We start from the raw sequence: 72089 nt of genomic DNA on the forward strand, positions 1-72089 counted from the left end.
ATTAACAAATTCATAAAAGATCAGTATTTCAAAACACCATTTGTGTTCTATATACTAGCAACCCCCCCCCGAAAACTGATATTTAAAAATAGTGCCATTTAAAGAAGCACTAAAAAAAATTTTTAAACATGGGCTTAAATCTTTAAAAATAGTGGAATTTATGCTGTGTGCATGCTGAGAATTACAAAACACCGATAAAAGAAATCCAAGATGATGTTAATTAATAGGTAGAGATATGACCATGAAGAAAAAAAAAAAAAAGACTCAAAGTTGTTAAGATTTCAGTTCTCCCCAAACTGATCTATAGATCTAGCCATCACATTTAACACCATGTAAATGGGGCACCTGGGTGCCTTCAGCTCAGGTCATGATCTCAGGGTCCCAGGATTGAGCCCCACATCAGGCTCTCTGCTCAGCAGGGAGCCTGCTCACCCCCACCCCACCTGCTTCTCTGCCTGTCAAATAAAATCTCTGTCAAATAAAAATCTTAAAAAAAGTCATGATTTTTTGTAGAAATTTTCAAGCAAATGTATTTATATGCAATGGCAAAGGAACTGGAAAAACAAAGTGATTTTGAAAAAGAATTACAGGATACACTTTATCTGGTTTTAGGTTTCACTGTAATATACTGCAGTAATAAAAAAGTGTGGTATTGATGAAAAAGTAGAAACAGATTACAAGAGCAGAATGCAAAATCAAGAAATGCATCCTCACATACTTGTTCAATTGATTTTTCTATAAAAATGCAAAGGCAATTAAATGGAAAATGAATTTTTCAACAACTAGTGCTGGAAATACCAATGTACATATGCAAAAAAAAAAAAAAATCAAAAATTTAAATTCCAATTAGATTCCAAAAAGTAAATTCCAACTCATAAATATAAAAACAAAAACCAAAAAAAGTAAAGTAAAACATAGAAAAAGGCCTTTTATTGTTTTGTTTTCAAGTAGGCATAAATCTCTTGCGTTACAATTTTATGTTGATAAACTGACTTCACAAAATTTTTAACTTCATAAAAGTTAACAATTTAGACCTCAAAAAATTTTAAATTTCACCTTCCCAATAATTCTGTTCCAAGCCAAGATACCAGATTTAAAACAAATCAAATGAGACAGTTTTCAGCACTTGGGACATCCCTGAGAGATGGAAAATAGAAGTGATCTCTAGAATCATCCCAAGTTAGTCTTTAAAGCCTTGCCAGGACAGGACTCAGGGAAGGTGCACCGAGGCAGAGTCTGGCAACCTCAGCTCCAGGGAGTCCAAGGACAGCAAGCAGGGTAGAAGATGCAGGGCAGCGTAAAAGGAAGAACCCCTGCTGAGGGTCCCCGTAAGTATTCAGAACACTGGCAACTGTGTTTGTGTGAGGAAACCTAAGGTTGAAGAAAGTTATCTACCCTAAATGGTCAGAAGCTTGCAAATAGCCAGGAATAATGACTATTCCTACCAGATTGGAAAACCTCCCTAATTCCAAAAGCTTTGTGTAGACTACCCAGAAGGCTCTTGCTTCACTAAATCCAAGGATTTTAGTGGCTAAGCCCTGGATTAAACACTGGTCTGGTTCTTTGTTGGGTGGGCCCCAACCTGTTGATATTGACACTTTGGGCTAGAAATGCCCAAGGCACATGCCCAGCCCCATCGAACTCCTAATGAGCTCCCAGACATGTCCCCCACCAGGGCCAATGTTGTGGCTGGATGGACCATCGTGGTTCTCACTATGAGGGCAGGATATACATAAGCACGAAACCATTAGGGAACTTGAAAAAACAAGATTTCTTACTCACAGTTCTCAGGGGGTACATGAAATGCCTAAGGGTCACAGAGCAAGGTAGGGTAAAGGGAGACAAAGCACAGCGAGATGGGTCCCTGCCATCATCAGGGTCTCATGTTTTCTGCATTTGCTCTTTATTGGCCAATCTAAAGCACCAGAGTGGGGAGCTGTGGCTCAGGAAGTTCAAGGTGGGGTTCCCTGAACAGTTATCTAGGTTGCCCAGGACTTTCTGCAAGAGGGATCTTCATGGGTGGGGGCAACCTGACTCCTTATCTGGTTGTTTAGCTATTAGTAAAGCCACTTGGATTGTTTCTGCCTTTTGGCCGTTATAAATGCTGCTGCAGGGAATACTGGCACACAAGCATCTGAGTGACTGCTTTCAATTCTTCTATTAAACTAGAATTGCTAGGTCCTATGGTAATTTTAGGTTTAGCTTTTTCAGAAACTGCCAATCTATTTCCCGGAGCTGTTGCACCATTTTACATTCCTCCCAGCAAAGCACATAAGGTTTCTAAAATTTTCCACATCCTCAACCAACACCTGCTGTTTTCCACTTTTTTAAATTATTGCCATCCGACTAGGTGTGATGTGATATTTAACTGTGGTTTTAATTTGCGTTTCTCTGTTGTACATCTTTTCATGTGATTATTGACCATTTGTTTCTTCTTTGGAGAAATGTTTATTCAAGTCCTTTGTCCATCTTTAATTTGGTTGTCTTTCTGTTGAGTTGTAACTCTTTATATATTCACCCTTTATCAGATATGTGATTTACAAATACTTTCTCCTGTTCTTGTTACCTTCTTTATAAGTAGACTCCACATCCAACATGGGACTTGAGTTCACAACCCTGAGATCAAGGGTTGGATGCTCTCCCAACTGAGTGAGCCAGATGCCCCTTGTCACTTTCTTGATAATGACCTTTAATGAACAAAACTTTTCAATTCTGATGAACTCCAAATCATATTTTTTCTTCTGTTGCTCATGCTTTTGTGTCATGTCTAAGAATACATAGATAAATCCAAGATCATGAAGAATTACCATGTTTTCCTCTAAGAGTTTTATGGCTTTAGCTCCTAGGTTACTGATCCATTGTGAGATAGTTTTTGTACATGGTGTGAGGTGGAGACCTAGTAAATCTAGGGATAAGACAGAAACATAAAGTACGAGGGACATGTAGAAAAGCTCAAGGATCTTAAAGCAGAGTTGAAATGGGGACACTGAGATAGTACATTTTAAATGGTTGCTGAGAGGCCACTTAGCTATTTAAGGAGACCCGGATGCTGATTATCTCCCAGGAATAATCTTGGTCAGCAAGCAATATTAATATAACATTGCTACCTGTAAGCAAATTCAGGAACATATCAAACACTACACATAAAATGAAGGCAACTCTGTCTTCTATAAATTACAATAAAGATAGGTTAAATAATGGAATGTAAATATCCTGAATAGTGTTTTCACTCAGTGATTCATAATTAACTCTGCTTAATATACCAGTCTATTTTAGAATTAGTCTCAATAATAAACCCAGAGTAAGTAAAAAATCCAATAAAATTATATGAAATATCACTAGTAACCTTTTATGGGAACTCTATACCCTTTAAAAATTCACAGAAGATAAACCCAATGAACACTTAGAGATATTACAGAAGGAAATGAACATAAGCATTGTCTTTATCAAGGGTTTAAGGGAGTATTTGTTTCATGCATCATCCTAGCATTTTTGTGCCCCAGAGTTCTAGTTGAGAAGATACGGTCATCCTTATAGTGGTGGAGGCTTAATGGGCTCTTCAATCTTGATCTAATCCAGCCCCTAAATCTGCTCCTACTGATCAGTCTGATCAGTCAAAAGCCACTTCTACCTATCCCTAAATTCTCAGAAGAATCCTAGAACATGAGAGAGATTCTAAAGACCCAGTCTCATGGGCTCAAAAAGGGTCTCCGAACTCCTTTGAGTACATTAGGTCAGAAACATCCAAGGCTTCAAGGAGACAGGCAATAAACAAAAGACAAATGGCCTCCGGTCAAGGTTGTCCCTCAAATTCTAATAGCAACAGAAGGAAAAAGGGCCAATTTCAGGTTTAAAAAGTTGACCATAGTGACTTTTTAAAGTAGTACGATGATCTGCTCCTGCGACTCTAGGTTTTGTCTGGGCATCTCTGCAACAAATGCCACTACTGATGTTTGACACTCACCAAAGCATCCATTAATGATACTTAAATTTTGTAAATTTTCACAACAGAGTTTGAATAAAAACAAAAAACTTTTAACTCTTTTTTTTTCAGGACACTTGTTTTTTAGAAAGTGTTTCATTGGAGGTCAAAATATACTGTCACTAGGAAAATAAGTATTTCAGTGACAAAGTTCTATGTGACTTCAATCAAAGCTAATTTCCCATCTCTTGAAATTGTGTTTTGGAATTGCAAGTTTTACAACCTAAAATTATTCAAATGTCAATGCTCTTACAGTCAGTATCAGAAATAAACTCTATACAGTTCCACCAGCTTCCAAATAGAAGAATTTCCATCTTTGTAAGTTGTAATATAAAATCTAAAAATTCACCATATTTCAGCCTCAAGGACATATATGTCAGGAAAAAAACATGTATATATACAACAGTACCTTTGTTCCTATTATATTAAAAATGATTTAGTCTAAGCTAGGAAATACAATTAAGTGGAATAAGTACAAAAGGACACCAGTTTTTAAAAATGGGAGGATACTGCAAATGTAAAGTTGAAAATTTTAACACAGTCCCCCCCAAGTGTTTCTGACACTTGTTGTATGCTCTAGGAAGAATGATGTCTTCTAATATACTTCACACAAGTATGTTTTATAGGTGTACACACTTTCTCACAAATAAACCAAAACCAAATGAAAATAAAATTTCCTTATCAGAAAAGTAACAGGGACACCTATGGTGCTGTCAGTTGAGGGCTCCACTCTTGGTTTCAACTCAGGTCGTGAACTGACTTATGGGATTGAGCCCCGGGCTTAGCCAGGAGTCTGCTTGAGATTCTCTCCCGCTCTGCCCCTCTTGCTCTACCTCTCTCTTCCTCTTCCCTTAAATAAATTAATAAATATTAAAAAAAAAAAAAAAAGGAAGAAAAGTAACACTCCTGTCTGGATCTTAAACAACTTCCAGCTTCTAGTCACCAGCTCTGAGACACGCACAGAGTTGATCCTGCTTGATGCAGGGATGAAATCGACCTCCCGCCGCAGGTGCAGGGAGCGAGTGGCACGGAGAGGGCTGAGGATTTTGCCACTATTATTTAAAGAGCCCAGGGACAGTCTGAAAATCTCTTTGATCACACCACTTTCCTTGTGTAACTGGCACATCTTTTCTTTTCTTTTTTTTTTTTAAAGATTTTATTTATTTATTTGACAGAGATCACAAGCAGGCAGAGAGGCAGGCAGAGAGAGAGGGGGAAGCAGGCTCCCCGCTGAGCAGAGAGCCCGATGCGGGGCTCGATCCCAGGACCCTGAGATCATGACCTGAGCTGAAGGCAGCGGCTTAACCCACTGAGCCACCCAGGCGCCCCACATCTTTTCTTTTTTTAAGAAATATATTTTATCTTCTTAAGTGAAATATCCATTAACCAGAAATACTTTTTGTCAGCCTAAGCTATAAAAATGTCATGCACAGAAACGGACAAAACAGCAAAACATCCAACTTACATATTTTAGGCATATTTATTTAATAAATAACTTCAGTAAACAGCATGTAAAAAGTGAACTGTTAAAATTAAAAGGCACTTAACACAAGAATGTGACTAGGATGAAACAAAACGGGCAAACGGTGAGAAGGAAATATACAGTGGTCTGTTACAGCGTGGGCCGAAGGGGGGACGTGAGTTAAGTAGGGACTGAGGACAACTTCACATGTTCATTAAAAAGGCAAATTTACAGCTGAAATGTCAAAGAAAAAGTACTGGTAAAAAAAAAAAGTCTAACCCCACAAATTGCAAACAAATACATTAAATGATTAGAAGAGGTGAGGTGATAAAAAGCACCAGGCTTTAAAAGAAATACAATGAATAGAATAAATTCACCCAAAGGTCCTCAATTCAGCAAATATTTTGTAAATTAAGGCCATTATGTAAATGATGCTAAATTAAGGACTTTTTTGCAGAAAATTTCCCATTATTTTTATCCAAGGCTTGACTTTCTAAAGTGAAGGCAAAGAGTTACCAAGATTAAGTAACTCAAAATGGCACACAGGTTTTAAAGCTATGTTTTCCCTTCCTAACTCTCTTTCTCCCGTGGCCTCTGTAGATCAAATATTTCAAAACTATTTTACACCAGTAATCCCCAGTATTCTCACTCTTTCAGATGTCATCAGTCTTGTCTACTAGGCAAAGAGCAAAATAACAAATTTAAAACAATTCTAAACTAGCTACGTCGGACATTTACTTTGGAGTCTGTAAAACTAAAACCTGACATATCTGTAAAGCTAAAAATCAATTTTAATACTTGATTAATGGAAACTCTCAGCATACTCGTTACTTTAACTACTGTCCTTTCAATCACTCTAGCAATATCACTTAATCCCCAGTAAGAGCCTGATTTCAACAGTCCAGGAGGAAAAGGTCAAAAAGGCACAAAGTGACCTTTGCTGACGAGGATAAGCATCCTGTCTCAAGTTTTTTGTCAGTCCCTGGCATTGATTATAACATTATTTTCAAAATAATAAAAACCTTTTTAAATTATACATATTGTACATTTTCAAAAACTGCACATGAGAGAAATCATAGTGCTACTGCCCTAAAGCTACCTCACTGTGACTGTGAAAATTACCACTCTGCACTCAGTGTCGTCAGTCTGCACAGGTCACGCTCATTTGCCCTCGTACTTTGGATTGACAACAGTTGTCACAGCACTCTTATAAATCGGATTTTCACCCTAAAAAAAAAAAAGAGAGAAAAATGATCGGTTTACTAAAATCGTGTAGTATTATTATACAATACTGAAAGTGAATGGTCATTTTTGGACATTCTTTCCGTTCTTATCTGTCCAGATATCACACTCAATTTTTAAAAAGGCATTCATAAAAGTCTACACAGAAATGAAACATGAAAGCTTGGCTCTTCAAGTGGAAGGGTGACCCTGTAATCTGGCATCATTTCATTCCTGAGTCCTTCCAAAGCGGCAGGATTAAGAATGTCCTCCATGGGGGCGCCTGGGTGGCTCAGTGGGTCAAGCCGCTGCCTTCAGCTCAGGTCATGATCTCAGGGTCCTGGGATCGAGCCCCACATCGGGCTCTCTGCTTGACAGGGAGCCTGCTTCCCTCTCTCTCTCTGTCTCTGCCTGCCTCTCTGTCTACTTATGATCTCTCTCTGTCAAATAAATAAATAAAATCATAAAAAAAAAAAGAATGTCCTCCATGGCAGAGAATGTGCTGTTAAGGCTTCTCTCCTCTCAACTATAGTTTTGAATGCCTGTCTTAAAGAAGAATTAACCCTTCTGCCATTAACTGCCTGATTCTTAACCCTTCATTGTGGGTAAGAAGGTTCTTGATAATTCCTGGGAATCCTGTACTATCATCTCTGTGAGGGAAGCGTTCTCCTGAGGCTCTTCCACCACAGAACTTACTGATACAGACAGTCCTGCGACAAGGCTTGCACAGGATTGCTGAGGGTCCTGTGCCTCCACAAGTCGTCACATTGCCAAATTTGCTTAAAACGTTAACACAAATAATACCATTCTTCATGAAATAATTGTTATCCTTCGGTATCACACTGGTAAAATGTTTTATCTTTACTGCAATACTAAATTGTGTTAAAGAGTACTGAAATCAAGCCCAGCGAATGACTCCAAGCCATCAATACAAAAGCTCTTCCAAGATCCAAAAATACGCAGGCACTGATGTTTTAAGAAGCAGGCAAACAAAATACACTCCCACACTACCATTTTCTTAAAAAAAAAAACACAAAAAACAAAAAAGAACAAAACCCTTACAAAATCCTTATGCTAAGTGATACATTTCAATATCTACTATAGCATTTTCTTTCTCCTATCCTTATAAACTGAAAGTAGGCTTAAAAGCCAACTGAGAAGTATGGTCAATAATCCTCTATCAGAGGAAATTACAGTGAGCACAAATCAATAAATGTTAAATAAAAACTTAAGGTATTAAGTTTTTAGGTAAAAATTAAGACTTTGAAATGCTGTTTGGTTTTGTATTGTACCATAGAGCCATTTGTGGTGACTTTTTAAAATATTTGTAGAAAGCATCTAAATAGTGATTTTTGCTTTTAAAATGTATTTATACTTCACTGCAGATTATATTTGGATACGGCTTTTATTGCTGCAATTTTTGCCCTCTAGTAGGGTACAATCTGGTGGATGACACACATGCAAATAAGTTAAGGCACTTTGATACAATACAAAATACAACTACGTACACAATATGGGAGCAGTAAAAGAAAAAAGGGACTCAGAGAAGATTAAAGGTGTTTTCAGAGAAATTGATTATAGATAAAATATTAAAAGATAAATAGAAACACAAGGAAAATCGAAGTTCATAGGCAAAGTCAAGGTCTAGGGATAAGAATGACACATTTGTGTAGAAATACATACAGTTTAGAAGTTTTTAACAGTGTGCGTGTGAGTGTATGTCCTGAGGTGTGAGCAAGGGAGAAGAGACGAGAGAAGGACAGTGCCAAATCCTAAAGGTCCTGTAGGCCACGCTGAAAAGACTGAAAAGGTTACGTTTATTTTTCTATCTTGCAATTTAGATTCCACTTTTACTTTTCACTATTTCACCCTGAAATCTCCATATAGTGACTCATATGTAAGGATAATGCCACCTGAAGCGCAGAAGCATCGTGAAGATTGTAAGTGACAGGCTGGTATCACATAACGCAGTTCATTAGCCAGACACCCACACCCACACAACAGAGGTTATTAACAGCTCCCCGTTAAAGATGTGACAGCTAAGCTCTGAACAGCCACGCGGCTCAATGCTGTCGAAGGGCTGGGCTCTGACCCCAGGTCGGTCTGACCACAAAGCATGTCCTCTTTTTACTACAACCCAGCTGCTGCTCCTGCACCAGAGAGCTGGTTTTAAAGCCCTTTGAAACACTAACTCTAAATTAACACACACACCAAAAAAAGCCACAATATAGCCGTATAAATAAAGCCAGACTTTAAAAAAAACAGCACCAGTGATAAAGCACACACAGTGCAGTAAAAAATAATAAGAGTTCACATGCAAAGACAGAAAATGAAAGAAAATACGAACGGCAACTTAGAGACCAGCTTTACGTCCATAGTTTGGATTCTTGAAATTATTAATAGGACTCTTGTAAATCGGATTTTCTTGCTAAAGTAAAAGAAATAGTTTCTAATGATTTCATCAGAAAAAAAAATTGACATGTATAGTGTTTAACCACTACAAGAGAATTTTCACTATGTTATAAATTTTACTTTTATATTTCCAAATATCATTATTTAAAAAAAAAACTGCAGTAAAATGCAAATGACTAAAATTCATTTATAATTTAAAATTACCAAAGACTGGCTTCTTGTGTCAAAAGATAAATACATGAAGGCCAACATTTGGCCACCCCACCCTTGGACTTCATATTTCAAAATACATTATATGCTAGCACAACATTCCACTCACAGCTTTTAAAAATTTCTACAAAGTTAATTAAGTTATAATTTGCAGAATGTTAAATATACCCCTTTTAAGTATAGAGTTGTACATACATACCCACAATCAAGATCATCCCAAGAAGATCCTTCATGCCCTCTCCGCCCCCAACTCCAGCCTCTGGAAACCACTGATTTAGTTCTGCCCCCATAGTTCTGCCTTTTCCACAATGTCATATAAGTAGAATCATAAAATGTGTAGCCTTTTAAGTCTGGCTGCTTTTGATTAAGGTTCTTCATTAGGAAGGAGAGAGAGAGAGAGAGAAGCTTTCCACTGATTATCTTGCTACACAGGTAACATTATTTAGAATTCTATTTTACATGAGATGAGAAAAGGCAGAAGAGCAGATTTAAGATCAAAATTAGGAAATAAAAACAATGACCACAGTATTCAGAAGATCCTTTCTTAAAATGTTTTGTTTTAAGGGGATATATTTAAGATGTTTTCTGCTTTTCACTAAGTACAAGTTCTCTGAGTGACGAACTTCCGGAGAAATAAAATACTTAAAGTAGACTTTAATAATCAGTTTCAGAGTTAACAGACAAGCCTTAAAAGTGTTACATTTACTTTGTAAACCTCCTTACATTTTAGATGTTCTGCAACTTACCGTGTCCCATTTGGCATTCATTTTCTCCTTTTCGAATTTCGCAAATTCCCTTCTGTCATGAATTATCATTAAAAGCTTCCAAATCAGCAGCAATGCAAGGCCAATAAGAACAATGCCAGCAACCACGCCAGCTACAATTGGAATGATGTCTGGACCAGTGGGACACTCTGTAAAATAAAAAGGAAAGAGTGAGCCCACAAGGGATGATACATGCAAAGTACGGCCCAAACTACAAAGACCTCATTAGTCTTGTATCCAAAACATATAGGAATAAAAACCCAAAATAAGCAAATGAAAAGAATTCTGAAGAATCTATAAAAAAGATTCTAGAACTAATATGTGACTTTATAAAGCTATAGAATACATGATCAATAAATAAAAATTATATGTATTTCTATATATTATACAGAAGTTCATTTGTACATACTGGAAATTGAAATTTAGAAAATAATACGTTCTACAGTAGCATCAAATATCATGAAGTACTTATGTACACATCCAACAAAATATGGGCAAGATTTGCATGCAAAAATTACTAAGCACTGATGAAAGAAATCAAAGACCTGAATAAATGCTAAGATGTAAATTCTTCCCCCGATTTGATCTGCATAAACTTAGTGCAATCCCAATCAAAATCCTGGCGGGAGTTTTATAGATTATCAACAAGTTAATTCTACAATGCACAAGGAAGGCCGAGAACTATGAAAGTGTTTCAAAAACACTCTGGAAAAGAACAAAGTTGGACATCTCATTATCACCAGATTACAAGACTAACTATGAAGTAACAGTAATTGAGATAGTGTGGTATATTGGCTAAAGGTCAGATGCACAGATTAATGGAACAGAATAAATAATTAGAAATAGGCCAACATACATAAGATCTGATTTTTCAACAAAGGTAGAGAAGGGTCAATCTTTCCAACACACAGTGCTAGAAATACTAGACATCCACATGCAAAAAACCGAATCTCACTGCATATACTAAGATTAACTCAAAATGAGTTATAGACCTAAACGGAAAACCAGAAACTATAAACCTTCTAGAAGAAAACACAGGAGAGAAGTCCTTTTGATCCTCAGTTAGGCAAAGAGTGCTAATGTAATAGTAAAAGCAAGATCCATAAAGAAAAACTTGGCAAACTGTAGTTCATCAAAATTAAAGCTTCTTTTAAAAAACACTTAAAACGGTGAAAAGAGAAGGAAGCATTAACTGGTAAACAATATTTGTCAAACACATACCTGGAAATGCAAAACAATACAGAAACTTCAAAAACACAGTTCGCCTGTTTCTTACAAAGTTAAACATATGCTCACCATATACACCGAAATCCATTCCTACTACACTTCCAAAAGAAATGAAAATTTACATTTCACAAAAACCTGTATACAAATGTAGAAAGAATATACAAAAAAGTACCTATAAAAATCAAAATAAAAAATATTCCATCTTCTGAGAAGCTGAAAAAATTCATGCTTTACAATATCCTTTAACAAATTATCTTTCCCAGTAGTACCTAAACCTAAATCAACCTCAAACTTAAGCATCATCAATAATGATCTAAGTCCTAGTAAGTTCCTGGTTAAAGAAGAGTCAGGCAGTATGCTGAGTGTATGCTGAGTGTTGTATGTGGATTCACGCGTTTAGTCTTCAAACTCTCCACTCATAACACTTAAGACCTGCTTTCTCTTTTCCTTATTTCTTATATAGTTAATAATACTATTTTAAGCTTTGAGATTTAAACTGCCTTTACTTGAACCTAAAATAATCCAGCTGGAGGCCATCATTGGGTGTTAGGGAAAATGCCAAGAGGCCTAAGTAGTAGCAGAAAGAAGAAAAAAGAAAAAGAAAAGAATGTAAAATGGTCAGATTTTTTACCCGGAGTCTCTACAACATGAACGATGGCCTCATTGTTCCCATTTACTGAGTATGTGAAATAGAACCAGCAGTCGTCAACATCCTTCTCCTTACAGTGGGACAGGGGATCAACCTGGCCTGGCTGCGGTAATTTGTCCCGATTTTCAACCTTGGTGATGTTGAAATGTGAACATTCCTGTGCACATGTGTCTTTCTTTTCTCCTTTATTGAAGGCTCTGCACTGAACACATTCTCTGTGAAAATACAAATTATATTAAAAAAAAGTATTTAAAATTTAAAATGAGTATTTGCTGAAAGACTATTTCGTGTGAATAAATGGGAGAGGCATGGGACACTTCTAGATGGAAAAATTAAAAATAAAAATGCTCGTTTCCCCAGTGAAATTACATAGTACAGTTCAAACTAAAATCCAAAAAGAGAAGTTAAAAAGTAGTAAAATAAAAATAGCCTTATCAGACATTATAAATGCACAGCACAAACCAAAATGATTTAAACAATGCGTTGTTGATACAACAGTTCTTCAAAAGGCAAAACCTTCAATTTTGCTTAGTTTAGTCAAGAGATAGTAATTAAACAAGTGATAAGACTAATTCACAAAGGTTACCATGTGGAGTCAACGACATAGCCAATCCGGACCAAAACGATGGCACCAACTACTCTCCTATAACACACTTAAGTATCCTACAACAAATGCCAGCGACTGAGAAAGGATTTTTAAGACTCAGAGCGGGCCACCGTGTGTCAGAGATTTTATTTCCAGTGTGACCGAATATCAGTACTATTCTGGTTCTAGTCTAATACTACACAGTTAGGTCAACAGACAGCAAATACAACTGTTTCCGGCACCCGGGAAAGACTTACTTATGTTCCGCACAGACACCGAGGCAGGTCTGACACATCTCACAGGTCGGCCCTTGGAACTTGGGGTCGGTGCACTTACAGGCGCCACACTCGCAGACGCCCCGGCCGTTGCAGATCTGTCCGTTCATGGCCAGGCACGAAGTAGTGTCCAGAGAACAGTCACAGGCACTGCCAGTGTAGTTGGGGTTGCACTCGCACACGCGACACTTGCAAACACCATTTCCTGGGATTAAGAATATCATTTCTCACAACAGTGGTAAAGATATCAACCATGGCACCGACTTCAAAGTCAAAATAAGCAGTAATGTAGAAGAACACGTAGCTAAGGATACATGGACCCTACAGTGCAGCCCTTTTCCTACTTATTCACCAAGCAAACTCCTAATGCTTTTTTATTGTATTAGATGGGATCATACTTTAGAACCATTTTCAGACCCTTTTCTCACCTCCACAAATTAAGCCATTGGATCTATCGCAGTTGAAATTATCACACTCGCAGAATTTTCCAGAATAAATTTCATTTGTATTATCCCTCTTCCTACAAACACACTGTCCACAGACACACTCTCCATTGTTGCTACAGATTTCTGAACTGTTTTCTTTCCGGCAGTAAGCATCCATATCTTCACTGTTCACTTCATCCGTGCTACATTCGCAATGTCTACCAACTCGGCCCTCGTTGCACCTAAAGAAAGAACCCAAAATTTCAATCACATAAAATAAAAATTTAAAATAACAAGTCATACTGCGAGAAAGATGGGGAGAGGAAACAAGACTGTGAACGGTATCTTCAAAATACAATTATATTACATGGGAGTGTTCACACCACATGTCACAGACATGTATGAAAGTGTTCATATGTGCACACGTGTGTGTGTGCATGCACCAGCTAAGTTCACATGGAATATATGCAAGAGATTAGGGGAAAAAAATGTCTTCAGGAAAATAACCATTTTGATCAAGATGAAAATATCATCTAGCACTGAACAGGTAAACAAAACATTTGGAAATATAGGAGCAACTTACTTTAAAAGAATATGTTAGAATCAAATGATACGCTATCACATTTGGTATTATAGATGAAGCATCTCTAAATTTAAAGCAATGGTCCAACCATTAATCTAAAAAAGTACAATAAACACACCCCAAAAAGTGCATAGAAGTTAAAGAAAAACATACTGACCATAGCATTTAAAAATATACTATTTAAAAATAGGTACATCCTATGGGTCCAGGCTTTTCGGACACACTGTATTTTTTGAACACCCAAGGGTTATAGGACACTGGAAATATACTAATTCTGTATCTGGAGAATATGTAAAGGGGAGGAAGGCAAAATATTGTTTTTTTAAAGATTTATTTATTTTAGAGAGAGCGAGCATGGACGCAGGCCCGCAGGCTGGGGGAGGGGGGAGTGGGAGAAAGAGGGGATCCTTAAGCAGACTCCCCACTGAGTCTGGATCCAACGCCCCTAGGCCTCAATCCCACAACCTGAGACCATGACTGGAGCTGAAATCAAGAGCTAGCCACTTAACTGGCTGAGCCATTGGGCATCCCAGGAAGACAAGACATTTTTAAGATTTTTTAGTTAATGAATTTTACTAAAAATGGATCTACATGACTCAATCAGGATACATATAACATAAAAAAGTAAAATGTAATATTTAAATTGTTATTTAAAATAGACAACTAGTAACTGATGGTGAAATCCAGCCATTTATTTTTCTCATGGTTAAAACCCTTCAACGCCTAGTCATTTGGGGCTGACATTTAGATCAAAATACTCTCCCCTTCCTCGGATCTTTCAAGGAGAAAGCTATATTCAGAATCTATTCAATTTTAATTTTTAATTAAAAGGTAACCACCAACCACAGTGTAAAAATTTTTTAAATGATTCAATTACAGTTTTGTTAGTAGATTTCATGTTCAGAAAATAGTTTTTCTTTTTACTTTCACAAAATACATTTGTTTTTAAAAAATTATTCCAAACAATGCAAAGTACATGCACAAGGTAAACACCCTTCACTGTTTCCTGGTTCCACTTCCCAGATAAAACCACTGGAAGTTTGATATATCTTCCTAAAACCCTTTCTGTAAATGTATTTTATATAAGCTTATTTAGCTCTAGAAAATTCAGGTTGCTATTATATGAGGGGAAAAACCCAAAAGCTACCTTAACAATTTGTTAAATGTATGTCTTAGATGGCTATAAAATCTTTTATTTGAAAGAACATCTTGATAAAAAAGAAGGCAGGGAAGAACTTTCTATAAATACCACACAAGATTCTCAAAGTGATCTCATGGTGAGCAGCACTGGTTGAAACAAAGAATTTACTTGCTCTAAATAGATTTTTTTCTGGATTTCTCAAAAGAGCCTGCCCACAACTTTCTAAACCTAATATACCTCTCTCTCTCTGTCATTCTCCAACAACCTCAGCTCACCTGCAAGCTCCACACTCGAACGTCCCATTTCCTTCATGACACTTTGGACTGCTAGGGATGCCTTCACTTTGGCATTCACATTCACAGATGAACTCAAGAATAACTTCTACTTCTTCAGTAAAGCCTAGAGGCTTAATTTTAATGGTTTCAGAATTCTTATTTGGACATTTATTTGAAGTTATGCTAATTTCAAATTGAACCTTGAAGGAAAAAAACAATTAAATTAACCACTAACTAGGCAATTTAAATCTGCTAAAAAATATTTCAAAAAGCTCATTTCTTTTACTGTTTCTCAAATTTTAAACTAGATTTGCTTATAAACAAGCAATTTTTTTCTTTTCTTCAGAAAAATGCTTATATAACTTACCTCATCTCCAATGGAAATATTGGAACATTTTCTTCCATTCTCCCCAGTTCCATTCACCCCATTCTTACAGTAAGATTTGTAATTTATTGTTACTCCTTCTGGCAACTTGCTATTTTCCAAAATGACTTCTGAGGATAGAGACTGAAAGAAAGACAACAAAATGCTACTATAAAGTATCCTGAATGCATAAAACCAATGGGCAAAATAAACTACTAAGAAATGTTATTATTTAAATAAAAGATTTGGAGCCAAATCCTGAATGACCAGAAAATACACGACCACAGAGAAACAGGCTCAAGTCAAAATTCTTCAAAATACTGTACATGATTAGAAAGTAAGACGGAGGGCTTGGGTGCCTCAATCTTAACTCGAAGGCTCAGACCCTTAACTGTAAGCGTCTGCCTTCCGCTCAGGTCATGATCTCAGAGTCCTGGGATCAAGCCCTGCATCACGCTCCCTGCTCAGCAAGGAGTCTGCTTCTCCCTCTCCTTCAGCCCCTCACCCCTGCTTGTGCTCTCTCGCTCTTAAATAAAATCTTTAAAAAAAGGAATATTTGTGCTTAATTATTGCTGATCATACAGTACAGAAAAGTCTTGATATTAAATACGAGGAATCCTAAGAACTCAGAACATATTGCTCCATTGGCAATATGGCTCTCCTCTGGCCCTACCACTTCCAGCCAACTAAGGACACAGGTAAACAACTGACTATATAGTCTAGGAACAAATCTGTTTAGGAGCCATTACAGACCAGGCTCCCCACCCCCCCAGCCAAGAAACTACACACATAAAATAACAACAACAACAACAAAATTCACACAAACCCAAAACCCCAAGTACAAAGGATTCAAGCCAGTGCATTTTTTTTTTTAGAATATCAGAAAGCTCAAGACAAATGGAACAGGGTTAGTGGCAAGTTGTCTCTTGTTCACACACCTACATGCATGTGAGTTAGGAAAATATTGCAATATTCTGTTGAGATGGAGAACAACTATAGGGAAGACATGGAACAATTGAGAGTCTTGAAAATCTTTGTAATAAAAAACCCTCTCTGAGTAGGATCTCTTTGAGTAGAGTCTTTCCAAAACATTTTGGGAAACCGTCCTCAGCATAAGGTAAAAAGTATCTAAAATTCAACCTGTCAAAAGGTTGAGGGGTAGACACATAATGTGTACAATATTACAAATGTCTTCTGACTACTTAAAATGATTATTCACCAATGCTTAACGAGAATCACTAAACGTACTCTGGATTAGAGCTCTAGACAATTCAACTTCCTTCCGTGTGTGAGGGAAGAAAAAAGTCACATATATATATATATATATTTAGCTATGTACATATTTTATGGCAAATGTATATATGAGTGCCTCTATATCTCTTAAGAATAGAAAACTGTATCTCTGAATCCATGGCAAGAGAAGAACTGGCAAAAAAGCTTTTCCAGAACAATTCATCAAAAGAGATGAATCTAGACTGGGGGAGGGGGGAGGAGACGGAGGTAATCTTTTAAGTCTAAATGTAAGTTATGTTTCACTTGTTTTCCAACAAGGAAACCTACTTAATAACATCAAACAGACATTTAGAAACCTTCCCCACATATCTTTAACGTATTTTTGCTTTGTTTAGGTTACGTACATAATTCTGCCTCTGTAAGAGAATATAAGTGGTTTTTGCTCCAGATACACAACACGTTAGTTTTACGTTGTCCTCTGGGCTTGCTAAATCGTGTATGAAGGGACATTTACTTTCTCTGGGCAAAGTACACTCAACAGGGTATTGTTTAAAAGAGATCTTATGCAGAATGTACTTACATTGTAGGCATCAATAATCAACTGAATTACGTTGCTGGAATTTGCAGATAATGTTCCTACTGCTGACTTAGGGATCAAATTTTTCAGTTCCTGAAATTAAAAGATAAAACCTGTGAATACAAACACTATTCATTCAACCGATGAGCACTGACTGAATATGTAAAATACTGAAGTACAAGCACCCTAGGCAGTCTCTAAATAAGGAGTCAAACCTGAAAAAAACTAGTTTTAGATGTAATTAAAAATAGAAAGCACTACTGTAAAATCCAGTCTGTCTGGCTAGTAACACTTTCCCATATTTCAATCAGACATATATTTTGCTTCTAATGACTAGACACGAGGGCTCTAGAAATTGGTTCCTCTTTTTATCCACACACATATACTTACCTTGTAAACAGGCTGAAATTCTTCTGTAACTGCAAAAATTGTCTGAATGTTATTTTCACTTAGTTTCTGGACAAGGTGAGCAATAGAAGGATAATCCTACAAAATTAAATAAAATTTAGTATGTAATTACATCCAATGTATTCCAGTTTTTCAATACTTTTTCAAAATGATGATTTGCATATTTAACTGCATTGCTTACACAAGCCTGCTTGAAATAACACAAATAATTGCTGAAGTGGGAGGTGTGTACATGTGGGTTTCTAATCTTCTATCTTCATACACACACACACACACACACACACACACACACACACACACACACAAATCAACTTCCACAATAAAAAGGTGTTAAAAAGCAAGATCTATGCTTATTAAATGTTAGAACAATGAAATTAAAGAACTGCCAATAACTATAGGTTATATCATGAATCACCAAAATTTCACCAGGTTTAGACTTCTAGAATTTGAATAATTTGCCAATCTTTGTTTTCGGTAAAAGCAGAGTGCCTACTTCCAAAAATCTTATATAAATAAGTTGAGGAGTACTGGACTATACAAATCATCTGTATGGAAATAGTACCAAATTTGCTACGAAATGATGTGTGCAAGGGAGAAGACACAGCGATGGGCGGAGGCACGGAGTGAGAGTGTCCAAGCAGCTGCTTTCACCTAATGAGGCCCTTGTCTACGTAGCAGGAAACAAGCACAAAACCACATCTTCAGACGCAGACACTAGCTTCCTTGCACATTAGGTTAGGGCCTGTACTTACCTAAATAACAAACCCACAAGCCAGTCGCCCACACTATATTTAGTATTAAACACCAAAATCCCACACAAATCCATTTAATATGTAAGGAATTCAGCACTCACATAATAATGGCTCATTGTGTACATATCATTTTCCAGGTGACACTGTCCATCATTTGGTAAAACAATGCCACCGAGTTTGCCATCTCCGGCAAAGTGAAACCCAGCATCCGTGGAAAACACCAGCAGCCGTGTAACATTCCTCCAGCCGATCAAGGACTTAAAAAGAAAGATTTCAGTTTATAAATCCTAGCCACAATCACTGTGCATGAAGCTGTCATCCTCACATAGGCTCCCACTGCACTTTTAACCTCATTCTAGACCTTCCCCGTAGCTTGTCTTTTTGCGGTGCTGACATTCGTATTGATACCTGCACAGAGACCAAGACAGAGGGCTCCTCCATCCCCCAGGAAAACTGTGTCTTGCTTGGTTGTCCATTTCTCTCAGCTCTTTTTAAAAAACTGTATCTTTTAAAATCAATGTCTCCATCCTGAGCAGAGGGTAAGCTCACTGCATGTGTGGCATCGTACCTCCAGGAGCCAGCACAGGGCTCGACACACAGCAGGTGTTTAATGGGTGCATAAAGATGTCTCAGCCCATTCCGTACTTCACCCTACTGCTACTCTCATGTTCCCATCCATCCTTCACCCCCCTTTTAGCTTCAAAAGTATACACCTCCTTTATCAAGCCTCATTAGGCCTTCTTTTTTTTTTAACTACAGAAGAAATGATCTTCTCCCAAGACCTGCCCTGCTTAATGCCACCCACCATGCCTCATCAGTACTATTTATTTGTTCTCGTACTTTTTTCTCCTCCTCATTCAACAAAGGATTTAAAGTAGCAATAAAGGGGCACCTGGCTGGCTCAGCTGGTAGAATATGTGACTCCTGATGTAGGGGTTGTAAGCCCCACTTTGGGTGTTGAGATTACTTAAAAAATAAAATCTTAAAAAAACCCAATAAAGTAGCAAAAAAATCCTTTTCTCTCTATGGTCAATTTATATTTGTCTAAATTTACTCAATACATCTGTGTATAGCCCCATAATACTGTAAATTCCTTGAAGGCAAGAATGGAGGGTGCTGATGCCGGTGATCCAAGCATTAGGACACCGCGTCTAGAGAAGCAGGCGGAACGGTTGCTCTCAGCCAGCATGGTGAACACAGAAGGACGGCAGCGGCCGTGGGTGCTATGGCTTGTTTTAATCCCACAGACTGAGGCACAGATGGAGGCAGCCCAGAGAATGTTCTCTCCACACTGAGCTGCTAACAGGATCATGAATCAATAGCTCCAAGAGAAGGGTGGCAGGCTAGGCACTACCTGGAATATTAGTCTTTCTTCCCCATTAAAAGCAGAGGCTACCCTTGGACAACTGTCCCAGGGAGAAATCAAAATTAACTAATACAGGGGCACCTGGGTGGCTCAGTGGGTTAAAGCCTCTGCCTCTGGCTCCGGTCATGATCTTGGGGTCCTAGGATAGAGCCCCGCGTCGGGCTCTCTGCTCAGCAGGGAGCCTGCTCCCCCCCCCCCCCCCCCCTTCCTTTCTGCCTCTGTCTCTGTAAAAAAAAAAAAAAAAATTTAAAAAAAAAAAAAAAGCCTCTGCCTTCAGTTCGGGTCATGATCCCAGGGTCCTGGGATAGAGCCCCACATCGGGCTCTCTGCTCAGCAGGGAGCCTGCTTCCTCCTCTCTCTCTGCCTGCCTCTCTGCCTATTTGTGATCTCTGTCTGTCAAATAAAATCTTTAAAAAAAAAATTAACTAATACAGTACTTAATATTTGCAGAGAGCTTCCTGGCACTCTATATGCATTACCGTATTTAAGCATCCTAACAGTCCTAGTCTATCTATAACTATCCCTTGTCATGGAGAAGGAAACCGCCCTCCAGTGGGACTAAGTACATTGTCCAGACTCGGCAGCAATCGGACAATGTGAAACAGTGTCCTAACAGTCTAAAAACGGTTCTCTCAACCACTACAACCGTATTGTTAAACCACATCATTATCTTGGATGTAGCTGCACCTTAGCAAAAACTGGTTGAGGAATAATCATTAAAAAGCACCTGGAATCAGGGAAGGTCTTCTAGGGAACAGGGATACCACAAGGAAAAAAAGGGGGGGGAATGAGACAGAAGTAGGTACTTAAGACAAACCTTATCTACCTCACAGCGCTCTCTAGTTTGAGCTGCAGCCGTGTCATGAAAACATGACCTCAAAATCTTCAGCTGCTAAATGGGTCATAAAATACTACCACTAGTCTAATGGAGATGAACATGCCACTACTAAAAATCTTCCAATTAAAATGATTACTAAACTACGACTTCTCAAAATCTAGCTCTCATATAGCTTACAAAGTAGGATGCAAAAAGTTCCTGCTTTTTGAGTCACTAAGACACAGGGAAGACATCCTTCAGAGGTGACAGGCAGAGCCGAGCCCATCGAAAGGAAATGGCACCTGAGACGCTGTTCTAGCTGGGCTCTCTCGGTGCTCCGGGTCACAGCTTGGCCAAGCACAGCTCCACCTCTGGCACAAGCTGGAGTCAGGACACCTGTGCCTCTTCTAAAAACCTAGAACACCAGCCAAAGTACAACTACACCGCCTCACTGTTTCAAATGGTGAGCGTGCTGGCTTTTAAGATCCTGCAGAAATGAAGGAGCTACCCAGCTGAAAGAGGGGACATAATGATTAAATAAGCTTTTACAAAGCACCTGTGTAACTGGAAGGAATTAAAGGGATCAAATTCTGTACTCCTCTCAGATCACGAAGTATGATTTGGTAAGCAGGTAAGTTTTTCCATCCTCACCGATCGTAAAATCACACTTATAATTCACACAAGTAATGTCCCTTTGTAGGAAATGAATGCACTTACTCCACAAACCGCAACTTGCATGATGGCATCAAAGCCACCTTCGGGAGAATCCAAATTTCCAGATATGTGCTGTTTACCAACAAGTTCATTAAATACTTCCCCTTTATCAGTAAGACTGAGCACATTTTTGTAGCTAAATGGGCTGGTGCAGTTCTGTTCACTTGTGCAAGGGTTCCTCAGCTTGGCTGGTGTTGTACTAATATAAGGCATCACAGTTTTCTCCACAAATGAGCCAAATCCTGTGAAGGAAAAATGCATATAGAGAGATGGATAGGTGGATGGGCAGGCAAACTTGCATTAAAAGGAATAAAGTTATGTTACCACATGTACATCAATCTTCCATAAGAAATAAGATTTTAATAACAAAGTTTGGAAAGGAGATCATTATAATATGAAAAATCCAGGGCTGAAGAGAGATTAGGCTGTACAGACAGGTGTGGTCATATTAATTAGTAATGAAACAGAACTGGAATACTCAACATGCTTAAAAAGTAATTCAACAAATGAATGAATGCGCTCCTATGAAAACAAGCATGCATTTCATTATCTACGTGATATAATCTGTGTTAAGTAATATCACAGCATAAAGTAAAAAAGAGGAACAAGGAGGCACAAATATTGCAGATATGTGACAGGAATATCAGTTTCCCCTCAGAAAGAAAAGGCTAAAAACTGGCCTATTTATTTCACAAGTATACAGTGAAGGACAAAACTGCCAGGACTTATACAAATGAAAATTACGAATGTTCCCAATAATCCTACCAATTCGGAAGTCGGAAGTAATCCTTCTCATTTCATTCATGAGATCTGTTCCAAGACTTTTAACATTCTCCAAATCATCTTTCATAGAGTAGGAGAGGTCCATAAGGTAGTAGAGATCAATAGGATAGTCTTCAGCTCTCTTAAATTTTAATGTAAATATCTGTGGCTCCCCTAATTAAGCAGAGATTAGAAAATGAAGTTAGTTGCCAGCAATCAAAAACAAATGAGGAAAAGCGAACTGGATTTACAAACTGTATTATTGCCATAATTTTTACAAGACCCTGGGAAGTCCACTGGCTAACTAAATGGGTGTGTACTCAATCTCAACAAACACTTACCGTGCCAACCCTGGGAATGCAAGATGAAAAGGACAATACTCCACGTGGGCAAGACAGACAGCTGACTTAGAACTATGACCAAGGACAACAAATAGATGGGAGAGCACGCATCAGACTGGGGTGGGTGAGGCAGGGCGCACTACAGCGTGCACCTGACCTTTTAGAGACCAAAAGTTCTAAAAACAGTTTATTCTCTGTTTATATATGTAAGTGAACAAGATCATCTGATTTTTACTTTCAAAAACATGGCAAAAAAAAAAAAAGTTTTAAAAATGAATTACAGAGACAAGAGACTTGTTGAGAAACTACTGCAAAACTCTAGAGGAAGACAGGAAGATCCAATCCAAAACCATAAGGAATAAGAAGCGGAAGAGACACAAGAGGTGTTAAGGTAGAATTTGCTCAGGAAACAGAGGAGAAAGAGAATGTTTGGGTGAAAAAAATCATTGCGTGTTAACTTGCAGATATTCTCTATACAGATTTCTAGTACGCAGCTGGGTGAATGGGTTTGGGGCTTAAGAGAAAAGGCTATGTTACGGCACACAGATGGTTTTAATGCCACGAGAGAAAAACCAACAATGAAGTGGACTGCAAAGAGGAAGGAAGTAGAAAGACACCAGAAGGAGACTGGAAAGCAATGTTAAGAGAGAAGAAGAAAAACCAGGAGTGATGTAAGAGCCAAGAGGGAGCATTTCAAGAAGTTCAAAGGTGTTACTTGGTACAAGAAGGTTAAGGGGAGGGCGGGGGAGAAGGGCCTGACAAGAATCCATGAGGTTTGGTGGTTCAAGGTGAAGGCAGAGCTTTGTCAGAAGAGGTTGAGAAGCAGGCTGAACAGTGGTCAAGAGGGGAACTCATGGAGACAATGACTATGTACCATTCTTTTCAGAGAAAAGGGACAGACACTGGAAAGAGCAGGAAAAGAGCTTGTTTTCTTTTTTCTTTTCTTTTTTCAATGCAAGACTGTCAGAGATTCTTATAAAAGTTTAATATGTTAATAACATTAAACATATACAAAGGAAAAACACGAGTTAGACCAGTGTGTTTATATTAGGTAATTGTACCACAGGATGGACACTTTTATTTTTATTTATTTTTTTTTAAGATTTAATTTATTTATTTAACAGAGAGAGAGAGAGATTACAAGTAGGCAGAGCAGCAGGCAGAGAGGGGAGGAAGCAGGCTCCCTGCCTAGCAGAGAGCCCAACGCGGGGCTCAATCCCAGGACCCTGAGATCATGACCTGAGCCAAAGGCAGAGGCTTAACCCACTGAGCCACCCAGGTGCCCCGGACACTTTTATTTTTAAAACCCATTAAATATAATACTTTCTCTTTCACAGAATTTCCTTCAGATATTAGGCAACCTTCATTATTTCAAGTATATGTGTCTAACAAATTGTTATGTCTGCAAAAAACTTCTAAAATTTGACATATTCCACATTTCTGTTTGAGTGCCGGTCCATATGTGAAAATGAACCCTATAAGGAAAACTCAAAAGAGGCTTACATAGTCATCAAGATCTCAAGCTGAAATAAAAGTTGTCATACAAGTAGATTTCTGTACCTGATCGTAATTGCAAAACCAACTGCTGAGGTTGGATCTGAGTAATATCTTCTGGCTGGAGCTTCTCTGCTGTTCCTTTGCTACGGTTGGTTACATTTTTATTTTTCTTTATATCTTTGGAGCCTCTGGGATTTTCTATGTCATCTGGATGGCAACCCTTCTTTTTTAAAGCTTCTAAATCATCACACCGTGCAGAAGTAGGCATTCCTTCTTGTAAAAATGTCTAAGTGACACACAAAATATAGGTATAAACAATAAGTATAATGGTCAAACATTTTGAGTAATCGTAATTGCGTATGTGCAATTAGAATGCAAAAAAAAATCAAATGACACAACTAACATACTTCATTTCTGGTTTTTAAACAAAATGCTCCCTTCACCCCAATCATATGCTCTTATTTTAAAAAAATGAACTCATTCTCTAGAAGAGTAATTCCTTTATAATTACTATATTACTAGTAATGAATTACTTTAGTACTATAGGGTTGACCTAAGTGTACATTTTAACTGTCCCACCTTCAAATTCAAAGTATTTAAATCAAAGAAATTCTTCAGTGAAAATCACACAGTCAGCATGCTTAATGGCCACTAATAAATAATGTATATACCCAAATACCAGACAAATATTTTTTTCCCAAAATTTCCCTTAAAAAGTCCTATATAAGTCTCTTATATTATGCAGCATTCTCCTCACATTATTTTGAACAACTCAGTGTTTAGGGAAAACATATTAGCCTGAAGGTGTTTCAGTGAATGATGCAATTTTTAAAAAGGAGACTGAGGGGGCACCTGGGTGGCTCAGTGGGTTAAGCCGCTGCCTTCGGCTCAGGTCGTGATCTCAGGGTCCTGGGATGAAGTCCCGCATCGGGCTCTCTGCTTGGCAGGGAGCCTGCTTCCCTCCCTCTCTCTGCCTGCCTCTGTCTACTTGTGATCTCTGTCAAATAAATAAATAAAATCTTAAAAAAAAAAAAAAAAAAAAAAAAAAGGAGACTGAGAAATTTAACACAGAGGTAGTAAGTATTCCTGGAGACATGAAAAAATTTCAAGTGCTGGTTATTACTTTAAATAAGGCTTTTAAAATTCATTTTGAAAAACAATAATCACAGTGGTGATTACATGACAATACGAAACAGTAATCATTAAAATCTGATCACATGATACGGTCATGAGTATATTTCCATAGAGTGCATTTTAAAAGTATAAAAATAGGGGCGCCTGGGTGGCTCAGTGGGTTAAGCCGCTGCCTTCGGCTCAGGTCATGATCTCAGGGTCCTGGGATCGAGTCCCGCATCGGGCTCTCTGCTCGGCAGGGAGCCTGCTTCCCTCTCTCTCTCTCCGCCTGCCTCTCTGTCTACTTGTGATCTCTCTCTGTCAAATAAATTAAAAAAAAAAAAAGTATAAAAATAAAAAAGGTCTAAGTGCTATATAAACGCTACTTGTGGCTTGGGGTAAAACTTCCAGTAGTGATATGATTTCAAAATGTGTTATAGCTCCAACTTAGATGGAAATAAAAATTTTATCAGATGACTGAAGAAGTATCTTAGTGAAAGCAAAAACACTGCTGTTAAGATGTATGCAAAACCTCTGAATAAAAGTTTTTCATGAAATGTGAGAGTGGAGAAAAACAATGGCATTAGTGTGTGGGTATGTGTCACTTTTAAATGTGTACCTATAGTAATCAATTATTATAATAGACATGTGAGTATTTCACATATATCCCTACAAATTTTATATGTAGTTATATACGCCAAAGATTTTTTTTTTAATCTTGACATTGGGAAAATGAGGAAATGCCTTTTCTTTGAGGTCATTTTGTGTTCAATTTTATATGCTATTTTTTCATGCCTAAGTGAGGATATTTAAATACAAGAATACACAGTGGTTTTAATCAGTTATTTTGAAGGGAAACAACACTAATGAGAGCATTTATGGAATTAGAAAAACAACTAGAAGGGAATACAAAGGGTCAGATAGTTCAAAGCTGAACTACTTTTACGTATCATCAAACCTAAAATACAACACCAAAGCACAGGAGCCTAGCGCAGAAATTTTCAAGACCGTAACTCAAATAAAATTTCACTAAACACATTCCAAAATCATGCCACAAATTTCAAAGACTAAATTATTTAAAGAACAGTTTGGCAAGTTAAGCCCTTCCTGAGACAAACTGAATTCCAGAATACCATTTTTAGGAGAACAAAAGTATCACTGGAAAAATTTTGAAGTAACAAATGAAAAACCTCTGATTTTGTCTTTTGTATGGTCAAACCATACTAAGTATCTGATATTTAACCAGTTTAGTTACACCTACAAAACAGCTGAAAAGTATGAAGTCCAACTGCCTGAGTAAAAATCAACAATAAACCTTTGAGCTTCTGATATTATTCACTCTAAGAATAAATTATATATCCTCGAATGACTTCCTAGTACTTCCTGTTCTGACACTCATTCACACATTTATTTATTTAACATTTAGTAGGCTTTGTGAAAGGAATCAAGTTAAGCAATGTACACAGATGACACGAGTGAATAAAATTTAAACCCTAACCTGAACGGGTTTTTATTTGGGATGCAAATCAATCCTATATTAGTTCTAACTCAGATATAATTATTAAGATTAGCTTACACCTCTCCCGGAAAAAAAAAAAAAAAAAACCACCTCTAAAACAATCAAATTAAATGGCTAGGGATTTGGAGAAGCTATTATAATAGAAATATAATGCATGCCACAAAGGTGAGCTATATATGTATTTTAAAATTATCTAGTAGCCACATTAAAAAAGAAACAGGAAATTAATTTTAACAATATATATAAAATATTACCATTTCAACATTATTAATGATTTTTTTTTCATCATTAAGTCTTCAAACTCCAGGATACATCTGAGGCTTAGAGCAATTCTCAATTTGGACCAACGTGGAACACGTTTCAAGTGCCCGACAGCGACATGGACCTAGCGGCTATTGAATTAAACAGCTCACCTCTACACCATCACAGTTGATACCTACTCAATAAACATTCAGTAAAAATTCTTATCTAACATTTCCCAAGGATACAATATTGGACCATAGTAAATGACTAGAGAGTAAACGGAAAGGCCTTGAACAATTTTACTTACTGAATTCGTGCACCATCCGCAATTTGGCCCTGCTTGTATACATTCTCCACATGATTTGGCATTTGCTTTTAAACATCTATTTTCATCTGTCAGGACGAAGAATAGACAACTTTACTTGAAGTTTCAAGAAAGAAAATAATGAAAAATGACTAAAATGACAAAATACAACACATATAAACCTTAAGTATGAATAACACAACATATGTCATGTATTGTTACACATTATATATTATAAATATGTATTACATTATATTAATAACATATAAAAATTGTTAATACACTGATCAGACCTACCCCAAAGAGGTGATGTTACATTACCTTGGCATAGAGAGCCATGAAAAGATAGTTAGCTTTCTTGTCTTCTATAGCAAAGACTAGGTACCGGTACCAGTAATCTATACATCCTTCCTTTCTTCAAAGGCATAATTTTAGGATCTATTATGTTGGATGGTCATAACTATCTGGAGTTTCTTACAACTACGTAAAATATTATTTCCTTTAAGTCATACTACCACACCCATACCCACAAAAGGATCTGCAAAAGATTTCCCTTCATTTTTAAGAAGTTAAATACTTAAAAAGCCCATATTCATCCAGTCCACAATCCTATGATTTTTCAGGCTCTATGTGGTAAGAATGTCTCACATTTCTTTGAATCCACCTAAGGATCGGCATGCCTTGCATGTGGTAAAAGCACTAACATGGACTGTCTCCAATGTGTCTGCTCTGATTATAAATCTAAGATAGATTCAAAATGAGAAAATTTGCAAAATACATAAAAGCATAAAGAACAAATTACAAATTCAAAATCACCCATAATCTACTCCCTAAGGGATAACTACTGCTAACATTTTTGTATATTTCTTTCCAGTCCTTTATCTATGTAGATAAAAAAAAAAAATAGCAAGGAAATACACATATAGACATTATTTAAATAAACTGAGAATATACATTTTGCATACTATTTTTATACTTCATCCTAAGTGTTTCATTATAAATTCTTTAAAAAATGGCTCTTGATGATTATATATTTCATTATCTTAATGTGTCCTATTTGATGTTGGACAAATTTAGATTGTTTCCATTGCATGCATGCGTAGTTCCACACATTTGCTCACAATGCATGCAAGAACCTTCCAAATACATGTATACACCTATGTGCACATACATGCACCCTTCTGAGGACCATTCTCACAGTGGAAAACTCTGATCCTTTCCTTAGCACAAACTAAAAAGGAGAATACTTGAGTTGGAGAGTATTCACGTTTTTAATATTCTCAGTATACACTAATTTCTATCCAGAAGAAATATTCAAATTTATAATCCTACAAGCAGTATACAAATACCATTTTCACCAAACCTTCGACAAACACAAAGTACTTTTTTAATATAAAAAATCTTTTACTCATTTAATGCATATAAATTAGAATATCAATTCTATTGTCAGTTATTTAAGTTTCATTTTTATCACATTTTACTGACTGTATCTTTTATACATTTTGTTTATATCTTTAGCAAATTTTTTTTTTCTGTCATGTTTATATATTTTTACTGGATCTCAACACATGCTAATCAAATTAAACCTCTGCTTAGTTTCTCATCTTGTTGATGGTGTTCTGACATCCAGACACTTTGGGTTTTTATGTTGTTGGTTTTAGGTCATAACTTTATCAATAATTTCCTTTAAGGTTTTTCTTCACTTTTCAATGTAGTTAAGTCCTTCTTATTCTAAGATCAAATAATTGTTCTATGCAATGTATTTTCTGAAATTTGGAGAAGAGAACTGCACATCCATTTTCCAGATGTGGATGCACCATGGTTTGTAAGAGGATTAAATATATTTTTTGGCTTTGTTTCATTCCTCTTCTAGACCATGCCAACATTTTGCAAAACTTTTTTTTTAAAGATTTTATACTTATTTGACAGGGAGAGATATAGCAAGAGAGGGAACACACGCAGGGGGAGTGGGAGGAGAAGCAGGCTTCCCGCTGAGCCCAACGGGAGCAGGGAGCCCAATGCCGGTGATCCCAGGACCCTGTGATTCTGACCTGAGCCGAAGGCAGACACTTAATGACTGAGTCACCCAAGCGCCCCTTTGCAAGACTTTTTGATCAAGAGTAAGAACATCTTCTAGAAAGTGAGTTGTTCCTGGTTTCATTTTTTTAGATAGTAATGGTTTATTTATAATCCACCATTTTACACACTCACTTTATTTTCTTCTAAATGTGTTAAACACCTTTGCTTTCTCTATGCTCACTTCAACACTCTATTACAGTCTTAAAAGACCTTTCTGTTGTGTTTTGTATTCCTACCACTTCAGCATTTCCTTAGCCAGCCCACCCTGTCGCTATTCTGGGTGGCAGCAATGGGCTGGATGTTGAAGGGTCTCTCAGGCCACTCTAAGAACCTTTACCCCAAGTGAAATAAGGCCCTTGCACAGCTTTCAGAAGGAGCAGTATTTTGCGGTTTACACTTGCTCAAGAATCTAATTGGTCAAAAAATTATACAAAACACTAAAATGAAAAGACATCTGAAAACTTTTTTTTTTTTTTTTTTTTTTTTTTACCTGCTTGGCCAAACACACAGCAAACTGAACCGATCAGCCCAATCCAGAAAATCAGTTGTAAATTCATCTGAAATACAAAATGTACATTGCTAAATATTAAGAAAATAACAAAAAACAATAATACATTAAACACAAAACATTCCCACTCACCTTATCTTCTGTTGATTTTATAAATATAATCCCTCTCAAACCATTTCTTCTCCAATCCCTCTCTATAACTCTTTTATCCTCTCCCTCCCCTCCTCAGTTACCTCACCTGTAATTCAATTACATTAATGTCCACACCAGATCCCTAGAATCCATTCTCACCTTTCTCCATATAAATAGATTTTAATGTCTAATTAACAATGCTCAAAACGTGTCAAGTATTCCCAAACACTATAAGAGCCATAAACAGTCTTTGTTCCATGTAATCACTATGTCTATTACCTCCTGTGGCTCCCAGGAGTCACACAGCCATATCCAGATGCTGCAGTTACCTCAATACTGCAGGTCAGTTTGAGTGAACTTGTCAAGATTGAGATGGCTCACCCCCCTGCTTATAACTTTTCAATAATGTCTATTTCTCCTCGGGCTAAGGCCAACACCCTGCCCAAGGCCTGACTTAATTTTTGAGGTTGAGCTCCTGTAATTAGTTATCTTTTTTTAATAAAATAACGTCTATGCATGGGATTAGTAAAACATTTAGTTCAATTCCCTGTCATCTCTAGATCTACAAATTAGACTAAAAAGAAAAAGAAAGAAGGAAAAAGAAAAAGTACAGGAGGGGAGCCTAAAAAGACCGGCACGCCTAAAAAGACCAACAGGGGTTTGAGTTGTCTTCTAGAATCTCTAAAGAAAAATTAAGTAATCTGTATATTATCGAGAATCACCCCAACCTGCAGCCATTAGGTATAGGACAATTTCCTGTGAATCAGTTTTTCACAATATTGATCTATACTTACTTCAGCTACGGCTCCAGCCACAGCTCACTAACCCTTATCCTTTCACTGATCACTGTTCTTGGACTAGCAGCCAATCACGTGTAAGTATCTGCCTCTCCCACAAGCATACATAAAAACAAAGAGAAATACGGTAAAATCCCAAAAAGTTAGCTTACTAGTTATCAAAGACATATAAAAATTAAAGCAATACGAGGTAAACCAGCAAGACAAAAGGGGGGGGGGTTAACCCAACAAAACTACTGCAGATAGCTGACAGAAACCAGAGATGGCTCTATAAACTGGTATAATTTTTTGGGAAATAATTTAACCTGTATCAAAAGCCATAAAAAAATGTTTCTACCTTCTGACCTCGCAATCTAGCTATTATTCATCCTAAGGAAATAGTTAAAAATGTAAAAGGTGATATACACACACAACTCATTTATTTACAATAGGCATAAACACAAATGTCTTCTACCCAGTAACAAGGAAACAGCTAACTGCGTCAACCAGATGGGACTAGTAGAGTCATAAAAATAAAATGTAGTAACAACAAAAGGTTTTTAGAATAATTTTGAATGCAAAGTACATATTTAGGTGACAAGTATGTGAAAATAACAGTACATGAACATATAAAGTAACCAAGGAGTTCTAGAGATGAGAGACTTATATGCATAATATAAAGACAATGGTGGGGGTGCCGGGGTGGCTCAGTCCCTGAAGAATTGACAATTTCAGCTCAGGTCCTGATCTCAGGGTCCTGGGATTCAGCAGGGCATGGGTGGGGCTCCATGCTCAGCAGGGAATCTGCCGGTCTCTCTCCCTCTTCCCCTCCCCACTGCTCTCTCACACTAAATTTGAAAAAAAAAAAAAAAAAGAAGAAGACAGGGGCGCATGGGTGGCTCAGTGGTTTAGTGGCTGCCTTCCTGCTCAGATCATGAGCCCAGGGTTCTGCAATGGATCAAGCCCCACATCAGGCTCCTTGCTCAGCGGGGAGGCTGCTTCTCCCTCTCCCTGCTGCTCTGCCTGCCTGTGCTCTCTGTCAAAATAAAAAAAAAAATCATAAAAAAAAAAAAACTTCCATTCTAAGACGCTATTGCCACAACTCCCAAAGAGTGCTTCAAAGCTGTGCTCAGAGCACCCCAGATTCCTGTGCCTCTTCTGCTGTCAAATGTTTAAGCTTTCTCTGCTGGCTTCCCAAAGAGGAGTGAGAGTAACTTACGTAACCACACGCTCTACACTTGCTCAGAGCAGCAAGTCCCGCTATGCAGCGAGCCTACAGTTTTGCTTACGCGTCACTTGTAACTGCATCCAAAAGACCGTAACTGTGCAGAGTGTCATAGAAGTGGGACATGCCTACAGTTTGCCTTGTATGGCCTCTCCAACAGGTTTATATGCAATAAATCCATTAGACTCAAATTCTAAGCAATTCAAATAACATTACCAATTCCAAAGTTATGACAAAAAGGTCCTGGAACATGAAGACTGTGATGAATGAATCATCCGGCAGTTTTCACACAAAAGAAACAGAATAAATATTCATCCCATATATGGGCTGGTACGGTTCTTCAGGACACTCCTCAGGCTACTTCAAGGGCCCTACACCGCTTTGAAAAACGTTTTAAAATATTACAAAACTCAGAGAATCACCATGAAGACAGAGTTAGGAGATAAGAGCAGCACTGTTTTAGGCAGCCTCACAACCTTAGGCCACCCACCTTTAAAACAGACTTTAAACGCCCCGTCTTCTCCTCCTCCTGTAAACCTTGACAAGTCGAAGATTAGCCTTCTGAAACTCCCTTGCTCTGGAAGGCCCCAAACCCAGAGGCAGGCAAAACAAGGCTTTAGTACGGAAGAGCAGCTGACAGAACAGGGTGGCCGCTAAGAACAGGGACACTTGTCAACTCTCCTGGGACTGGTCAGCACACTGGCAAGAGACAGCACCGTCATTGGCTAGTGACGCCTATAAAAGGCCAGGCTTTCCCTCCGGGAAGCAGAGAGGCCACTGGAGACAGGAGAAGACAGCAAAGAAGAATAAAGAGCAGCGAGGACGAGGCTGGGAAGAAACTGGGTTAGCGGTGGCCGAGGAGAGGACAGCAGGCTGTGCAGAGGATGCGGCACAGGAGACAGCAGCCTCCCAGTCAATGAGGACAGTCCCTGAAGGTACTGGATGCTCCTCCTGCATGTGGGGGCGGGAAGGAGGACGCACCAAGAGCTCCCCGCAGCCTTTCCTCCTAAGGCAGCTCTTCTCCAAGTGTGATCTAGGCAACATCTGCTTCAGATATACCTGGATGCCCACCTGGGCACCTAAAGCCCACAGGCTCAGTAGGCAGAATCTGTTCTCCTCTGATTCCCCAGCTTAGTAGTTTTCTACCATGGGTACTCCTCACAGAACGTGAGGCGCTGGCAGGGAGAGATGCCTCCAAGGCATTATCCTGATCCTATCTTCAAAGGTTGTCTACACTGTTGTAGTTATCTACATTGTTCTCCACTTTATAATCTCCTACTCCCTCCCCAACTGGCTGTAACTGATGTCCACTTCCTACCATGCATGTGAAACTGCTCGTGCAAAAAAATAACCTTCCAGGCCTTCCACTACTCTCTGCATTCATTTATTCATTCAGGCAAAAATGCCTGAATGAGTGACTGCCTACAATAGGTCGCCTGGGGAGATACATCCATTTCCCATGAAACAGAATCTACTCTTTCTTAACCCACTCTGTTCCCTCGGGCTTTCCTGGTTTCTCCACCCCCCGCCTGGAAGTTCTTCCTCAGCCAACTTTGTCAGGTTCTGTGCCCAATCTGGAGAAACAAAAATCAGTCTCAAGGAATTTTCCATTCAGGCAAAAATACAAATGATTACAATATGATGTGACAGTTTCTGTAATGAAAATAAGGGAAAAGTGCACTGAGGACACCAAAATCGGCCTGGCCACGTTCAGTGGCTTCACGGATTTGGCAAAACAGGCAGGCAGATGAAGAGAAATGTTCCAAGCAAGAGGTTTGTATATGCAAAGCCGTGGAGTCCTAGGAAAAATTACAGTAACTTCTTTCCAATCTCATTTCTAAACATACATGCTTGGTGACCCCCACTCCTACCCCCAACCCAACTGGGACTGTCTCACTCTATCTGCACAGAAAAAAAGGTTAGAAAAAATATATTTAAGGGCGTCGGGTGGCTGAGTCGGTTGGGCGTCTGCCTTTGCCTCAAGTCATGATCTCAGGCTCCTGGGATGCAGCTACACGTTAGGCTCCCCGCTCAGTGGGGAGCCTCCTTCTCCCACTCCCTCACCCCCTCCCCCTGCTTGTGCTCCCTCACTGTCTCCTTTCTGTCAAATAAGTAAATACTTTTAAAAATATGTATCTGTATTTTATATATATATATATATATATATATATATACACGTTATAGTTTAAGCTGGTCTGTGGGATGATTATTTTGTCCCTGTAATTTTCTACAATAAGTAAAAATTACATTATAATCTTAAAATAAATTTTAAGAATCTTAAAATCATGAAGGCTGAAAAGAATCTTAACATACTTAAGCATTTTTGATACTAAATTATAAGTGAGGTAGGAGGAGCTGGGTCACAGAGAGCCTTCAAGGCCACCCCTGCTCAAAGGGTTTAGATTCTACTTTGTAAATAGCAAGGAAACTGGGGGAACAAATGGGCCAGGGTAGCACGCGATACAGACATGACAGAACTCCGCGAGGCAGAGGATGAGCATCAAGCTAAGAGCTGCAAAACAAGGCCTGCTTTCCCTGCCGGGGCTCAGCAAACATCTGAAGGCGCAGAGCAGCAGTGCACGAGGATGAGAAGACAACTGTGGGATTAGGAGGCAGCACAGCTTGGAAAAGGAATCACCCCTTTCAAACAAAGAAGGCAGAAGGAGAATGATGTCAGAGGAGCAAATAATGCCTTTGTTTTAAAACCCAGGAAGGTGAGATGCCTGAGGGACTTCTAGGAAGGCTACCTACAGGAAGGTAAGACACAGGTCTTGATCTCAGGAGATAAATCAGGGTTAGAGATGACGGATTACCCCAGAATGGCTGCCACAGAGGCAGCAACTGAAACTATGAAAGTAGGAGGCCGTGAAGGAAAGAATAGTCGGGAAAAGAGGCGAGCTCACGAGGCGAGGACCCAAGAGAGGGTACCTGGATGGAGCCCGGGGTGTCCTCGGAGCAGAGAGGACAGCATCCAGCCCACAAGGGAGTGCGTGAGCCTGAAGAGAGGTGCTTCTCTCAGTCGGTGCAGGCCAAGACAGCCTAGGTTTGTTCTGAAAGCAGAGCCAGTATGACTACAGGGCGGGGAGGAGGTGGGGTTCCAGGGGGGAGGTCCTGGGTACAGGTGGCGGCATGGCAGAGCGGCAATCAGGGCCCGGTCTTACAAAGGCACCACCACTCCTCTCACTGGGAATGACCCGTTCACCCCCATCTTTCCTGATGGGTTCCAGGCTTCAAGAAGACAGGGCCTTGGTGTGTCTTATTCTGAGACAGCAAGCACCAAAACCACTTGGCACAAAGTCAATGTTCAGAAATTTTTGCTGAACTGTATTAAACTGTATAATGTTTTTTTCCAACATTACTCAGAAGCCCAGCAAAGAAGAGTTTCTCAGAATTATTTTGCAGACTCTCTTTAAATAGAAAACAGTTACCATAGACACCCTAGTAATACCAATTTTCAATTAATTTAGGTATATACAGCCAACATAAAACCAGACATAAAATGCTTCATGGTCCTGGCTCTTATACATTATGAACCAAGATTACCTTACACATACAAATAAAACTCGGCACCAAAATAATGACAACTCGGTTACAAGGTAGTCAACCAGATAATCCAGATGTTGGCTGCTTATTGCCATAATTATTAGCACAAAAGCACATTTTTTACCAGTTCTGTAGCTCAAATCCCTGAGACACCTCCCACAGATCCTCAGACTCCCACTGGAACTCACTGAATTAATCCACTGGTTTCCAAGGCAGTGCGGGTGGGCAGGGAGGAGGACTGGCTGTGCTGACAGTTAACAACACAGAAGAGGACAAAGGCAAAGGACTAGAGATCAGGAGAGGTAGGTGAGAGAAAAAGGGGCTCCTGCACACAGGGGAGGGCAGAGCCAAAAAGGAAGGATGGATTTAACATTGCAGAGACAGGTAAAAAGTTCTAAGCGAGGATAAGCTATGGGCAATTACTTGAGCCAGAGTTCCTTCCGAAAGCAGAGGCTGAGACAAAAACAGGCCTGCAGGCAATTTTTATACAAAGGTGACCCCAGGGAAAGACACAGATACTTAAGAGAGTGAACCAAGACTGCCAATTCAGGAGACTTCTTTGCCATGGGGGTCCCTGGGAGCTTGACCTGGCTGAGAAGTTTTGAGAAGTGCCCAGAGAGTCTGTCCAGAGGAGGGTCAATGTGGAGAAGTACATTTACTAATTTCAGTCCTCACAGGTAAGTCTGTCCGAGAGGCACTCACTTCCCCCACACTTCCAAGAACTACGGGGCATCTGCCCAGAAGTCTGCACCAGCTTCTCGCCTGACCATCACCCAAGAGAACGCCCAGGAGGAACCTGAGGCAAGATGCAGTCAGCCAAAGTGAGTCACAACACTAACTGCTCCCCGCGGCAGTGGCTGGAATCAGAGAAGAGGCCAGGAGGAGGTGAGAAGGACAGCAGAGGTCTCTCGCACAGCGCTAGAGGGCAACCAGAGTTGAAAAAGTCAAGGAAACTGCTAGACCAGAATATGAGAGGTATTACCTGCCTGTATTCTTGAAGACTCCCAATGATGGCAAGAACTGGGGAGGTGATTTAAGTCAGATACATACACTAAATCAAATATAAACAATCTTTGTTTTCAAAATTCAGTGTTTAAGATACAAGGAGCTCTTATCCATCGACTACAGATGCGTGAGGCTGACTTATGAATTGCCATCTCCCCTAGAAGTCAGTGCTCGGTGTTCTCTCTATATTGAGCACATTATCTTACTATTTAATAAAGACACTAAAGATAAAGATGACTGAAAATATTCCAAGGTATCCAAGAAACAACAAAAATGAAACCAGGAAGCTTAAGGAGGGCAAGCAGTGTATCACAACATGGTAGCACACAGCTAAGGGCACCAACTTGGAGCCAGAATGCCTGGATGCAAATCTCTGAAGTAACTTAATTTGAAAGTTTTGCTTTTTTTCAACCATAATCGTAACCAGAAAATTTTGGATTCACGCACTTCGGGGAGAAACAAGATCTAGAAGAAAGAATATGCATTAGAAATAAAACAACTATAAACAAGATTAATGTTCATTGTTATAGCCACTCAGATACTTATTTGGTTACAATATCAAAACGTCATTATACTGTATGACAATAAGGTTTAATCAGATGCTATCATATTAGACACCAATTATATTAATAATATAATTAGCGCCTTATTTTAGGTTCTACATCTAGGAAGGATTATTCTAATTAATGTGCTTTCTAACAATTTGTATGTAAAATAATAAGAACAGCAGAATCGCAGTGTTTTCTATTACTACATTAGACAAAATACAGTTAATTCTGAACATAAGTATCAGAGACCACCTTAAAAAAAGAGATCACATGGGGCGCCTGGGTAGCTCAGTGGGTTAAAGCCGCTGCCTTCGGCTCAGGTCATGATCCCGGGGTCCTGGGATCGAGCCCCGCATCGGGCTCTCTGCTCAGCGGGGAGCCTGCTTCCCTTCCTCTCTCTCTCTGCCTGCCTCTCTGCCTACTTGTGATCTCTGTCTGTCAAATAAATAAAAATGAAATCTTTAAAAAAAAAAAAAAAAAGAGATCACGGTAGGAGATGACATACCTAATAGAAATATAGGAGAATGACTCGAGGCTTCTTCTGTCTAGGGGAAATAAAGAGGAGAGGCTAAAGAAAGGAAACTTCCCTGAAAAGACCTCTTACTACTAAAAAGGTGAATCCCAATACTGTGTACCCGTGGGATTCCAGCCATGGGTGGCTGCCCCTGAAGACTACAAAGAAAAAGAGGAAGCCTGGTATGCTTAAAGATCCAGAGTAGGCATACAGCAGGCACAGACAAGAATAACACAATACACTGAGTTTTGAGGATTTAGGGTCATTTGTAACAAAAAGTTATCTCATTTTTATTTCAACACTTTCAAATGACTACAATAGTAGCAATAATGATAAAAATAATTAACAGCTATCTTCTCCAAGTACCTCTATGCGGTTAGGAATGATATTACCTTTGGCTTACAGATGAGGAAACCGAATTACAGAGAGGTAAAATAACCTCTCCAGGGTCACACTGGTGGAAGGGAAATCAGACCATCTGAATTACATAGAAGCTATCACCTGCTCTGTGCTTCATTAAACTCTAATTTTTTGAAGGCCTACTCAAGTCACTATTTAAAAAAAAAAAAAAAGAACATCCTTCCAGTGTGAGAATAGACTCACAGCATAAAAGTAGAAAGGGTTTATAATGTTCTGTGAGTTTATTTCTTAGTCCTTCAAACTGAATGGAGGCCAAGAAAAGTTAATTTAGCTGGCAAATTTCAATACGGAGTACAATATTGAGTGTACCCATAGGTTTGGTGCCTCAATTTCTACAGAGGTGTTTTACCCTAGTATTACTTTTTACCATATTCAAGTTTACCTACGGGGTCATAATTCATTCCTTAAACAATAAATCATCTTAAGCACCTCCTCCAAACAATTTCGTTTTAGTGGTTAACAGCCTGAACTGTGTGCATTGTTCCCATTGTCAAAAACTGTACAGAATTATTTTAATCTCCACTTTAAACTCACCTTTACTCACCAAAGTGTGGTTTTATGTCATATTCAAACTTCTAAATACACACGTATTTAATATTTTTAACACTGCTGAAAGTAACTCACATGGCATTTCCTTTTACATCTACAGATAAAATCTTTAGAAACTTTAAAGTCCTGTATTTGTAGAAATTGAACAATTACAGTTTAGAGAAAAAATTACTTTAAAAAAATGTGTTGAGTTAAATTTATTTCAAGTTTTAAAATAAGGTCCCGAAAACCCAACCAGTACAAAAAGAAGTCATCCACAAAAAATTTCTTCCTATCAAATCCTTGCAAAACAGTGTATTTTTATTCAACACAACTTATTAAATTTAAGTCAGCAAATACTTATTGCAAATCTACTGTGCAGACAAAGCCAGACTAAGTGACAAAGCTGGGATATGAACCTAAGTCTGATTCAAAAGCTCAAGCTTTCAATAGAAGTAGGTTTCTAATAAAAAAGGTTAATGGTTTTTACCTTTCAAATACTCTCTTTTAGACAACAGAATTTGCTTCCTTTTTTATGTCATACCATTTTAAAATCTTTTCACCTAAAAGCAGAAAAGATTAGGATAACTATGTTGAGGTATATCATAAATCTCTCCTAAAAATATAACACAGCTGTATTCATCCCAAGCCTGTCCCACCATCATTATTTTCTATATCTGCTCTTAAAAGGGAAAAAACAGTCCTATAAAAGAATAATATTTAAAAATCAATACAGGGTGCCTGGGTGGCTCAGTTGGTTGAGCAAATGCCTTCCGCTCAGGTCATGATCCCAGACTTCCAGGATCTCGTCCCGCATCGGGCTCCCAGCAACTTGGGGAGTCTGCTTCTCCCTCTGACCTTCTCCTCTCTCATGCTATCTCTCATTCATTCTCTCTCAAATACATAAATAAAATCTTTAAAAAAAAAAATCAATACAGAGCATAAAAACAACACAGAACCTAACTGAAAGCCTCAGAGAATTTACATGCAGCTCTTCCCACTTCTTCCATACAGAGGGCAGTCAGATGGGGGAGCCCAAATGGAAGGTGCTCAGAAATCCCACTTATCTCTAGTCCATCATATTTGAGGGTGAGTGTGGGGATGCATTCCTCTGGGACAAGAGCACCTTTCCCCTAGAGGAAGAACAATTAGAACTCAGCATTTATTTCCCTCTGGCAGGAAGAGGTATGCGCTGGTGACCATGAAAGTGTTTATGACCCAAATATGAAGGCAGAATTAATGATTAACAAAACTTAGAAAGGATGAAGAAGAAAGAAAAAACAAGAGGAAATAAGAAAGAGAAAAGGCCAAGTACTCCAAGGCAAAGATACAACTTACAGAACAGCAGTCTGAACTAGAAACCTTTCTACAATTCACTACTCCTGCAGAAGAAAAAAACGTGCTTTTTAAGATCACTGACTCTTTCTTACCCAATAGCAACATCCACCTGAAGCTAATGAACTCAAAGGCAAAGATTAGGCTGCTCCAAAGCAACAGGCTCACAAAACAATCTGAAACCTGAGAACTGCCCATAACAGGACTAGATACTTTAAGAAAATGACAATAACAGACTGAAGCAAAATTCATCACTAGGAACTGGTCTACCCACCTTCTCCAAGGAAACCTGAATATGGAAGATCAATCACCCTCACCCACCATCCAGCCCACAAGTGCACAGGAAAGATAAAGAACGGATATACTGCATGTTGGCACATAAAACGCCTCAAAGATAAATCGGTTGGGGGGGGAGGGCGCAGAACTTAATCAGGAAAAACTTCTACAGAAGAAAAAATGAAAGGAAGTGAAGAATCTTATCTGCAAATAGGAGAAAAGTGAGATGAATTTATTATACTCTTGAAGGAATTTAGAAAATCTCAAATAGGTCTCACAGGGATCAGTCAAAAACAGTAAGATCATAAAACTAGAGGAAAAGCGTACAGAACTCAGGGAGGAAACTTAAGTTGAAATCCTTTACAGAACTCATAAATACCAGGAACAGGAACAGCACAACACAAAGAATATGCTTGAGAAAAACCACACAGAATTCAAAGTAATTCAGGCCAGTCAGAAACACGATGGAGCCAACAGTGATCTCATAAACAGGTAACTGGTATACTACCACCACCCCTCAAAAAGGAGAACCTACGTGAAAATGGGAGGAAAAAAAAAAAAAAGAATTGGGAGCTTTCCAGCCAATGAACTGAGGATATTTGGGGAGAGTGGCACTTCCGGTGGCTGCCCTATGCATCTCCTCCCTCTGGCTGTTTATGAAATACATCCTTTTATAATAAACTGCTAACCTGGTTTAAAAAAAAAAGTATTAAACTAAAAACTCAGTGAGGGGGCATTAATAAACTCAAGTCTAAAGGACAGACTTAAAATACAAGAAGACACTTGAAACAAAACTATCAAGCCATAATATTTTAAAGCCTGATTCAAAATGAGCATGGAAATTTGCCTGAAATTAATTCTTCCAAGCTCCCTTGCGCTGGACATTACCTAGCAACTGATATTTTTCAAATCAGCCTAGTGAGCTATTCTTCTCTACACCTGCTACGGCTACAGATTTTGCCCTTCCCTGAATGAAGAAAAGAGTAGGTTAGTAATGGTTTTGTTTGAGAAATTTTACTTTGGGTTAAGTTTATAAAGATAATTGTAAATGGAGCTAGCAAAACACGTTAACCATCCTGGTAATGGTATCAAAAAAGCACTTGTTTAACATCTGTTCTACATTATTTTAATTAAGGAGAACTGTAAAGTATGTTCCCAAATTGTGTGATTTTATCTACTTTTAGGTGGATCACTCCAAAATTCTTACTTGATCTATACCTTTTGCCACAGCTCCTCTCTGCCCTGTAGAGTGGAACAAGCACAGTGCTAGGTCTATTTTAAATATATAACAAATGTTTTAAAAATTAACATAGGGAGAAACAAATTTCTCATTGTAGACAGCACAAAGCTGGAAATAATACCTACCTCAGAACTGTTGCAAAAGTAAAATATGATCATCAGTGTAAAAGCTCTTAGCAATACATATTTTTATGGTGATCTGTTGGTCACATTTTACTTAATTACTGAATTTGCTTCCTGCTTTCCAACTCATTCACTAGTCACAGGCTTCCAATGGTAAGAACCTGAATGACTACTTAATAAACAGTCTTTAATCATTTTAAACCCGTGCTCCTTTAACAAGTACAAATCTATTCCCTGTTGTATTTTTTGTTTTCCTTAATATAACAAACGTACTTTTTCAAACTAAAACCTCCTCCTCTACCATGACCCCCTCCTGAGAAGCACTATAATAATATGAAATAAATCATACATTAACTATAAAATATTTGAGTACCACTAAATTACTATTCTGAGTTTCACAAAGAGTAAGAAAGTTTACTCATATATTTACTCAGTAAACATTTATACACTGAATGTTCCTAATAAATTTTTCACGTAAATACTTTCACTGGCTCTTCATCTCTTTACCAACCACAATAGGCAGAATTAACTACTCCTTTCTTTATGGTCCTAAAACATCTTCTTAAGTGTCTCGGATAGTAAATGGCAAACCCTCAGTTTCAGCGATGCTCAATAATACAAACTTCTATCGTAACTAATTGTACTCATGTCTGTGAACCACTTCAAGACTAGAGGGAGGACAAAATCCAGGCCTTCAACAGATTCTTGTTGCACACGTACGCACGTGTGCACGAGCACACACACGTCGAGTTGTCAAACAATATTTGCTAAATTAGACTGAATTCTGCCTTCTACTTATACTGTCCTTGGAACAGGTCACCCACCTATTGTGCGTATCTTTGTTCATACCATTCCAGGCTCCTTTATGAAGCATTCCAAAACCACTGAAGCCAAAGGCTGATCTTTTTCTCAAAATGTACTACAGAAAATTATCTGGTATAGTACCTTGTGTAAAATATTCTTTGGTACTTGTTATGTTTCCCTAGATTAAACACAACTTGTCCTAACCTGACAACATACTTAACAGCAAAGTCCATGTCAACCGCTTGATCTACAACCACTGAGCACAGCATTTTTCAAATAACTGGCTCTCAGTACACTGAAGGATTAAAAGGTAACACACAGCAGAGTTACATCGGAAGAGAGCTCACAATAATAGATGTGGCTGGTCAATGCGGGCAGGTTTTCTTAAAGCAATAACCTGCCACAGCACCCCTCCTCTCTGGTGACACAAGAAAATGGATACTCGTGGGAGAAGAGGGGCGCTCCACACTGCCTGGGTTGAGTGGTAGCTATCCTTGAACTCACAGAACAATAGAATGAAGGAATCCTACAGACCACTTCTTGATAGTGTAGCTGCAGAAACCAAAGCCCCAGAAGGCAAAATATTCCAGCCAAGGTCACAGAGGAACTCAGCCGCACAGCTTACACTGAAACCCAGGTTTACCACCTCCCAATCACAAAGCCTTTAGTACATCAAACGGCTCTTCTAATGATGAGTCTAAAATGACTAGTAAGTCTTTTTGTCTTTACCTCAAACATGTCAATCACAGAAAAAACTCCCCAAGACCCAAGTCACTCTCACTAGACTGTCACACAAAGGAATTAGGAATTCAAAGAAACGGGGGCAGGAAATGCTTTCCTGGATTCCTTTTCCTTCAACCAGTCCTAGACTGTTTATAAGTGTTCCCAGGCTTTCTGCCTGGCCCCCTTTCACTCTGCATACTCTCCTTTGGTGTTCTCAGCAGTAGCCCAGAGCTTCAACTAGCACTTACAGACTAAGAATCCCAGAATCTGAATCTCCCAACCAGACTTCTTGTTCTGAGCTCATAATCTGTGTATTCAACTGAGCTCGTGGACATCTCTACCAATGTCACTTTTAAAAACACTCGGCGTGGGGTGCCTAGGTGGCTCAGTGGGTTAAAGCCTCTGCCTTCACCTCACGTCATGATTCCAGGGTCCTGGGATCGAGCCCCGCATCGGGCTCTCTGCTAGGCAGGGAGTCTGCTTCCTACTCTCTCTCTGCCTGCCTCTCTGCCTACTTGTGATCTCTATCAAATAAATAAATAAAATCTTAAAAAAATAAAAAAATAAAAACACTCGGCGTTATAAATTCATCATTTCCCCTCCTTCGAGTCAACCAGTACCATCGCGTTGCGATCATACTGCCTGTCCTGGGAAATGACACCACCTAACCAGAAACTTGTGTCACTCTGGGTATCTTTCGCCTCCCTTACTTGAGACATCAAGTCTCATCAGTTCTCCCTCCTGAATACAGTAGTGCTTGTATCCACACCCAAAGCACCCCCTACACCAATGACTTCCAAAGCTTTTTGATCACTCACTTGTATCACTGAAGAGATTTCTGAGCTAACATATACCCAAAGTATGTGTTTATTTATGTTAAAATACATGTATTTTTATAGCAATATAATAAGATATTAAAAATAAGAAAAATTTTAAACTTTAAAAAGATTTAAAATATGTATGTATATGTATGTATATATATGTATGTATATGTATATATATGTGTGTGTGTATATATGTATATATGATATTAACCCTTGTATTTTCTTCCTATATTTCAATCAGTCATTTTATACATCCCTGGGGTCTAGGAACCTGTACTTTAGAGATGTATAATGACACTAGTCCAGTCAGTAAAACATATATACATATACATCTATATGGGGGTATGTGTGTGTGTTTATTTAGGTATGTAGCATGGATATTTGAAGCCATTTCTTTTTACCCATACACACATATTTCAAGATGATATACACAATTTAGCATTTTGCTAAATACAGTTAACCTTACCATCAAAAACCGCAAACCAAAAATTAAGTTTAAAGGTAGCTGACTTCTAAAAACTCACTCTGTATTATTTTATAAACATAACTCTGTAAGTCTTACAATTAGCCATCTCTGTAAAGAAGAGAAATTTAAAAGTACAGTTTGGCTCCTTTTGCACACGGCTCCTAAAGAAGAGATACCACATTTTTTTCACCTACACACTAAGGTTGCTAATCTTCTGGGTTTTGTGGACTGCACCTCCTTTAACCCAAGTACATACCATAGTATTTTTTCAGCTTTCTACATCTATAGATACTGCTACCATTTCAGGATGCTTAAGACTAATATACTCTTCCTTACTCCTATCCCTGTCAACCCATCGCCCTTCCCCAAGACTCCCACTACAACAAAAAAAGACAAAAATCCCACAATATATAACCAAAGTTAGAACAGACCTGCCAATACAACAAGAGACATTTACACATTTGCACAATACAGTCCTCTAGGGATCTACCTACAACCTAACGCATCCTAACTTTCCATGCAGAGTGGGGAAATCTTCTAAATTTAACAAATATAAATCCTCAGACACTTTCGGCTTGTTACACATTCAGAAACTGAAAATCTCAGCACTCAGAAGTTCTGCAACTTTGACCAGGCAGAAGATGTTTCATCTCATCATTCCAGGAGTATAGTTAGGAGCAGACCAGTGCACCAACCGAATATTAAAGAAAACTATTTTTCTGAGGTAGACTATTATACTACTCCCCCCATGCTGTACCCTACAATTTATTTGGCAAGAATCCCAACAATAAAGCTATTATGTGGCAAGCATTCCATTAAAACTAGCACATTAAACTGATTAATTCTATTACAAAGTGACCAGATGTCCCCAGAGAAGCTCCGGAGCTAGGAATTTATCGTTAACAATATAGAACTCCATATTCATTCAGTGCTGGAAACTGGGGCCAGATTTTAATTATACTGACTAGGAAGTTAAGGAAAAACTACATGATTGTTAAAATTACTAAATCTAGCAGTTTTCAATATTGTTGATTCTATACTTTTTCATATACAGATTATTGAAGGTATTATAAAATAATCATAATATAGAATTTAGCATTCTTTTAAAAAGTGTTAACATTACAAAAACAGTATTTCAGGTCTGTGAAGCCAACACAGATGTCTTAATTTGGAGTTGACTTGCTTTCTATTTACAGAAGTATTAACCACATCCCCTGTCTTTTTAGCTAACATTCTCAGAACATCTTCTATTTTATACCGAATTTTAGGATAAATTAATGGCTCTTTCCTCAGAGACCTGTCTCCAAACTACTGATTTGTTTCTTCCGTTTCCTGTTTATCACTTCATTATCTTAAGTCACTCATCTAATAATTGATCAATGAACAAAAACTATTTAAAAATATGAACACTGTAGTGGAACTCTTATGTCCTATCCCCTCTGGATGTCCCCAAATATAGAATAAGCTAAACTTCATCTAAAATTTCTTAATCATTTCTAAATGTGGTCTATTAATATAACCTAAGGGTATACATTTAAAAAGACGCCTAATCAAAATTCATTTCACATTATTTTTGCACCATCAAAACAACAAAAAATAACCACCCAGTAATTCTACCCACATAAATATCTATGTGGACTGAGCCCCAAAGAAACCTTGCTAATGATGTTATCAATTACATCCTGAGTTTTTCCTAAAAATCTTTTTAATATATCAAGAAGAGATGAAAAGAAGTCATATTTATTGAACACCTACTCGACTCTGAACTGTTTTATATATTATATTGGATTTTTACAAGTATACTGTAGTTATGGAAGGTTCAAACATGGGCTCAGCCGCTAGACCCCATGGGTTCTCCACTCGCTAGCGGGACGATCACAGGCAAATTACTTAGGCTTCCAGTGCCTCAGTTTCTTCATTTGTAAAATGGGGATAAAAATGGCACCTACCTCATTGTATCGGTTCCAGGATAAAATGAGAAAATACAGGTAAAGTGCCTAGAGCTAAGCATGGCCCACACTGTCCTTACTATAATAGCTACTTTTATTATTAATGTGGATATTCTTGTTCCCATTTTACAGCTGAGGAAATGGAAGCCTAAAGAGGGTAGTTTACTGTGCAAGATTTTCGACTCCCAAGCACAAATCTGGTGAAATAAAAATGACTTCGGCATAAAATACTAGTGTTCTTAAAACCACAACCTGTTAGGAAGCCCAAGAATTGACACGTAGTAAGATGGCACTAGGAGCGGATCGGGCACTGAATCTTGCCGAGCGCCTGGGACTCGCACTGCTGAGGGACCTCACACTCAAGTGCGGCCTCATAAACATTAAGTGGAAAAAAAAAAAATATATATATATATATATATATGCCAACACCGCGCCTTCCTTGCCTAGCGGCTCCACGGTGCCAACTTTTGTTAGGGCCCACCCTACAATTCATCCCAGGTCACAGGCCCTGAAGGCTGGGCCCAACTTCTGGAAGTTGGAAGCGCATTACTCAACTCAACACTGCTCAGAGTAAAGCAGCCGGCGACAGGAAGGGAAACAAAGGGAAACCGTCAAGGTTCGTTCAAAGTCCTAAAGCGTCGAGTCCCGGGAGGCCTCCACTCGCCTTCTCACCTGCGCGCGCGGAGGCGAGGACGAAAACCTGGGCGCCGCGCGGGGTCAGCCCGCGCCACGGAGCCCAGGCCACGAGCCGGGAAGGCTCGCTGCGAGTGGCAGGTGTCCGAGGGGCTGCTCGCGCGCCCGGGTCCCCCGTCGACCCCGGCCCCGACGTGACAGCGCCCAGGCCCGCGACCCTCCCCCCTCGCAACGCGGCAGGGCTGGCTCCGCGCCCTCGGGCCGCCCGCGCCTGGGGAGGGCAAGAGGGGCCGCGGGAGAAGCCGGGAGCGCGGCCGCCCGCCCGGACTTCCTCTGCCGCCCCAGGGCAAGCATTCCGCCCCCACCCACGCCCCGGCCCCGGCGGCCCACCCCGCCCCGACGTCGCCCCCACGCGGGGCCCGGCCAGCGGCGGACCCCCGAGGTCCCGCGGCACTCCGAAGTCCCGCGGCCGCCGCCCGCCCCGCCCCGCCAAGGCGCCTACTTTCTCCGGGCGGCGTCCAGGCCCCGGTGCGCTCGGCTCGGGCCTGCTGCTCCGCGGCTCCCGCTCGGTCTCTCCCGTGGGCTGGCGCGGCCTCCAGTTCTCGGGCGCGGCGGGCTGCGGCGGCGGCTCCTCCTCCTCCTCCGGGGTGGGAGGAGGAGACTCGGCGGCCCAGAGCCGCCTCCCGGCAGGAAACGACCCCCGCGGCACCGCCTCCTCGGCGCGGCCGATCCTGCTCCTGAGGCCGCCGCCGCCGCGCTCTCCCTCCGGAAACGCATTCCTGCCTGGACGCGTCAGCCGCGCCGGAGGCGAGGAGGTGGCGGCGGGGCGGAGGAGGAGGCAGGAAGACAGCGGCCTGGACAAAGGAGTGGGGCGAGAGGGCCTGGGGGAGTCGCGGAGGGCGGGACGTGGGACTCGGCCGGCCTTCGCCATGCCTCAGTTTCCTTTCCTGCCAAGGGACGGAAGCGTTGGGGTGAGCCCCAGGGCTCCGCACGGCCCCGGCAAGCTCTCAAGCCCCCGTGAGAGAAGACTGGATGGGCCGCGGGGAATCTGGGGCCGGACTCCTTTCCGGGCTTACATTCTACTTCCCCAAAGCCACACCCAAAGGTCCCTTTAGCCCGGGATTGTCCCGGGAGCCCAGACAGCCACCTACCCTACAGGGCTTCGTGGGGCCCAAAACGTTTCACTTCCGGAAGGGAATTCGCTAAAGTTAACCCTGTTTTCTGGAGTGATCGTTGCTTGACTTGAGTCTATGAAATGGTGAAGACAGGAAGGAGGGCGATGCCAAGGAAGATGGGTTTTTAGGAAAGTTTTAGAGAAAAAAAAAAAAAAACTGGTGAGTGAGGGATCTGCTTTTGTTAGATTAATCTGGAGGTCCATTTATGGGGAACAGCGATAGGAGGAAAAGTCTCTTCCATAAGAATGGAGTGTCTGTTTCTCTTCTTCTGTGTCTGTCTCTCTTCTTCTTTTTTTTTTTTTTTTTTTTTAGTAGTAGGTGGAGATGAGTGCGGGAGAAGGAATTTTGTAAGAGAAGGGAAACATTCATTATGAGACAGGCTGGACACATTTTGATAAGAGGATTGAAACTTGTACCACCCAACATCATACTGAAACCCAGTAATTCAGAATATGCTGCTGGCAAGCTGCCATCCCCTTAACAGAAAATGTTGTGCCCTGCCACCTGGCCTGCTTGAGCACCCTGCTGGGAATAGAGTTCAAATAAGATTTGTGAAACCGAGAAGTAGTGTTTCACGTGGAGGAAATTAGAAGCTGAGATGCCCATTTGGCTGCCAATTTTAAGTAAGAGAAAATAAAATAATCCTGCCTATGGAAAGTTTGCATTTCGCTCACCAGAAAAACAAATCTGTTAGATAATCTCTACAGAGATTAAAGAAGAAATGAACACGATTTTTCCCACTTAATGGAGACTGGAGGGTAAATGATGTTTCTGTATTACTATCCCAATAGTAAAGCTGCCGCAAGACCTCAACATTCTTGGATTTAAAGAATTTGGGATTCTTGGATTGTTGGTTACACCACTGTTCAAAATTAATCAGAAGTAGCCTGGTCTCAACATGGGAGACTGAAGTTCAAAGATAAAACAGAATTGATTTGCACTACATTTCCCAGAATTTTTTTCCCTGTGTGTGATTTGAGGAGGCAATCTTTGCCAACACAATATTATGAGGTTTAGATTTGTACAACCCTAAACTAAATTAGTTCAAGGGCAGTTGAATCATCTCTCTAATCCCAGTATCAAACTCTGTTCCAGGGCACATGGTAAGGGCTCAGCTAATATTTGATAAATGCATAAAAGGTCCTTTTGCTCCCTTGGGGCCAGGTTAGAACATTTGGCTAAACTGAAGTGTGAGTAGCAATTTATGTACAGAACTCCTGAGCCTTGAAAAAAAGAGAAAAAAAAAAAAAACATGTTATCTGAGAAAAACAGTAATTGGTCAGGAGTATGCTGTACAGGTGATTTCATATAACTATTCATGAATAGTTGGCTAACTATGAAATTTATGACTACGTAAAAAAAAAGGATTGGTCTGTTTTACTATGCTGAACAGGAAGTCCTAGTAAGTAGGAATAGTGTAAGTCACACTGCTAGATCGTATCATGATAGAATATCTATTGGTACCTTAACTTTCAAACAAATTACATTGTACCTATACTGTCTCCCAGTTACCAGTTGTCTTCTTCCATCTCATAAGTTGTTATGTCTGATAATTAAAAGTTGGTCTTTCCTTTAGTTTCGTCACCATACTACTATATGTTCCTTGAAATGTACCTCTCTATTCAGGACACCTGGGTGGCACAGTTGGGTTAAGGATCCGACTCTTGGTTTCAGCTCAGGTCCTGATGTCAGGGTCATGAGATTGAGCCCCGTGTCGGGGCTCCACACTCAGTGTCAGATCTGCTTGGGTTTCTCCCTCCCACTCCCTCTTCTCTTCACCTACCCCCCCCCTCTCTCTAGAATAAATAAATCTTAAAAGGAAAGCCATGTATCTTTATTCACCTACTGTTTTCCAAAGCGAAGTTTCAGTGTTGCTCACTGGCAAAGACTGTTGGATACAGAGCTTCCCTTCAATCTACCTTTAATCCCTACTTCCATGTATGATTAAAGGATAGGCTTACAAAAATGAAAGGAACCACTAATATTTAGTGAGGCACAAAAGAAACTAAAGGTGCTTAGGAACTCGATTATCTCTTTTAATCAATGGGATCACAGTTTGATTACTGACCTTTAGATCTAGCAGGTTATATTTAATCCTATGATTATGAAATCCAAGATGGGGAGTGAGTAAGTCGATTTTGGCTTCAAGAGTGGATAGCTGTATTTCTTTTGCACTTTGAACAGTTTTGGGACTTACCCTCTCAACATGACCCTGTTCAGTAAGCCACAAATCACCCCATGATTACTTGAAAGCTTTTCAATCTTTGGCAGTGGAAACAACCTTAAACAGTATAAACATTTATGGGCAAATAGTTTAGTATGTGTTCAGTTATAAATCATTTTCAAAATGCAATAAGCATCAGAGCATCCTGTGTGGTTAGAACAAAGGATAAATACTTGCATTGTAAGAACAGGAGTATACCTAAGACCAAATATTTCTTGGTGTTGGCTGTTGACTGGCACACTCTGGCACAATCCACACCAGAACGCTTTTAAATAAGCAGGGAGACTCTCTGTCCTGGTATGCCCAAGATAGCCAGAGTTTGTTGTCCAAGCATAATTATTAATAGCACCCCTTTATTTCCCCAAATTACATCCGGATATGAATGGTAGATTCTATGGTCATCCAATACATAAGAGCGTCCAGATAATAAGGAATGAGAAATAATTTTACAAAATCATAGGGAATCCATGGGGACACATTAAAAATCAAGTTCCAGATTTACAGGTGAAAACCAATTCTAACATCAATGATGGGGGAAAACTGTGGGGATGAGTGTGCTAAATGAAGGAGTTCCTAATAATGAAAATGCCCCAGTGGAGTTTTAATTGAGGAAAATCTTTGAAAAGTAGGCTGGTCGGTCAACAAGACTTGTGTTTTATTTATTTTTAAGATTTTATTTATTTATTTATTTGAGAGAAAGAGAGAGAGAGACAGAGATAGTGATAGTGAGCATGGGGTGAGGGGAGAGGAGGGAGAAGCCAACATGGGGCTTAGATTGCAGGACCCTGGGATCATGACAGGAGCTGAAGGCAGACGCTTAACTGACTGAGCCACTCAGGCATCCCAAGACTTGTGTTTTAAATATCATTATAAATGTATGTGATGGGTTCTGGAACAAATTGATTGACAGTGGCTAAGTCAACAGCAACTTTTTCTGTTTCTGTTTTTCTAGTTTTCTGCAGAACTATTTCTGCAGAGAGACCTAGATGTATTTTCCTCCCCTGCCACCTCCAGTGAGTTAGAAGGTAATTCCTCTTTAAATATTAAAAAAGGGACAAAGATGAGCAGATGGGGAGAGAAGGAATAAAAGTCGCTGATGATACTAATGTAGAAGAGCTTCTTAATCATAAATCTTATGAATCTTATGAAGAGCTTCTTAATCATAAATAACCCTATTTCTTTCCTAAGAAAAGAAACTTTTCCTAAGAAAAGAAAAAAGAAACTAAAATCCCTCTATTAAAATGTGAATCTGTGTGCTCTGGTTAAAGAAAAAGCAGTGGCCCTGGGAATTAACTGACTTTTAGAAAAACAATAAAGAGTGAGACAGTCCTTCCAGTTCCTTCTTTTTCTGTCTCCAAATAGACAAATAACATGCAAATAATCCTATAATGCAGAGAAACTGGAAGTGCTTTTATTTTGCAACTTGTTTTTTTGGCTTGGGGACTTTGATTTCATGAACAACCCTCAGTACCCTAATTGCCAGAGCAACCGTGAAAAATTCAGTTTGCTGCAAGGCAGCTACCAACTCTGTATACATCATATGTGTCCATGTATTTGACTAGCTTTTCCTGAGGCTTCAGTTGGAACTTTACTCTTTTGCTTATTTAAAAGTAAGGTGGAAAATGTCAGAACGGTCTGGCCTGATTTGCACTGTGTCCCTTATAACTCAGGCTAAGCTATTAAGTCTTTTCCTTTTCTAGATAACAGTTGCTGGATTATGGCTTTAAATAAGGGTCACTTATAAGTGAGGCTGCCTCAACGAGTTCTGCTTCCTGTTTTCCATATATAGCATCCCCATTTTTCTGTTGCTCAGTCCACAGAGTATGGCCTCCACTGGGTGTGAGCTCTCCCTGCCAGCATGCAGATGCTGGACATTTTTAAGAGCCCAGAGGGAGAAGTGTTTTTAGGCAGCTCTTTTCAGACACTGAGTTTCTTCAGCTGGAGAAGGGAATGTGCTTTCCCAAATAAGAATGAAGAATATGCCAAGTATAAGCAGTTGAATAGCCCTGGAGTTATTTTTGGGAACCAGGGTCATTCAGTTCGGGAAATGATGGTGCTACCCATGAGCTATGGCAAGTGACAAGAAAACATTATCTCTTTTTCTCACTTAACTACTTTCGAGTATTGAGAAAATTTGCTAGTTTGGGTTAAGAGTAGCTTGATTTAGGCTGGATTCATTAGGGAGTGGGGAAGGCCAGTTTAGGCTGAAGGTACGTTTGTTTGGTTAGTAAAAGTGCCCTCCTCCTCCAGATGAATCCCCATAACAGACCACCAGAGATAGGGTTGTGCACCTCTGTATGGGAAACCGCAAATACATGAACCCCTAAAGTTGTAGACAGGATTTCCCTTATACGTATAGATCTGTTTTTTTCCAGGTATTTCTGGTTTTAATGGAATCTTAATCCCAAAACATTAACAATCAGTATTTTAAGCCCAGATATGATCAGTCCCTTTTATAGACCAAGAGCCTAAACAAGAACTTTCTGGTGTTGCCCTGGATTTTTGAGTTGAATACTGATTAGTCTTATCTAAAACTTTTTTTTTTAAGATTTTATGTATTTATTTGACACAGAGAGATACAGTGAGAAAGGGAACACAGGCAGGGGGAGTGGGAGAGGGAGAAGCAGGCTTCCTGCCAAGCAGGGAGCCCGAAGTGGGGCTCAATCCCAGGATGCTGGGATCATGAACTGAGCTGAAGGCAGATGCTTAATAACTGAACCACCCAGGTGCCCCTAAAACATATTTTTAAACATCAAATAAAGGTCCAATATTTTGTTATAACAAGATATTCACTGCAATGTTATCTAACCTGTAGGAAGTAGAACAGAAAAAGTACAATAATTTGTAATCAAACCACACAACTAGAGTGTATGTGTTTAATTTTCAAGGTAAAATAAACGTCAAAGAAAAACTAGAACTTTTTATTTCTTTTTTTATTTTAATTTTTTAAAAAGATATTTATTTGAGAGAGAGAGAATGTGTGTGGGCAGCAGAGGGAGAGGGAGAAGCAGACTTCCCGCTGATTGGGGAGCCCAATTCAGGGTTCTGTCCCTCAATCCCAGAGCTCCAGGACCATGACCTAAGACTGAAGGCAGACGTTTAACTAACTGAGCCACCCAGGCGCTCCTAGAGCTGTTTATTTCAAATCTCCAATTTACATACTGGGATTTAAGTGCCTTCACTTATATCTAAAAATTTTCTTGGTAAAAAAAATGTAGGGGTTGGGGCGCCTGGGTGGCTCAGTGGGTTAGAGCCTCTGCCTTCGGCTTGGGTCATGATCCCAGGGTCCTGGGATGGAGCCCCACATCGGGCTCTGCAGGGAGTCTGCTTCCTCCTCTCTCTCTGCCTGCCTCTCTGCCTACTTGTGATTTCTTGTGAAATCTCTATGCCTGCCTCTCTGCCTACTTGTGATTTCTATCTGTCAAATAAATAAATAAATAAATAAATATATATATATATATATATAAAATCTTTAAAAAAAAAAAAATGTAGGGGCTCCTGAGTGGCTCAGTGGGTTAAAGCCTCTGCCTTCGGCCAGGTCATGATCCCAGGGTCCTGAGCTCTCTGCCTCTCTGCTCAGCAGGGAGCTTGCTTCCCCCTCTCTCTGTCTCCGCCTGCCTCTCTGCCTACTTGTGATCTCTGTCTATCAAATAAATAAATAAAATCTTTTTTAAAAAATGTATATTTTTAATTAGACTGAGAACAATTCCTAAACAAATTTTAATTCTATTTCCTAGGGATATTTTCCATATAGCATTCAGAAGAACAAGCCCTGTGGCTTTTCTACTTTGGGATTTCTGCATTGTTGTTGGCTGATGTCATAGGCTTTTGGCTCTATGATCACAAGAATTCCCTATTTAGAACTGCTTATGGCTGCCACATGCCTAAAATGTCAACCAAACTGTTTTTCTTATACAATCAGCTCAGTGGCTATGGAAATGAGATACTTCAATTTCACCAGTAGGGAGAAAAATATATACAAAAGATATATCTGATAAAGGACTGTTATCCAGAACATATAAAGAACTCTAAAAACTTAACAGTGAAAATACGAACAACCCAATTAAAAATAGGCCAAAAACCTTAACAGATATCTAACCCAGGGAGATATATAGAAGGCAAATAAACAAATGAAAAGATGTTCCACATCATAGGTCATTGGGGAATTGCAAATCACAACCATGAGACCCAACTCTACACCTATTAGAATAGCCAAAATCCCAACACTGGCAAGGCAATGGAACAAGAACTCTCTTTCACTGCTAGTGGGAATGCAAGGTGGTATGGGCACTTTGGAAAAACAGGTTGGCAGTTTCCTACAAAGCTACACAGACTCTTAGCATATAATCTAACAATTACACTCCTTGGTAGCTACCCAGAGGAGGTAAAAACTGTGTCAAGACAAAAATCTGCACAGAAATATTTATAATAGCTCCATTCATAATTGCTAAAACCTGGAAGTAATGAAGATGTCCTCAATAGGTGAATTATGGATAAATAAACTGTACTTCCAGATGATGCAATATTATTCAATGCTAAAAAAGAAAAAGAAATGAGCTATTAAGCCATGAAAAGACATGGAGGAAATTTAAATGCATATTACTAAGTGAAAGAAGCCAATCTAAAAAGATTATATCCCATGTGACTCTGGGTATATGACATCCAGGGAAAACTGATTAAATAAATTCTAATGCATCCATGGAATATAACAACCAGCAACTTTAAACAACAATGCATTGGACCTGAGCGTATGGCTATGGAAAGACCTTGGTTATATATAATGGCTGCATTATGAACAAGTTGCAGAACATATTATGGCATAATTCCCACCATGAAGTAGTAGTAGTATTATCCACATTTTAGCAGTAAAGAAACAGAATTCAAAGGTTATATTGAAAAACTAGGAAGTTACAGCACTGAGATTGGAACCCAGGCAGTCTGGCTCTAGAATCCAGATGTTTGTTCATTGCACTTTGCTATCTCTGATCCCTTGTGTAATTTTATAGACACATTGTCCGCCCTGTTACACCTCCACTGTGGCTAGGCAGGTAAGTCTGTCATTAGCCATGTTCTCTAATACCAGCATTTTCAATTAAAAAAAAGGTGACATTTTCACCTCCTTCTATGTTACTTCTTGTCTATCTCTTCACTTATATATAAAAATACAAATAATTTAATATATGTGACTATATTATATTTATATAAATAGTTTAACACATAATGAATATATATAAATAAATATATCTAGAAAGAAAGGGTGACGTGAGATTCTGAATGTTATATATCAATGTAAATAAGCATATAAGTGTAGCTAAGATTGTTCAAGCACATCATTCCAAATTTGGTCAGTTATTATTTTTTATTAGTTATTATTTTTTATTTTATTATTTTATCTTTATTAGTCAGTTATTATTTTTTTATTATTGATATGCTCACTCCCCTTTCTTAAGGGGAGTGAGCATATCAATATACAAGTATTTATGTGTCTAACACAGAGGTTTACATATATGATTATATTGCTTCTCTTTACAATTAGGGTAAAATAACCACCCCTCTTCTTTGACCTCATCTTAATCCATCTCCCCTTTGCCCACTCTGCTTTAATCATGTTGATCTTTGTTCTTTTCCATGACTTCACTAGGTGTTTCCCTATCTTGGAGTTTTTGTCCTTGTCATTCTCTCTCCCTGAAATGCTTGTTCTTCATATGTCTACTTCCCTCTTATCGATCAGATCTTAGCTTCACTATCACCTCTTTAAAAGGTCTTCCCTACCTTCCAATCTAAAATATTTCCCCAGATCCTCTCCATCACATTACCATATTTTAATTCTCTGCAAGGCGCCAGTTGCTATCTGATATTTTTCTACCCATTTTCTCTTTGTTTATTTTCTATCTTCCTCCACTAAAGTGCAAACTCCATGAGAGCAGCTAATTTGTCTGCCTCGCCCAGTTTCCAGAAGTACCTGACTCATGAGGGAGAGCAAACAATAGTTATTGAATGAATAAGTAAATATTTGTTCACTGTTTACTTAACAACAAATATGATGGTTATTTCAATACCTTGTGAAGATTACAAAGTAACATTAAAGTAACATCTCAGAAAACAATTATTTAGTGTAGCTTTTATTCTTAGTCTTGCTCTTTAAAACATTTCATTTAATTCATAAAAACATGTAGCAAACTAGGAATGGAAGGAAATTACCTCAAAATGAAGGCAATTTATGAAAAACCCACAGCCAACATCATACTCAATGGTGAAAGACAAAGCTTTTCCTCTAAGATCACAAGATAAGGATGCCCATTTCCACTACTTCATTCAACACAGAATTGGAAGTCCTAGACAGTGTAATTAAGCAAGAGAAAGAAACTAATACATCTGAAACAAAAGGAAAAAGTGAAATTATGATTGTTTGAAGAAGACATGATCCAATTTGTAGACAACTCTAAGGATTACCTACACACACACACACACATACACACACGCATGCAAAACCTGTTAGAACTATAAATAAATGCAGCAAAGTTGTGGGATACAAAATCAATACACAAAAATCAGCTGTAGTGCATACATCAATCCAAAAAAGGAAATTAAGAAATCAATTCCATTTACAGTACCATTAAAAAAAATGAACTACTTAAGAGTAAACTTAATCAAGGAGGTGAAAGACTTATACACTGACAACTATAAAAGATTGCTGAAAGAAATTAAGCAAGACACAAATAAACTTAAAAACATCCCATGTTCATGGATTGCAAGACATAATATTGTTAAGATGTCAATGCAAAGCAATCTGTAGATTTAAAGCAATCTCTATCAAAACCCCAATGGCATTTCTTATGAATATAGAAAAATTCATCCTAAAATCATATTGAATCTCAAGGGACTCTGAATAGCCAAAACAACCTTGAAAAAGAGAACAAAGTTGGAGGTCTCAAACTTCCTGATTTCAAAGCTGTAGTAATCAAAACAATGTGGTACTGGCATAGAGACAGACATACAGACCAATGGAACAGACTAGAGAGCCCCTAAGTCCTAACATACATGGTCAAATGATTTTTGACAAAGGTGCCAAGACTCTTCTTGGAGAATGGGACAGTATCTTCAACAAACGGTATTTGGAAAATTGGGTATCCACATGCTAAAGAACGAAGTTGGATCCTTACTTTACACTGTATAGAAAAATAATTCAAGGGGTGCCTGGGTGGCTCAGCTGTTAATTGTCCGACTCTTGGTTTCAGCTCAGGTCAGATCTCAGGGTCTTGGGAACAAGCCCCATTTCGGCCTCTGTGCTCAGTGCAGAGTCTGCTTGCTCCTCTCCCTCCCCCATTATCCCCCCCCCAGCTCGCACTCTCTCTCTTAAATAAATAAATAAAATCTTGAAAAAAAAAGAACTAAAAACAAACAAACAAACAAACAAAAACCCCTCAAAATGGATCAAAGACCCATAAACATAAGACCCAAAACTATAAAACTCTAAGAAAAAAACTTAGGGGGAAAGCTTCATGACATTGGATTTGGCAAGTACTGTTTGGACAAAAACCAAAGAAAAACCAAAACCCATAGGCAATAAGAGTAAAAATACATCAATATTAAAAACTTATATGCATCAAAGGATGCAATCAGTGGAATGAAAAACAACCTATAGAATGAAAGAAAATATTTGTAAATCATATATCTAATAAGGGAATAATATCTGGAATATATAAAGAACTTCCACAACTCAACAACAATAAAAACAAACCAATAAAAAATGGGCAAAGAACTCAAACAGACATTTCTTCAAAGAAGTTACACAAATGGCCAAAAAATATATGAAAAAATGTTCAACGTCATAATCATTAGGGAAATGTAAATCAAGACCACAATGAGATGCCACCCTATACCCACTGGAATGTCTGCTATTAAAACGGGAAAAAAAAAGTTTGGGCAAGGATGTGAAGAATTTGGAAACTTTGTGACTATTGACAGGAATGTAAAATGGTGCTATGGAAAAAGATGGAGGTTCCTAAAACCATGGAATATAGAATTACCACATGATTCAGCAATTCCACTTCTGGGTATACCTACATACCTAAAGGAACTGACAGCAGAGTCTCCAAAACACATTTGTACACCTATGTTATAAGCAGCATTATCACAACAGGCAAATGGGGAAGCAACACAACCGTCCATTGGTGAATGATTCAATATACAAAATATGGTATATAATACAATGGGAATGTTATTCACTCTTAAGAAGGGAATTCTGACACATACTAAACATAGAGAACCTGAGGAATATCATGCTAAATAAAATAAGCCAGTCACAAAAGAGACAACTATTGTATGATTCCACTTTTTGGATGTACCTAGAGTAGTCAAATTTATGAGACAGAAAGTAGAAATGTGGTTGCCAGGGGCTAGGATGCTGGGAGAATGGAGAGTTGTAAACAACCACAAATGAGTATAGAGTTTCAGTTTTGCAAGAGAAAGAGTGTTCTGGAGATTGGTTATGCAACAATGTGAATGTGCTTAATATGGTTGAACTCTACACTTAAAAACAGTTAAAGTGGTCCATTTTATGTGTATTTTGCCACAATTTTTAAAAAAAAAAAGGTATATTTCCCAGTTCAATACACTGGAAAGACCTAGAAACAGTAATAACTTAGAAGCAATGAATACTCCTGGTGTCCAAATTGTAGTCTACTGGAAATTCCCCACTAGTTCTCTAATTAGGAAATGATTGGAAAATGAGTGATTACAAGCCTGAAATAGGAAATATATGAGATGGATTGAGACTGTGTGTGTGTGTGCATACACATGTACCAGAAACCAAAGAAACCATCAATGGTTAATTAGGTTATATCAAAAGGACATAGCCAGAAGAAAAGATCCTTCCAACTGTCCAAGATGGGACAGCTTGAACATCTAAAAGGAAAAGTGACTACACTTGATTCAAACACATTGAATTTATAAAAGTTTATAAATGCATGATTTTCAAGAAAGATAAAACAGGAAAGTTAAATTTAAAAAATGAACAAACAACAATTTTTTTAAAAAAGGAAAAGAAAAAAAGAAACCATCTTTTATCACCACTGGAGATGGCCAGAGAACTCACTTCTTGGGCTGGAAACTGGTAGTTAGGAAAGAGTTCAGCATTTATCTTGCTTTTCCTGTTTCAATTAATTGGCAAAGTATCTAAATTGATGCATTTGATTATGCAAAACTCTTTTTTAAAGAAGAATACAGGGGCACCTGGGTTGCTCAATGGTTAAGCGTCTGCCTTCAGCTCAGGTCATGATCCCAGTGTCCTGGACTCGAGCCTCCCATCAGGCTCCCTGCTTGGCGGGAAGCCTGCTTCTCCCTCTCCCACTCCCCCTGCTTATGTCCCCGCTTTCGCTGTGTCTCTCTCTGTCAAATAAATAAATAAAAATTAAAAAAAGAAGAATTACAGCCAAAAGAATGATAAAAGTAGAACAGACAAGAGGAAAGATAAAAGTGGAAATTACTACTTGGCGATCTCTATGGAAATAATTGAGTCTTCCAAGAACCATCAGGGTGAAGTTTGATGGAGAGCTACACAATAGAAGGGCAGAGTGCTTTAATCTGAACTGAAGGTCCATCTTCACAGCCCTAACAGTTATCAACCAGACACCTGCTCCTTGATGTGATGTGCTGTGAAGTACAAAGCACTACCTGAACAAGATTTATGCAGAAAAGAAGGAAGACAAAGAAAATGAAGCAGAATCTCATCCCATTTTGATCTTGCCTTCAGTTACTAGAAAGTACAGGGAGAGAACAAATGAAATGACACCGTAAGAAAGCATCGAAAAGCCAGAATGTGGGATAATCGACAGAACGACTGACCTCACTTTTGTAAGTGAAAATCTTGGAAAGAAAACCTGAAGAGAAGGGATTTAAGAGACATGAGTATCAAACGCAGAGTGGAACTTAATTAGATCCTGATTTGAACAAAGTATAGAAGGATATTTATGAGATGATTGGGGGAAGTTTGAATATGGGCTGAGGATTATTTTAAGAAATTAATATTTATTTTGATGGCATGATACGGGTGTTGTGATTCTGTAAGAACATATTCTTGTGTTTTAGAGAAATATTTAAGAGTGATGCAACATGGAAAAATGGTGAAATTCTAGGATATCTCAGGGATTTGTTTTAAAATAAAGAAAAAAAGAAAAAGATGGATGAAATAAGTGTGAGAGATTCCTAATTATTGAACTGAGGTGGTACATATTTTATTCATAATATTGGCTCTGCTTTTGTGTATGTTAATAAATGTAGAGTTCAAATTGTTATATATTACACATGCTGTACTGCTAAATCAAAACATGCAATTACACCATTTCAACAAACGAAATTCCCTTTATTTTCCTGGATTTCCTTCTTTTTTAAAAGATTTTACTTATTTATTTGACAGAGCGAGCACAAGCAAGGGGAGCAGGAGAGGGAGAAGCAAGCTCCTTGCTCAGGAAGTTAAGCAAGACCCTGGGATCCCAAGACCCTGGGATCCTGACCAGAGCCAAAAGCAGAGGCTTAACCAACTGAGCCAATCTTAGTCTAACCTTATAACTTAAGTACGTTTGTCTACTGCTCTTAATCTTTCCTGTTGTTTTTCTTTAAATTGATGGAAACACCAAAAAGTTTTAATTTTTATTTAACTGTAATCAGAGTAAATAAACATTAATGAAAATAATAAGGAACTTTTCATACTTTAAATTTAGTTGTTAAAGTTACACAATAATAAAAATATAAATTGATCACTTCATTCCCCCCACCAAAACCGTAAACCTTTAATATCAGGGAAAAAATTAGAAATTATTACTGAAATTAATTACCTACTTCAAAATAAATCTCCCTTTTCAAGACAGTAAATTCCGATGTTTCTAGGGGAAAAAAAACCTTATTCTCCCAAATACCCTGGCTTTTAGTGTGAAGGAAATCAATGCAACACTGATTGTACTCTTCTGGACATTAAATAATATTTGGTGGTTACAATTACATCCTTATAAAATATGCTTTTTTGAAAAAAAGAGAATATGTCATGTAGTATATAGACTATGAGACATTCACAATTTACTGGAAAGTTATCTTTCAAAAATGTTGAAATCTTCCAGTTAAGGAATGAATAAGTCATAGGGATGAAAGAGCATAGGGAATATAGTCTGTGGTACTATAAGAGTGTTGTGTGGTGACAGATGGCAACTACACTCCTGGTGAGTATGGCGTAACCTGGGCTTCTTGAATCGCCATTTTGATCACCTGAAACTAATGCAACATCACGTGTCAACTATCCTTCAATGAAAACAATGTTGAATTTCCTTCTGTAAGGAGAGGTTCTGAGTCAATTAGACAGATGTAAATGTTTTTACAAGAGCCAGACCTGGGCAGTATTGAGGACACTTATAGGTAAACTGTATAGCTAGTAGATATTGTGGAGATTGGTATCAATCGGTATCAAAATCATAGGGATGTATTGGAAAGTGAGGGAAAATAATAGTAATAATAATAATAATAAAGGAAAGAATAAATGACAACATCAGCATAAGATAATTTATAGAAACGCAAGATGGACCATTTGTCTACGAATTTGTTAGAGATAGGTACATGATGACAGTGAGGAGCCATTGACAAATGTCCACCTAAAAATGGCATGCCCAAACACTCCATTAATATAGAAATCACAGCCAGAGCTTCTACAATCAAGATTTCTAGTTTTGAAACTGCACAGACAAGTTATTATCTTGAATATAGTATCCTAGAAATCCCATTCATGCATCTCAAAATTATTTTCAAAGATAATTCTACACTGTATCTTTGGTACCATACCACTTTTCTCTCTTCCTTTTCTAGTATTTCCATTTCCCCTCTATCCACACTCCCAAATGATTCTAAACCAGGAAAGGAGAGGTAAAATAGAAATTTTTAGTTTCTGCAAAGTTATGGGGATTAAAACGCCATTTGGATAATTTGAGTAATTTGAGAATTAGCCCCAGTGGGCTGTTTCAGGGGCTGGAAAAGTCTTTCCTTGCCCACTGCTGTAAGCAAAACAGCATGATTTGGTATAAAAGCTTGCACTCTGAAGTCAGACAAACTGGGACTCTCATTCTGATTTGTAACACCTTCTCTCTGAGACAGCTTTTTCATCTGTTCTCACGGATAATAAATTAAATGAGATAATATGTGTAATGTAAACATTAAATGAAATAGTCCATGTAATGAAAATGGTAATGTTGATACATTCTTAAACTCCCTTCCTTTAAAACATCGTGGAATACCACAAACGTGAACACCTTTCTTCCAGCTTCACTGGCCTGGTCGGGCAGAGGCAACTACCCTGGGCATTGCTCCATGCCCTGAACACTCAAGAGGTCTTTGTTCTGTCCTGTAATCATGGGACTGGGCTGGTTGGGTTCTCCTAAGATAGCTACCTGTAGCGCTGAGCACATCAAAGCAGTGGGACCCATTTAACTTGGTAAAAGTTCAGAGAGGAGCCACGCGGAAGCTTAAAGGACAGGAGATTAAAAACTAAGTGAAAAACAGCAAATAGGCTTCTTGAACCAGGAGGAGCGAAGGTTGGTTACTGATTATAGCTGTCGAGGGCCGCTGGGGTATTATGTAAAGTAGACCCACTCAACCATTTGGGCGCTGTGTGAAATGATTACTACGCCATGGTGCACCTGGGGACTCACACGCCACAGACAAAAATTGGCACAGGAGGAGCGGATCTGTCAAGAGATTTATCCTTGAATATAATCGGGAAGCAAAAATTAGGAGAGAGGTGAGAAAAAGAGAACACATTAAATCGGGGTCTCGTGATGGCTTTGCTATTTGGAGCTGGCCTCAATTGTGAGGGAAAGTTGACTCTAGAGGTATCAGAGTCTCTGATTGGTGTTGAACTTAACAATTTTCATTGTTTTTGAGCAACTAGTGTGGAAACTAAAGTAATTGGCACCTTTGGTGAGGTGTGATTAGGTTTCCTGCCAGCAAGTGTTGAGGACTGAGTCAGCGGGGCCACAGCTCAGGACAGGCCTGAACATTCTTCCTTTTGTCATTGAAAACACTAACTTGACTAGAAGGCAAAAAAAATAAAAAATAAAAATTAAATTTCACAGAAAGTGGAAGTTTACAATAAATTAAACATCCTCATGTGAAATTATTGGTGTGTGGGAGCGGGGAAGTAGTTCTTCTGTAAGGAAGAAGTAAATGTAAGGGTTCCTGCCAGTTAAAATTGCTCAAGTGAGAGATAAAGCTTCAGGGATAGTTGAACGGCTGGTGATTTTAGGTGTCTATGTACAGAAAACACTCGAGGCTAGATGAAAATTAAATGCGTCAGTGCCACCGGAATACCCAGACCAACCCAATCCTATACCTCGTGAATGTCAAGTTCGTGAATGTCAAGTCTGCTGCCCGGATGTCAAGGCTGATGTCCGGCTCCTGTGCTTCACAGTGGGGAAACACAGTATAAACCCAGCCCTTGGATTCTGGTTAAAGAAAACGAAGACTTGTTGAGTAGTGTTAAAAATAAGGCAAACAGGCAAAATAAGGCAGTCAGAGAAAGACAAATACCATATGATTTCACTCCTATGTGGAATTTAAGAAGCAAAACAGATGACCATAGGAGAAGGGAAGGAAAAATAAAATAAGAAAACAGAGAGGGAAGCAAACCATAGAGACTCTTAACTACAGGAAACAAACTGAGGGCTGCTGGACAGGAGTGGGGATGGGCTAAATGGGTGATGGACATTAAGGGGGACACTTGTTGGGATGAGCACAGGGTGTTACAAGTGATGAATCACTACCGTCTACGCCTGAAACTAATACTATATGTTAACTAACTTGAATTTAAATGAAATCTTGGAAGCAAATAAATAAAGAAAACAACAACAACAAAACCCCACAAAGCAACAAGCCCCCCATTGGAGTCACTTATGCTAAGCCCCACATCAAACCAAGATATGACTTAATTATAGTTTTGGCTCTCCCAGAAACGGAATCTTAAACCAGTCAGTCAGGAATCCTCAGATCAACACTTGTTAGGTAATGCGCCCGAGAGGACCCTTGCCAGTCCCTAAAGAAAGGCGACCTTGCCATAACCAGTTTGCTTTTTTTTGTCTAGCATCACTGCCCTGTTCCCACTCCCCTCTGCCTATAAAAGTCTTTCATTTTGTACAGCTCATTCAGACTCATTTCTATCTGCTAGACTGAGTGCTGCAGGATTCATGAAATGTTGAATAAAGCTACGGAGATTCATTTGAATTCTAAGTCACCGAAGTTATAAAATAGTCACCTCTGGAGATCATTACAAACAGGCTATCTTCTTATTTACCAGTAACTAGTTAATTCATTCTTCAAGACGGAGGCACATGTTGAATGTGTCTTCTTCCTCCCCAGACTCTTGGGTTTGCAGAACCGTGGAAGCTCTTTCCCTGGGACTGTTATGGAGAAATCTTTTGGCTATCACAAGGCTGCCAAAGCAGAAAGCAGAAAGCAACTTTTTTCAGATGTCACAAGAAATACTTAATGATTATTTTTGTACAAGATTACATGTATTTGAGCCCACAGCATTATCAACAGGATGACTAATCTGGAACAGGCCTGTAATGTAAATTAGAACCGCTGTCTCTAGCATGTGAAAAGTCTTGCAGCCGGTAAATCAGGATGTTATGCAAAAATAGGTGGGAAGGAAATAGCTTTTGTTGCTATTCCATTTTGATTAGATTTTGATGTTACCAGTGTCCGGTTAAATACATACACTGATATTTTGAGTTTTTGAACTTTCTATAATTTGCTGGAAAAAAAATTCCTTTCTCCCCCCCTAAATCATAACATCATCTGTAAAATAAGATAGTATTACCTCTATTTCCAGGTAGATTTGTGGTTTGTTTTTGAGCTTGCTACATCATCAGGCTAGAATTACAGAATTTTCAATTCCAAATTTCATTGTAAAATATTATATTGTGGGTAGTATTTTCCTAGTAAATCTTGATAAACATTTTCAAGCGGTTTCAGCTTATTAATCCACAGCAATTCTAGTTATTTGTAAAATTATTAAGATATTTTATGGTTATTACTGTGTGTTCACTTGGAAAATAGAATCTTTATATCATCTAGTTTTCTTCTCCTCAAGGGACTTCTGATAATGTTTTCTATCATAAACTAAAAACATGTACTGATAACTCTTCTTCCTCCCAATTTTTTGAGGGACAGAGAAATTGCCCTTCAAGTAAGACTGGAGAGGTGGGAAGCGAATATGGGGGTGATTCAAAAGGGGGAAATGAAAGTAACAGGCAAGACCCAAAGCACAAAAAACCTATAGGGTGGCTCAAAAGGAAACAATTGGAAGGTAAAAGGCAGTATTTCTATAGGAAAGGAAGAAGGAAACGGTAATGAGCTTTTAAAAAGCAGCTTTAGGGCACCTGGTGGCTTAGTCAGTTAAATGTTGAATTGACTTCAGCTCTGGTTGTGATCTCAGGGTGCTGACGTCATTCCCTGGGCCAGCTCCATTTTGGGTTCTGGGCTTGGGGCCTACTTAAGATTCTCTCTCTCCCTCTGCCTCTGTCCCTTCCTGTCCTGCCGTCCCCCCCACCCCCCACCCCCGGCTCTCATGCTCTCTCTCTCTCTCTCTCTCTCTCATAAATAAATAAACAAACAAACAAACAAACAAATAAATAACTGCTTAGTCTGCTTAGTGTTGAGGTCTGTGATTATGATTCCAGAACTATCCTATGACATCATCTTTATGGAGGGGCTGATAGGGAGGGCTGGGCTAGATTTGGCTGAGAAGCAAATACACACACCCTGACCTCGATTCATCCCACTCCTGAAGCTAAATGGATATTACTGATGGAGTAACTACACAGTTATTAAATATGTTACTTTAACGTGTTTTCTCAATTTCATGTAACTGGGCATGGCAGGGAGGAACTACAGCTTCTGAGCCACATTTGAAATCCTGATCATAGGTGTGCCTGGGTGGCTCAGTGAGCTCTGCCTTCTGCTCACTCAGGTCATGATCCCAGGATCCTAGGATCAAGCCCTGCATTGGGCTCCCTGCAGGGAATTGGCTTCTCCTTCTCCCACTCCCCCTGTTTATGTTCCCTCTCTCACTGTTTCTCTCTGTCAAATGAATAAATAAAATCTTAAAAAAAAAAAAAAAGAAATCCTGATCATAACTCATTTACTTTGATGTCTGTACTGTTTATTTTCAGTGATATTCTAGGGTTATGCTTATACTGAGCAAACAAAAAGGCAGAATCTAAGTTGTTGCTGATGATTCTTTTTCTGCAAGGGGCACTGGAGTTGAGGGGTTTGTTCTCAGGCCCAGAACAGGACCGTCTCCTGAATTTTGAAATCAGATATTACCTTTAGGATTGTAGCTTTTAATTTCTTCTTTGCATTTTTTAAAAAAATACGTGAATGCATTAAATAAATTTAGTCCAAAAGAATTGATTTATTCTACTCGAAACAAAAAAAATACATTTACCACTCACCTGTGTCATTATGAAGTAAGCATACTTTCAAAATCTTGGTAGGACTTCCCATAGTACATAAACTTGCTTAGTAATTAGCCAAATATCCTGATGATATCACAGCTTCTGTAAAGTAGATTTAAAAAACGAAAAGGTTCTGATATTATAACTTACTGTAAGTTCCAAATCATTACATCATATTCCTCCTGAAATAATGTAGAAAATCTCTCTCTTAAGAAAATAGAATATAAATACATTGTATTTCCGAAAACTACTTTTTAGAAATAGTAAGAGAACATTGACTGCCTGATGTTTAAGGGCTTGCCATCTAATTAATCATTTACAATTTCAAGCTTATTTAAAGTAGAGCACAGACATCAGTGAGCCTTTGTATTCTCATCAGTAGAGTTAAAAATTACTGAGCGTTTGCTGTTCTTTTCCACCCATCCCTGTTTTCCCCTTTTTGAAAGTATTTGGAAGCAAAACTCAGCCCCTGAGATCCCATTTCACAATTATGTTCTTCAGTACAAATTTTTGAAAATAGGGGTATTTTCTTACGTAGCCATGATGCCATTATCACCATCAATAAAACCAATTTTTTTCCTTTATATCGTCTCATATCCAAACCATAAGTAAATTTCCCAGGTCATCTCAAAAAACACATACTTCTACAGTTGTTTTATTTCAACCAGAGCCCCCAAATACCCTGTATTACCTGTGGTTTACTATGTAAACATTATACAATTTATAGCAGTAAATCCTCTCCATTTTTCCCCTCAAGCTACCAGCTTGTTGAAAAAGCTGGGTCAGTTTATGCCTTAGAAATATTTGCTTTTTAAGTAATATGGCTTCAAGGCTAAATGGTAATATAGTATCACATAAGCTACTTGGTACCTTACAGAATAAATAATTGAGAGGAAAACTGAGAAGTAGACTCTTAACCATAGAGAACAAACTGATGGTTACTGAGGGGAGGTGGGGGAGGGGCGGAATGAGGTAAACAGCTGATGGGGATTAAGGAGGACACCTGTTGTGATGAGCACCAGGTGATCTACAGAAGCTACGAATCTAATATAACACAGTAGCTAAACAGTAGATAAACAGAAGCATCCGAAACTAATATAACACAGTAAGTTAACAAACTGGAAATTTGTTTGTTAAATAAAAACTTAAAAAAAAAAAAACTGAAGCACCAAAGGATTTTACTACCTGACATGAAATTAACCCTTCGAGTATTTCTTTCACTCCAATTTATAAATTTGGCAAATTTATTTCCACTTTCCCCTTACAGTAAGATTTTCCCTTTAAGAGAGCTATACAGATTTAGACCTAGGATATAAATGATATTTTATTATTACCTTTGGGTTTCAGAAAATATTTATATTTTGGTGGACTGGCAGATTAAGCAGTGGGTGAATTAGTCCCTAAATCACTCTTCTTACTTTACTATTATTGTTATTCTTAACAGTGGCTCTCCCTTCTTTAACCCAGAAGGCATGTTAGGAACTTGCTAAGCACTTTTCGTATATCATCTCACTGTGTTTTCAAGTGAGACCCTGTCAACGCCATTTTACGGAAAATTTTAGCCCAGCTTTGCAGGGCTGAAGGCTGATAATGCTACTCTGAAGCCCTTTCAAGCCACCTACTTGCAGGCTGCTTTATTCCCCTTCCCTTGCCCCTTATATGTTGTTCCATTAATGTTCCTTTTCCCCTATTCCACTTGTTTTAGAATCTAAAACTTTCCTTCTGTCCAGCTCTACACCGCTACTTTTATGCCTTCTCTGATAAGGAGACAAGAATGTTTTTTGAGACGACCTGGGAAATCGAACTCAGCTAATGGAAAGGGAGCCGTTTTACCATATTTTTATTGCTGGAGACAACATGTGCTGGTGGATTGATTTCTCTCCTCACCCACCTGACTGGTTTGGGCTTTTAATTTGACATTCCCATCTTTTTTCTTCACCGATTTATTCCTGGTTCGGACTTCATCTGGAAGTGATTTTAGGCATCTTATTTGACAGAGATGAACTCTCAGATGCTCTTTCATATTGTGGCTTTCCTTGACAGACCTGAAAAGGTAAAATAATATTTACATTAAGATTTCTTATCTGATATAATCTATGCAAAGGGTTTTAAATACAGCAAATATGATTGGATTAAAAAATATTTACTATTTATTATTTACTATCGTTAGATATAAACTGCAGTTTGATATAAATCTGGATTCTGAGAGCTCACTTTTACTCTGATAGCTTAGGCATGCCTCAACTGCTGTTTTCATGAGGCTACTTCATCATTTTGAGGATATTACTCAGGCCTAGAGTCATCAGACACATCTTGGAGATGTTTGTCATCTTCCTTTTTTACGTTCTGTTTCCTCCCCCGCACCCCACGCTGTGCTTTCATCACAGCTGTGTCATTTTCAGTTAAATATCACGAGCAAGGAGACTCTGTCCTGTTCCACGTTAGCACCACAATTTAAACACTTAGATACTGACACAGCCTTTGAATGTTGCTGACAATTGTCACTGGGATTCAGCCTTACTCTTTAATGGTCCTAGTACATAGCAGGTTATGTGAATTGTCCTGGTGGGTAACATGGCAGGGCAGAACCATCTCCTCCCCAGCCCTTGTGCGACCCGGATTCATCCCACTGCTAAAGTAGAACGGGTGATACCACCAATGGAGTGACTACGTAGTTAACTTCAGTAGTGTTTTCTCAATGTAATTTAATTGGGCATGACAGGGAGAGCTCTCTCCCCTCTGAGCCACAACTGAAATCCTGACCATAATGCATTCGCTTTTGGACAGCATATTGATGTCCATCTTTAGTGATGTTCTGGGGTGATGCTTATCCTGAGCAACACAGAGTGGCAGGCTGAGAGTTCAGAATGGACAGGCCTTTGGCATGACTCAAGGACTTAGACCAGGCTAGTCACTTACCCTTCTTAAAACATCACTAGAAAAAACAGATTTGTGGGATGTATCTCCCATGGAGAGATTCAACTACCCAAAGAGAGAAGGAGAAAAATCAGCTTGCATGGGATTCAGCTATGAATACTTGAGGTGTCTACTTTTTTCTTTTTAAAGTAGGCTCTATGACCCATGTGGGGCTCAAACTCACAAACCTAAGATTGAGACTCTCATGCTCTACCACTGAGCCAGCTAGGCACCCTCAACTTGCTTACTTTGTAGAGCTCTCTCTTATGTCTCTCCATCCCTGTTTCTGCCATAGGCCAGGAATATGAGCTCCTAGGGCAGCTCGTAATTCTTCACTGCTCGTGACATGCTAGGCACATATGTGCTAAGCACTTTATCTACCTTACTTCGTTGTTTGTTAACAACCACATGAAGTAAGTGTTGGGGTCTCCATTTCATAGAGTATGAAACAAAAGCTTATTAAAGTAGCAGGACTCAGAGTGAGGTCCACAAACTGTTCATGCTCCTTGGCAAAGTTAGGACAGAAGTTAGGAGCTGCCATTTAAGCATGTTTGTACCATTTGACATCGTTAATGTATTTCTATTGTGTTTTGCAAAAGGATTCATCCACAGTTGATTGGAAATGACAGGGAAGGAAGGAGGAAAGGAAGGAGAGGAGAGGAAAAAAGAAGAGAGGAAAAGAAAGGGAGAAAAATGAAAAATTGATTTTTTACCATAAATAGCTTGAGAAATATGGGCTTAGGCATTTCGTGATTAGTCCAAAGTTGTGTATCAGGTACGTGTCAGAACTAAGATGTACACCTTACCCTGGCTTCAGGGCCTGGCTCTTCAGCTGGACATTCCCAGCTCCCCATCTGATAACGGTGATGATGAGTGAAGAAAGAAACCAACCGGCAACCTGATGACCATTTGTCGTTATTCTTAGGAACCCAGACTGCAGAACGGGGTTGGGGGTGGACGACGGATCTAAGAAGAGACTCGCAAAAGGCAAGGCTCTGGCTCCTATACCATCACCACCACCATCATCTTTTTGACCGCAGTCAACATGGCTCATCTTCATCAAGAACTAAAAGCCAAGAATGGCTTCATGGGCTTAACATCACCATCCTGTGATCTCCGGGTACGATCTTGCTCTGGGGCAGCCGAACCAGGATGTCCCACAGATGTGCTTGACCCCAAAGGACTGGGCACTCGAGCGCTTCGGTGTCTTTTTCTCATTTGACAGATTTGCAAAGATGTCTGTAGAGGGACCGGAGCTTACTTGTAATAAATGGGGACCCGGGGATCAGACTAACTGGGTTTGAATTTGATTCTCTAGCTGCATAATCTCAGACGTGTTTCTTATCCCCTCTGTGCTTCAGTGATCATGTCTGCAAAATAGGAAAAACAAGATCTGCCTTATAAGCTTATGGTAAAGAGTAAATGTTTAAAAACACGTGTTAGTGGCATGTTTGGCACATATTGTTCTATAAGTTGGAGCTACTGGGAATATTATTAAAATTATATACAGTACTTTTTAAGCTTACCATAAATGTAAAAAAAAAATGTGGAGTATTACAAGTGGATTTTGCGTCTCAGCCTACTAAATCTTGCTTTTCACAGTTATGATGTATAGCTTTAAGGAGTTCTGTCTAATCTGCCTCCAAGAGTGAAGTTAACCTAATACATCCTTCCTGTTTGCTAGCATGCCACAATCTTATTTCAGGTAACCTCATTTGATTAAATTGCTGCTCTTTTAAATATTAAAAGAAGCAGACTTCAAACAGCAGGAAGCCCTTACTCTAGGAAAAGGAGTATGTACTTGTTCATTACTTACCAATTAATTACCAAGATATTTATGATTTCCAGACTAAGAATGTCCAAAACACAGCCCAATATATGATAGGTACTCAATAAATGTCTGTTAATAAATATCTTTTTTTAAAAAAAAATGCTTCTTGGGCGCCTGGGTGGCTCAGTGGGTTAAGCCGCTGCCTTCGGCTCAGGTCATGATCTCAGGGTCCTGGGATCGAGTCCCACGTCGGGCTCTCTGCTCAGCAGGGAGCCTGCTTCCCTCTCTCTCTCTGCCTGCCTCTCTGTCTACTTGTGATCTCTCTCTGTCAAATAAATAAATAAAATCTTTAAAAAAAATGCTTCTTATTGGAGATTTCAGTAACATTTCCTTATTCTCCTCTCGATTCTGTTTAAGTCTGACTTTTAAAAAAATGCACTATTAAAATAATTTGACCGTTGTTGTTTTTCTACTAAAAAAGCTGCCTGGAGCTGGGGTGGGTTGAAGGATTCAGCCACAACTCTGGGTTTATATGCATGAAACAGAAAAGAGTAGCCCGGGGCTACTGGCCTGAGCTTTCGTTGCTGCGGGTGTGTCCTCCAGTGCCCCAAGCTGAGTTGAGCCCCATCTCAGGCACT

General features: G+C 38.9%; 1 protein-coding gene across 2 annotated transcripts; it reads right to left on the minus strand.

The window, feature by feature from the left end:
* Window positions 1–5448: 5448 nt before the first annotated feature.
* Window positions 5449–47475, minus strand: LOC111155558 (integrin subunit beta 1). Of its 2 annotated transcripts, XM_022515778.1 has the most exons (17): window positions 47375–47475; window positions 29792–29858; window positions 27226–27311; window positions 24107–24329; window positions 22209–22379; window positions 21447–21685; window positions 18648–18803; window positions 17777–17872; window positions 17390–17479; window positions 15580–15720; window positions 15213–15412; window positions 13217–13455; window positions 12771–12993; window positions 11910–12142; window positions 10034–10200; window positions 9013–9093; window positions 5449–6671 (listed from the first exon to the last, which is right to left on the minus strand). In XM_022515778.1, exons 2-16 carry the CDS (start codon window positions 29856–29858, stop codon window positions 9019–9021), a joined length of 2406 nt encoding a protein of 801 aa, XP_022371486.1. In that variant the 5' UTR covers window positions 47375–47475; the 3' UTR covers window positions 5449–6671; window positions 9013–9018. The 2 variants fall into 2 exon arrangements, with proteins under 2 accessions (XP_022371486.1, XP_022371487.1); XM_022515779.1 differs by lacking the exons at window positions 9013–9093; window positions 47375–47475 and having other exon boundaries at window positions 29792–29860.
* Between the last annotated feature and the right edge of the window lie 24614 nt (window positions 47476–72089).

This window comes from Enhydra lutris, unplaced genomic scaffold, assembly GCF_002288905.1.
Source record: "Enhydra lutris kenyoni isolate GAN:26980312 unplaced genomic scaffold, ASM228890v2 scaffoldscaffold42, whole genome shotgun sequence".
NCBI lineage: Eukaryota > Metazoa > Chordata > Mammalia > Carnivora > Mustelidae > Enhydra > Enhydra lutris.

Coding starts and splice junctions, on each gene's coding strand:
- LOC111155558 (XM_022515778.1), bottom strand. CDS start 29,858: ATGAATTTACAACTGATTTTCTGGATTGGGCTGATCGGTTCAGTTTGC. Junction 21,686..22,208: donor TACTTCCGACTTCCGAATTG/GTAGGATTATTG, acceptor TTTCCTTCACAG/GATTTGGCTCATTTGTGGAG. Junction 13,456..15,212: donor TTCGAGTGTGGAGCTTGCAG/GTGAGCTGAGGT, acceptor TTCTTTCTTTAG/GTGCAACGAGGGCCGAGTTG.